Source organism: Lactuca sativa, chromosome 5, assembly GCF_002870075.4.
Source record: "Lactuca sativa cultivar Salinas chromosome 5, Lsat_Salinas_v11, whole genome shotgun sequence".
Taxonomy (NCBI): Eukaryota; Viridiplantae; Streptophyta; class Magnoliopsida; order Asterales; family Asteraceae; genus Lactuca; species Lactuca sativa.
The window spans coordinates 274,426,951-274,499,039 of NC_056627.2; the positions used below are offsets into that span (position 1 = coordinate 274,426,951).

The 72,089-nt window shown below is 33.5% G+C and overlaps 1 protein-coding gene and 1 long non-coding RNA gene across 2 annotated transcripts; both read left to right on the plus strand.

Moving 5' to 3' along the window:
• Window positions 1-24,517: 24,517 nt before the first annotated feature.
• LOC111878854 (uncharacterized) lies at window positions 24,518-26,819 on the plus strand. Its single transcript, XR_002845955.3, has 2 exons — window positions 24,518-26,407; window positions 26,533-26,819. It is a non-coding gene; the product is annotated as an uncharacterized LOC111878854 (long non-coding RNA).
• A 6,058-nt stretch (window positions 26,820-32,877) lies between these two features.
• Window positions 32,878-35,111, plus strand: LOC111878867 (pentatricopeptide repeat-containing protein At2g44880). Its single transcript, XM_023875351.3, has one exon. The coding sequence runs from the start codon at window positions 33,111-33,113 to the stop codon at window positions 34,953-34,955; it is 1,845 nt and encodes a 614-aa protein (XP_023731119.1). The 5' UTR covers window positions 32,878-33,110; the 3' UTR covers window positions 34,956-35,111.
• Window positions 35,112-72,089: the final 36,978 nt, after the last annotated feature.

The window sequence follows — 72,089 nt, forward strand, 5'->3', positions numbered from 1 at the left end:
TTGAGAGTGAGTGTGTGCCTTTTGGCTACATTGGATTAACCAAGGCAATTAAGCTCAGACATCCAGAGCAGTTTGTAACAACAAGATCAAGAAACTTAAACAATTTAGATCCGCAAGTCGTAAATTCCTTGTGAAAGTAGTGTGAAGTGTAATGTCCATCAATTCCTTTCCAAGCCTCTTCTCCTTGCTCATCCACGTTTCAAGACAAAGAAATTTTTGAAATAAAAATAAAAATAACTAAGAATAAAAATAAAATTAAAATACGCTAAAAAACAATACAATATTTTTGGATTTTTGATTTTTCTGATAAATAAATAAAAACATAAATAAACATTTTTTGGAATTTTTGAATTTTATGATTTTTTTTGTTTGCTTTTAATTTTCCCCTAAATTTGTGCATAGAGGAGAAAGAAAAAAAAAATATGAAAGAATTTAACGAAAACAAAAATAAAATACAAAATGTACAAAAAAATTTGTCAGTCTTCAAAACAAATCATTTTAAGAAAACTCACAAGCACATCAAAACGAGCTTTTCCAAAAGGTTTTATAAACAAATCGGCCACATTATTATCAGTGTGGATTTGTTCCAAATGAATATGTTTACGCTCAAAACAATCTCGTATAAAATGAACTGTAATATCTATGTGCTTGGTTTTAGAATGTTGAACTGGATTTTTAACAATTTCAATAGCAACATCATTAGCACAGAAGATATGAGAGTCAAGAAAATTCAAACCATAATCCAACAGTTGATGTAATCCCCATTTGTGATCTTTCCTTTTCCTTTCCCGCAAAGGACACATGCTCTCCATTAAAATTTTGAATGTCATGCAGATGAGAGATATCTCTTATCATGTGCCTGGAACAGCCACTATCAACATATCGGGGTCTAATGATATTCATCCATAGCTTTTCCGGCACGGAGTGCGAGATTAATTAGTTTTGGGAACCTAGTCCATTTTAAAACCGGGTTGACCTTTTCCATTTGTGCGTGATAAGCGTTCCCAAGTCACATCCTGTTTATTAAACACAGGAAATGAAGAGATGTTAGAATTTTTAGGTGATTTGGGAGTGGGAAGTTTTGGTACCCATATGTAGTCAGGTTTAACCATTTTCTTGTTTAATCGGATGGATGCTTCAACACTTGTTTTGGAGCTTGAGACTGATCACCGAGATGACTTCGACCTTACTGATCTTGGTTTGACTTAACTATTTCTCAAATCAAATCTCTTGTCAGACATGTCCTTTTTGTTCTTGAGGGTCTGATTCTTGGTCTTGGTAGTATTCCAGTCATCATCACGTGATCTCGAGGAGTTTCTCTTGAAAGATCTTCCACGAGATACGTTATGCTGACCTTGGGCATAATAGGGAATATATGCACGATTTGGACAATTTCTGGCAATGTGACCAGGAATTCCACAGTTAAAGCAGGTTTGTCTTTTAAAAGGAATACGTTCAAAACTTGGTCCCTGTCCAACTGAATTTCCACAAGTACAAGCACATTTAACAAATTGTTTCACAACTTTATGTGGCTTAAAATTGTTACCAGTGTTATCACAAGCTTTTGAAGCAACATAAGATAAAATGTTAGTTTTTGAAGAGTTTTCATTAAAACTAGAATTATCTTTGTTTTCCTCGCACCCGTCTTGCACTATTACTTTCTCTACACATGAAGTAGAAACATTAGTATCGTTCACCTCAATATTCTCAGTTTTTCCGGATTGTTCAGTCTTAACTGAAACAGTTACAATAGGCTGACCATGTTGAACATATTTTTCTGTTTCTATGATTTCAGAAGCCGGAGTATAGTTATCATTGAAAGGAGGTGGTACATCGTGATACCCCAGACCCTCTTTTTGGTTACCCTTCCACTTTAACTTTTTTTCAATCATAGACTCAACTATCTTACTTGACACATCGAATTTCTTAAAATAAAAGTCAGCATCCTTAAATTTAGCCTTTAATGCATAAAGTTCGGTAGTTAAGTTTGCAATATTCTCTTTGGCAAAACAATAGTGAACACATTTGGTGCTATATTCTTCTTTAATCCTGCTTAAATCTTTAGTTTGTGCTTCTAGTTTTTATTTAAGTGGTTTATTGACTTTCTTAATGTCATATATTTCATTTTTAAGGTCAAAAACCTCTCTAACTAATAATTCATTTTAGTCACGGTATTTATTTATTTTATCTTCACAGGACTGAGAGCATGAGATTTCACTTACCTCCTTGGAACTAAAAGTGGTGATTGAACTGTTGTAAGAGCTCATTATTTACCAACGGTAAAAATCTGATTGTGCAATTTGATTTTGACCGAAGACCAAGATAAATGCCCTTTAACCGAAAACCTTGAAAGTCAACCAGTTTGACCGAGATCCCTGAAAGTCAACTGTTTGACCGAAAACAATTGACCGAGAACGATATTTTTTGGCCGAAAAATCTTCCGTACCGAGAACCCCAAATCTTTTTTACCGAAAACACCAAGTAGCCGCCGAAAACACTAAGAACTAGCCGAAATTAAAGTCTTTGATCGAGTTTCTTTATCCGAAGAGTCCTAAATTCGATAATTTACCAAAACTGATCTCAAACAAAATATCCTCTAAATTTAGTGAAGAACTCTAAGAACACGATGAACACTTATGAGCAGAAAAGATGATTTTTCGCCAAAGGAGACCTAAAAACACCAAAAACTTCAAAAAATTTATGGATTGTTTTGAAAACTGAATGATACCAAAACAACTTTAAGCCGTTTTCAAGCTCTGATACCAATTGTAAACCCCCGATCAAGGTGTCAATCTAAAACACAAGATTAGAGCGGAAACCTAATCAAGTGATAAACACAAAACAATAAATATGAATCAAGAACATAAACACGAATCTTCAATGCATACTATTATTGATTAATAGTCGGGTACATAAGATCAAACGATTTCTCTCTAACTGTTAATGCTCTCTAAACCTCTCTCTGATAAAACCAAATGACTAACTCTCTAATTGACTCACCATCTTCACGGCTAAAAATAACACATTATATACTAATACCTAATTACAAAAGCCTAGCCCGACCAAAAACATCAGAGTGATTTCGGTCATAAACCGAGAACTCTAAAAGCCTTGAGAAGCAAAGTATAAACCGCAAATTTATGTCCTAATAGCGATTCAAACAAATACCAAATTTGGAGTTGATTCCCAACCTTATAGGTTTGATTTCTAATGAAGATCAAACACTTATTTCGAAAGTTGGGCAGTTTTAGTGTGTCTTTTATTTCCACGACATCGACCTGAGTCCAGGATCTCAAGATGGCAATATGAAGTTCTTTGCTTTTAGATATGTCACCAATTGTATTTTTTTTCTTTTAGATAGGTCCAAGTCTTCATAGTCTTTCTAGAAATTCTGTGTTTCTCGTATTCGTAATGATGCAGGACACTTCATTTGGATTGTGATTTTTGTGGGTAGAGTCAATCGGTAAAATGCGAGGCAAATCATGTCTTTTTCTATAGTCACCCGGTCGCTATCTTTTTTGGGTGGACTGAGTCAGTCATTTTCTTGGACCAAGTCAAAAGTGTGTGTTGGGCTAGATACAAATCAAACACTTCGACCGAACCGAGTCAGACAAAAACTTATGACCGGACCTGGTCAACACCAAATCAAACAACCCCTTAGATCCTTTGATTCCTCTATTTTCTAGTTAATACACCACCTAATGATTAAGCAATCTAGTACTTTATTCTTCTCATATTTCATATTATGCCTAAATCATATCTTATGAGTAATCCAAAATGAACCTTCTATTTATAGAAATATCACTAACTCCTTGAGACCATGGGAATTCCTTAAGATGCCGATGACATTTTCAAAGCGAAGATAGAGGCTGAAGAATATAGCCAAAGGGACTTAGAAAAGATTTATATACTTTATGAATGCATAGACTTTCTTTATGAATAGTATAAAGAAAAGCAAGAATATGTCAAATATACAAAGAAAAAACTAAAATAGGTAAAATAGTGGATTCGTGGTGTGGAAGCGGAGATTTCCAGGCTTGTATTGTAACTTCCTAATTTTCACAATAAAGTTTTTATTGTTAAATAAAATAAATACCCATTTTCATAAAACCATAATCAAGATAAAATCCATTCATTCATAACCCAAAATCTAATACCATAATGTAAATAAAAATCATCGTGGCAGTCTTAAACTTAAAGTTGATGATGTGTGTAAAGTTATGCCTTTGCCTTTGCCTTCCTCTTATCAGAAGAAGTACCTAAAAACATAAATCACAACTGTAGCCAAAGCTTAGTAAGTTCCCCAAAATATCATATACCACAGTACACATACAATCCATACAATAAGTTTTGGGTCACTCAATTATATAGATTTGATGATGCAAAATATATACACTATAGTTATAGTTAGTTAGTTAATATGAAGATATGCTTATGGAAGTTCATATGTCGAAGACTGAAGAACATCCCCTGATGACTGAAAGACCCTGAAGAATCTATTATCACCAAAGGCATGAAGACACCATCTACTAAAGACTGATCAGTGTGTTCAGATGCTGATGGTTATACACTGACAAAACACTGATCAGGTGACATGCCGATGACACTCGCTGACGGTAATATACTTTGAAGATGAAGCTGAAGTTGATCTCCAAACGTTGACGTTGATGCCCTAATCAGTGTGACTCTCTAAAACTGATGCTCTGATCAGCGTCTGATGTGTTGGTGTTGATGTCCGAATCTGGAGAATATCTAATTTGGGACATTCCTTTTATACAAGATTAGTTTATATGTAGATTAGATTCAATCCATTGATTGAAGGGATTCACTAGTATAGTTTAATGTGTGTATATATATATATATATATATATATATATATATATATATATACACACACAACATTAGGGTGAAACCCTAATGTTGTGAGTATCTTGGTGACTGTCTTTGTGACAACTCGTTTTCTTGGTGAAAACAACCCATTTTTTGGAAAAATACAACTTTGTGATACTTTTTTGTTCTTGATTGTCCTTTATTGTTCTTTCTTGTTTTTATTCGATCTACGAATCTACAAAGGGTTTGGGACTTTCAGTTGGTATCCTAGCATGCTAGAACATTCATTCTAGGATCTGTTGAAGATTTAGAAGTTCATTCACTATTTAGAAACTCAAAAATCATAAGGAGGAGAAGAAGAAGATATCATATACAATCATTCAGATATGAAAAGTGTTTCATACATTCAAAAGAGAGAGTATGGTATGTTTTCTTATCTTTGGTATTATATAACTGTAACTGTTATGTTTGGTCCTTATAATGTTTCTCATATGAGAGAAGAGTTCATAAGTGGAAGGATCAATAAAGATAAAAACGTTCTTGATGAAGAAGAAAAACATAATAGTTCAAAAAATAAAAGAGCAATCGATGCAAGCCCTTTATCATGTTTTCCAGATCTATTGTATGATCTAAAGGCTCCTCTATCTATGTTCTTCATTGCTAAACTTGATCTGAAAGACAAAATCATCAATAAGAAACAAGAAGATATAGAAGACTTAAATAAGATTCTGGTTGAAAGGGAGAAAGAGGTGTTAGATCTAAAAGAAAAGATCAGAGAAAAGGGTGTGAAGAAGAAAAGTTTTTCATCTATAAGTGTTCAAACAGAAGATGTACCTATGGAATGTTCATCAAGAAATGCTAGTTTTCACCTTGATGAACATCACATCAGCTCATGCACTGACAAGCCTTAATCTAAGAGAGTTTGCATTATCAAGACTTCACACACTGACAAATTAGTTCACATTGATAAGTTTGTTCAAGCTGACAAGACTTTTGGCTCTATCAAGCCATATCAAGCTGTGAAGACTTCATGTCATCCTATCAAGACTTAAACTCCAAACATTGGAAGAGCTTAAGTTGGTAAGTTTTTTAAAGTTGCTCTTGGTTCACTAACTCTTCTCACAGTGCAATACAATCATAGAAAAAGAAAGCAGAGGCTTCAAACGAAGGATATGTGGGTTGAAAAGAATGCATCACCAGAACCAAGGAAGATAAAGCAAGTTTGGCTTCCCAAGAGTACATCTCTTGTACCCGAAACAAAGCCAACCAACGGAGTTAGAAAGAAGCACTAGAGTGAAATGTCTCCAGGAAAGAAGAAGAGTGTTTTGAAACCTCAAGCTAACGATTTTTCCTTTGATCAGAGACATTTCGAAAAAGTGAGGTATGTTCAACCACCCAAATTCATTTAGGTTCCTAAGACCTCTTGTTAATATGTGACAAATGAGAGAGATTCCAAAATTGTTAAGTTCACATTTTTGTAGTTTCTCTATTTCTTAAAATAAAAATAAATAAATAAAGGTGTTATCTATATTTTTATTATGATTAAAAGATTTATGGAGGTTTTGGTTTATATTAGTTTTGTTAGAGGATGTAATAATCAAATTTTTGTGTGTGGTGTGTTGCTTTAGCTATCCAATGTAGTCATTTTCAAGGAACAAATTTTGCACCTGTCCAAAGTCAAAAGAAAGTCAATTCATGTTTCTCAATATAAAATACATTGCATAAATGACAAAGCTAGTTGGGTCACAAGTTTGTTTATGATGGGACTTTCAAGTTCATGAACCATTTGCACTTTCTTTGCATGTGCTATGAGGTTGACCACAAGGAGATTCCAAGAGAGTGTAAAAGGAACAAGGTTGAAATGTCATTATCAAGGATCACATTAATGTTCTATAACTAACAAAAGAAAGGGGCATTAGGGGTATTTTTGTCCAAAACCTTTCTACATGTTCATCACGCATGGACAAAATGACAATAAATGTCATTGCTTGATCATAAAAAATTCAACGGTTTCTTTTTCAAAATTTGTGATCTCCTCTGTGTCTTTTTGTATGTACTAAGAATTAATGACATAAGATACTTATTTTTTTTACAAAACATGGGTGTTGGAACTCAGATTTAGAAATTACTTTCACCAGGCTCAAATTCTTTAGAAGTTCTTCACGCTTGTGGGCTCATTTTGTTGCTCTCTAGTTCTCTCAAGATTCACTCACTAGTTTTTCATATCAAGCACAAAAGGCGTCTCCCCAATTAAGGTCTCGTAAATGCTTAAGGAAACTTTTTTGTGAAAGTCACATGGGTCTATCTAAAGAGAAAGTTGCTTTCAAGAATGGGTGAAGTTCCAACACATTAGTTTTTTTGACTAAAAATACAGTTGTTGATGTTATGTCTTTTATGTACTCATGGTCTATGGCTGCCACAAGGACAAGAAATCATGGTGTGGAAGTTATATGTTCACAGATGTTGGACCTACAAGAAGGTTGTACTTAATCACTGTTTGGGTCAAAAGTTTTTTGTATTGACACTATCTAATGATGTATGTTTTGGACCAATGATCTGTAGTGGAAGTTGGTCAATATATGAAGACCTAGTGACGCGAGCCTTTAAAGATGAACTTACTGTGACATCCTTAAATTCACGGTCATTTTAAAATTTTTATTTATGCTTAGTTAAAAATCAGAGTATTCATTTTAAAGAATAATATTGTGGAATTTTCTCCTAGAAAACATGATAAATTTTTTTTATCAAAGCATTCCAAAGAAATGTATTTTGTTTATATTAAAACTTTAGAATGTCATCATCAATACAAAAATATAAGCATAAACAGACCTTACATTCATTTACACTAGTGATTTACATCTCTTTTAATCTCTCAGTGTAATGTAGCTTCGTATCGACACCTATGATACAAATAAACTGAGTAGATCAGGTTGGGAAACCTGGTGAGTACATAGGGTTTTCAACCCATAATAATAAAGTTATTATGTTTCATCATCAAACAATTAACCCAATTACCCATCCTCATTATCTTCTTTATTTCTTAAGGGTCTACCATAAGAATCATCAATCATTCGCTCGTTCATTCCAAAGGATTGTCCTAAGGAATAGAAATGAAGTCCATCGTTGTCAGGGTTTGTATAACAGGCACTAAGTCTATAGTTGTCGAGGTTATTTGTTAAGCACTAAGTCCATACCTGCTAGGGTTTATCTCTTTTATTGACAGTATGATTTTAGGGAGTCCACCCATAATACATGTCAATGAGTTTTTAGAGTATATCTGATGAACATATCGTTCACAACACCTATAGGTTGCGAGTCTGCTAGTGTTCCACTGGACTGTCTAGAATAGTTAGTGGTTGTCATCTATATTCTGCTAGATGATTGTGCCATCGCTTGGGTCATCATTTCTCATCATCTTTCACCTCTCATGATCTATATCATCTTTCATCTCTCATTATTCATCTCTCATCTCATCTCATCTTTCATCTCTTATCTCATCATTCGTCTACCCATCTTTACCCATCAAAATTATAGGTATAAAATATGTATATAGTTTAAATCAAATAAAACATGTATAATTTGTTCTTCCATCATAGATATATCAAGAACACAGATAATATGCCCAAATAGCATGTAATTTATATTAAATACTTCATATCTATGTGTAAGATGAAAGTAACTATGCACTCACTTGTTAAAGTGATGATTCGAAACTCAGGCAGCGCTTCGCTTCTAACAATTTTATTTTCCTTCGACGAAACCTAGTATCATTACTGCTAGATTTTAGTCTAATATTTATAGTGACTATTTACGAGCGATATTTTTTTTATAACTGTTACAAAATAATTTTCAACAACTATGTACAGACATGATCCAGACACGAAACACCGGAGGGCATGACCATTTTGGCATTTAAGCACTTCTGAAATCCAACAATACTATGCGGCCTTTCAAACTAGATTCCCCGTATCACGAGTAGTTAAAAGATATTATAATAACACTTTGTATATTATATGTTATAATATATATATATATATATATATATATATATATATATATATATATTGTTTATAAGTTCATAATAAGATAATGAACTTAAACATAAGCTATACTTAAAGTAGGGTAAGCGTAACTCACTTACTAGGGGGTTTGACTAGGAACCGGGCTCTGCGGTAGCAGAACTTCCAAGCCGAAATCTTTTTTTTCTCGGAGCCTTTTGGCACTCCGGGACTCCCCTCTAGCACTTGGGAAATGCTAGGGAATGGGAGGGGCTAAGAGGGGTGTTTGAGAGAGAAAGAATGGGAAATGTGTGAGTTTTGGGGTGATTTGCGCATCTATTTATAGGATGAGTCTTGTGCGAACACGGGGTGTTCCATTGTTGAACGTTGGGCATTCATGGCCAGGTGTCATCATCTAGTGCCTATCCGTGGTGAGGAAGCAGTGGCTCAAATCGCGCCACATGTCGCTCGCTGGTTACTTCAAAAACTAATTATCTTCTAAAATCTGTAACTTTTGCATACTAGCTCTTTTTTTGACGTTCTTTATATCCACGCGTAGGTATCGACAGGATCTACAACTTTCGTTTAGACTCCGTCAACTAATTCTGACTTTATTTTTAAAGTTATATTTTAACAAGCTTAGAGGGGTGTTTGAGAGAGAAAGAATGGGAAAGGTGTGAGTTTTTGAGAGGTGATTTGTGCCTCTATTTATAGGCTGAGTCTTGTGCGAACACGGGGCGTTCCATTGTTGAACGTTGGGCATTCATGGCCAGGTGTCATCATCTGGTGCCTATCCATGGTGAGGAAGCAGTGACTTAGATCGCGCCACGTGTCCCTCATTGGTTACTCCAAAAACTAATTATCTTCTAAAATCCGTAACTTTTGCATACTAGCTCTGTTTTTGACGTTCTTTATATCCACGTGTAGGTATCAACAGGATCTACAACTTTCGTTTAGACTCTGTCAGCTAATTTTGACTTTATTTTTAAAGTTATATTTTAACAATCTTAGACCGTTAAATCCGTTAGAAATTCATAATTTTTTCATCCGACGTCCGTTTTCGATTGTCTTTATATCGTTGTCAACTCATATTAATGAGATATTAAATTCTTATTTAGATTGTGTCGGCTAAAAATTGATTGATCTAAAATTCGATTTTCGGGCTATGCACTTCTATGCTAAATCTTAGAAAAATCATAACTTCCTCATACGAAATCAGATTTGGACGGTTCTTTTTATGCACATTCTTGGTTTAGAATATACTATGACTTTTGTTTAGATCCCTAAGGCTAAAAAGTAGTTTATCAAAAATTCACTTTTTACGTTACGCGATGCCGTATCGATTTAATCGTAAAACTTCGATGGGTCATAACTTCTTCGTTATAACTCAGATTTCAGCGTTCTTTATATGCACGGAACCCTTGTGACATATACTATAATTTGGTTAAGATTATTTATTCTAAATAATCTTCTATCAAAAAGTCATTTTTTATGCTTATTGTCTCTAAATTGACTAGCCCGAATTTGTAGGCGTTACAGTTTGAAGCTTACTCTTTTCCTTGTGTTATTTGGAACACATGTTCATGATGGTTGCACTACCGAAGAACTCACAGTTGTTAATACAGAGGATTGGGCCCTCTAGAGTCTAGCACACTGTTTCTTCTGTGAATTCCATTTGTCAAATTCCCTATAATTGAGTTATTTAATCGTGAGATGGTTAAAAGCATATTGATTTGAAAAAGGAAAAGTAAAATTCTAAATGGCCTACAAATCTGAATTCTTTTTCTAAGTTAACAGGAAAATGAATAATGATTTACAAGGGTATTTTGGTCCAATCTGTGTACTGTCATATAAGTTCAAGAAAAGAAAAACATGTGTCTTGGGACTTGGTAAAGGTGATGGACGAGGGTGTCTTGGTCTCTGTTTTGATTTTCGGTAGTCAAAATGCAGATGTGTTTTCCAGAAACGAAAAAGTTGTAACAGGGTTATGTCGGGTAGAAGTCAAACAAAAGGAAACTGGAAGAAAATAAGTTGTCCAGCCTCCAAGTAGTGTGGTTCGTGTGATTATGTGATTGTGAACAAGGATGAATCTAGTAAATGATTGTGATTGGTCAATGAAGATGCATTGTCAGTTGATTTCCTTGATAAAAACAAATAAGAAACAATTTTAATAAAAAAAGGGGGTCGAGTCGGAAACTCATGTAGATTGCTTTCGAAATTGAAGTTAGTTTCTTTTACAAAAGCCAGTGCATCACGAGGGTTGATGTTTGGTATCTCTCATCGTCCAAAAAGAGTCAAAACCTACTAAAGCTACAAGTTTGGGTTTGAATAGAAGAAGGTTGATGCTGTATTTGGGTTATCCAATGGGGGTGGGACAACTGGCGTTCTTCCGTCAATGGAGTCAGCTCAATACTATGTTGTAAATAACATTGCCATGGCTTAACGAAAAGGGTATGACATCATTATGACCACAAGTTTGTCTTCGTATGTTCATGTTCATTATTTTTCATGGGCAGAATATGACATAATGGCCCCTGTTCCTCCAAAAACCAAAAAAGCATTAGCAACTGCATTTATATCAAATTGTGTTGCAAGAAACTTTCGCTTACAAACCCTTGAAGGCCTTGATAAGTCAAACATCAACATTGATTCTTGATAAAACTTTACAATTACTCTCTGTGGTTTACAGAATATCGCACTTTGAGAACTTCCTAACAAAAAATCACGCAACTGGTCCTCGTCGTTTATAAAATTACATGAAAGGTACTCTTGCCGTTAAATCTAATTTTTCAGCCGTTAAATTTTAAGGAAAAATACTATTTTGCCTTTGTACCAATATTGCAATACACTACAAACATAAAGGACCATTCGTGTAATTTTCTAATTTTGAAATTATATATATATATATATATATATATATATATATATATATATATATATATATATATATATATATATATATATATATATATATATATATATATATATAATTTCAACAATTTGATAATTTTTTTTTATCTTTTTCACATTTTGTTTTCTATTTTTATTTTATAGTTTTAGTTATTTATAGCTTTTTGTTATATTTTTATTTATTTTGAATCAATTAAATAAACTTAAATTCGATAAACCATGTCGAAATTATTTTTTCTTGTTTGTAAATCGAAACGTTAATGTTTTTTTTTTTAAATTTTATGCCGTTACTGTTCATGTTTTTTTTATACTCAATAGTTAATATCGTTAGCAACTTTATGTTTGCATTTATCATTATCATTATTCGACATTTTGTTTTTTATTTTTGTTATAATTTTAATTATACATTATTCTTCTATTGTTTTTATTTATTTCAATTCAAGTAATGAAAAATAGAAAAATAAAAAACAAAAACTCAAATACCAAATTCTAATATACTCTAAAATATTAATACATTTCGCATTTTCATCTTTTTTTTTGGTTTTTTCGTATTCTTGTTTTTAATTTTTTTGTATTATTTTATATTATTTTTTAATTATTTCTTATATTTTATTTTATTTTGTTTTGTTTTATTTTTCATCAACTTGATAACTTTTTTTTGACCTTTTCCAAAAAGTGTAAAATGTATGAATATAGTAGAGTATATTACATTTTTGGTGTTTGAGTTTTTTTCGTTTTTTTTTTTTTTATAATTTTGATTATTTATGGTTTTTGTAACTTTTTTTATTTTGATTTGTGTAAAAAAATAGTTATATTTACAAATATAAATAAAGAAAATAAACATAACTTTTTTATTTACACAAATCAAAATAAAAAAAGTTACGAAAACCATAAATAACCAAAATTAATAAAAAAAATGTGAAAAAAATCCAAAAAATATTAAAAGTGTAAAATATATTAATATATTAGAGTATTTTACAACTTTGGTGTTTGAGTTTTTGTTTATGTTTTTTTTTTATTTTCATTACTTGAATCAAAATAAATAAAAACAATAGAAGAATAATAAATAACTAATATATATATATATATATATATATATATATATATATATATATATATATATATATATATATATATATAAACAAAAGGTGAAATAATAATAATGATAAATGCAAACATAAAGTTACTAACGATATTAACTATGAAGCATCAAAGTAGAAAAAATAAACTGTAAAAACATAAACTTAAAAAAATAAAAAAAACATTAACATTTCATTTCATAATTAAGAAAAAAAGGTTTCGATATGTTTTATCGAATTTAAGTTTATTACTTGAATCAAAATAAATAAAAACATTAAAAGACCATACATAACTAAAATTATAAAATAAAAATAGAAAACAAAATGTTAAAAAGATAAAAAAAAAAAAAAAAAAAAAAAAAAAAAACATGTTGTTGAATATATATATATATATATATATATATATATATATATATATATATATATATATATATATATATATATATATATATATATATATACGGAATTTATATTTATAATTTATATATATACAAATTTTCAAATTTATAAAATTACAGAAATGGTCCTTAAGGTTTGTAGTGTATTGCAATATTGGTACAAGGGAAAAATAGTCTTTTTCCTTAAAATCTAACGGCTAAAAAGTTAGATTTAAAGGCAGGAGGACCTTTAATGTAATTTTACAAACCACAGGGACCAGTCGCGTGACATTTTGCTAGGAAGTCCTCAAAGTGCGATATTCTGTAAACCACAGGGACCAATTGTGAAATTTTGTCTTGATTCTTATAATAGTTGTCACCGAAATCCTAATGGAAATGTAAACAAGTCCTTTGTTGCAGAAACTATCCCTGTTGTTGTTGGTCACTTGCATAAACATTATATGATCTGATTTTGTAGGTGTGACATCCCCAAATTCACGGTTATTTTAAAATTTTTATTTATGCTTAATTGAAAATAAGAGTATCATTATTAAAAACTTATATTGCGGAATTTGTTCCCAGAAAAAAAACATGATAAATATATTATCAACGCATTTCCGAAGAAATGTATTTTATTTATATTAAAACTTTGGGATGTCATCGTCAATACAGAAACATAAGCATAAACAGACCTAACATTCATCTACATTAATGATCTACATCTCCTTTAATCTCTCAGTGTAATGTAGCTTCGTATCGATACATGTGATACAAAATAAACTGAGTGGGTCAGGTTGGGAAACCTGGTGAGTACATAGTGATTAAAATCCCACAATGTTATATCACACACACACACATACACACACACACATATATATATATATATATATATATATATATATGTGTGTGTGTGTGTGTATGTGTGTGTGTTTTAGAACTCACAATATATACAATTTCACCTTATATAAGCAATTTTACTCCACCCTGTCGATCCTCACAACAACACGATCTATACTCTCATATATAAAAGTAACCTTTTTACCTAATCCATACTCCTGAATTCGGTATGTCTATCCATGCTCTCGGATCAATAACTATGCCCATTCCATACTCTCGAACTAGGGACAATTGACTATGTCTAATCTATGTGCCAGATTAATGAAAAATAACTATATCCTCTCCATACACTCGGACTAAGGACAAATGACTATGTCTAATCCTTGCTCCCGGATTAATGACAAATAACTATGTCCTCTCCATACTCTCGGACTAAGACAAATGATTATGTCTAATCCATGCTCTCAGATCAATGACAAATCTTAAAGTTCAACTCTCCGTGTATATCTCACTCACACTCATAAGTAGATATTATCCAATATCTATCCCAATTAATTTAGGTTTGTTCTATACCCTAAATCATCATATATTATAATATATACTCTTAACACATATTTCAGGCAATAAAAAACATTTCACACACAAACATATATTTAATACTTTAACCAATACTTGTATTAAAATCATGTTCATGAAGGGGACTATGCATTCACTTGTCAAAGTGATGACTTCAATCTCAGGCAGCGCTTCGCTTCTAACAATTTTATTTTCTTTCGACGAAACCCAGTATCATTAGCACTAGATTTTCGTCTAATATTTATGGCGACTAATTATTAGTCTTGATTTACGAACGATATTGTTTTATAAGTGTTAAACAATATTTTTCAATCACTATGTACAGATAGGGGCCAATCATGAAACATCAGAGGGCAAGACCATTTTGGCATTATAGCACTTCTGAAATCCAACAACCCTATGCGGCCCTCAAACCAGATTTCCCGTACCACGAGTAGTTATAAAATATTATAACAACACGTTGTATATTATATTTTATAATATATATATATATATATATATATATATATATATATATATATATATATATATATATATATATATATTGTTTATAAGTTCATAATAATGATATTGAACTTAAACATAAGCTATACTTAAAGTAGGGTAAACATAACTCCCTTACTAGGAGGTTTGGCTATGAACCGAGCTCTGAAGGGGCAGAACTTTCGAGCCGAAAGCTCTTATTCTCGGAGCCTTCTGGTGCTCCGAGACTCGTCTCTTAGCACTTGGGAATTACTAAGGGTTGGGAGGGGTTTAGATAAGTTAGAGAGAGAGAGAGAGAAAGAGAAAGAGAAAGAGAGAGAGAAGGGTTCAGGTGTGAAGAAAATAAGAGAATCTCACATCTATTTATTGGCTGGAAATTGGCTCAACTCGACGAGTTCTGGGCCTCCAACTCATCGTTTTGTTGTGCCACATGTCACCATCTGGTGCCAAGGCGTGGAGAGGAAGCAATGATCAGGATTGTGCCACGTGTCACTCGTAGATTACTCCAAAAACTAATTATCTTCTAAATCTGTAACTTTCGCATACGAGCCCCATTTTTGACGTTCTTTAGATCCACGCGTAGCTATTGACAAGATATACAACTCTCTTTTTGACTCCACTGGCTAATTCTCGACCAGTTTTTAAATTTAAAAGTATGAGAAGATTATACTGTTTATCGACCGTGTAAAATTCATAACTTCTACATCCGGACTCTGTTTTCGACTGTCATTTTATCGTTGAAATCCAATTAATGAGAAATTCAATTCTCATTTAGGTTGTGTCGGCTAAAAATCGATCAATCTAAAATTCGATTTTCGGGTTGTGTACTGCTATGCTAGATCTTAGAAAAAACATAACTTCCTCATACAAAGTCAGATTTGGACATTCTTTTTATGTACTTTCTCGGTTTAACGTATACTAAAACTTTTGTTTAGATTGCTAAAGTTAAAAAGTATCTTATAAAAAATCTCTTTTTTCGTTACGCGGTGTCGTGCCGGTTTAGCCGTAAAACTTCGACGGGTCAAAACATTTTCGGTATAACTCAGATTTCCGTGTTTTTTATATGTACGGAACGCTTGTGACATATACTATAACTTAGTTTATATTATTTTTTCTTAATTGAATAGCCCAAATCCGTAGGAGTTACAATAGGGTTCTTCAAGGTATTAAAGTACTTAAGGGCATTTTGGTCGGCTCCACATATGTTATATGCATGCACCGTCTCTTTCATGCACCAAATGCAAAATCTCATGGGTCTTTCTAGAATTAAAAAAATCAAATTTCCAAAAGTTTTAGTTATTTTCCTTTCTGTATAAATAATGATAATAAAAAGAATATATATATATATATATATATATATATATATATATATATATATATATATATATATAGTTTTTATGAAAAAATAAATAAATGGTTGTATTTAATTTTCTTTTAAGATAAGTTTTATTTTGCGTATTTTTGTTGTCAAATTCATTTTCGTTTTTTTGTATTTTTTTATGCTTTAAATCTAAAAAATTCAAAAAAAAAAGAGGTGTTGAGCTGGTCTTCTTAGCAAAGGTTTTCAAATGTACATTTTCTATCACCTTGATAGATATATAAAGGGAGGATGTCTGCAACAACGGAATGGATTCAAAACAGCAACGTATAGGGGACAAATTTAACGATGTGTCTGATGTTAAAATATCTATGAATATTAGAACTTATATACCCCATAAAGTGTCTAACAATCATATTTCCTTATGTGTTCAAAGTTCTTTGGTTTTTTGGCATTGGTCTGCAGTCAAACAAGTGATAGCATGGATGTTAGATCACATGAGGGTTCCTTTTGCTAAGAATTGGTAGGTTTTAGTGGGTCTTGGTGACGATTTACCTAATATGTCAATACACATTTGGTTCAAGATTTGCAATTTCATTGCACCATTTTAGAAGTATTTGACAGTGGCCTACGTATTTTAAGATGTCATGTTTTATGGGCCAAAATTAAAGTTGTGAATAAACCACAAGCTTAGAACTAGTAGGGCTGTTCATTATTTGGTTAAAACCGAATTATCCAATTGAACAATTTGGATTGGAGTATTTGGTTCGGATATTCGGATTTTTGGACTGATTTTAAGCTAAACCGAATTATTATTTTTAGATTTCGGATTGATTTTGGTTTATAAAATAAGAACCGGATAGTCCAAAAAACCGAATAACAACTTATTATTTATTTTTAATATATATCTTAATTATTTATAAATTTACTAAATTATTTTTTTAATTATTAGAAACTTTCAACCAATATAGTACTTTAATATGTATTTCTTATCAAAAGTTTTTTTGACAATGAAATATTAAACTATAACTAATTTTTCTTAATAGTTTTTTTTAAAAATTATAATTCATAGCTAAAAAGTTTTATTTAGTTACTTTTAAAGAGTTAGCTAATATTTAAGTTATACATTATTTAAAATGTCTTGCCTCTTAAAAACCGAATTGTAAAAACCGATCCAACCGAACTGTAATTTGGTTGGATCGGATCGGATTTGAATTTAGTTTGAACTATTCGGATCCATGTTTTGAAAACCGAAATCCATTTGGATTTACTTGATTGGATCGGATCAAACCGATCCATCCAAACAAACACCCCTAAGAAGGAGCAATCAAGGTTGACAAAGGAAAATAAGCTTAAATTAACAAGCATGTAGAAATGGTTTTTGAAGCTAAGACATATGCTTCATTTAGTTTGGTCTCTTGTGATAATATAATTGTACCTTTCATGATTTGACGGTGGCATTTCATGATCCAAGTATGTAACTTTGCCAAATCAATGTCCCTGGAACAAATGTTGTCGCATATGCCTTAAGTCTCGTGTCTTCTAGCAGTTAATGACCTAATGAGACTTCACTTCAGAAGTCTTTAACCTAGCAGGCCATGATCTTATTTGTTGAGACTAAACGATTCATCCATCTCTTGTGTTGAATTCGATAGCAAGATCTATTCTTCAACTAAGAGATATTGTCTGGTCACAAATGAAAATTCTTATAAGGCAAAGATGTTATCCCCTCTCTTAGCCAATCCATTTCTCATGTCCTTGACCTCCTAAACTGAGGTATGACATGATACCATAACGAATTGACAGTGAATCTTTGATTCTAGACTGCAACTAAATCTATGATGAAAGGATTAAACCACTTTTTGTTGATGAGTTGTCACTGTCAATGATTCACGCTGATTTCACCTCAGCGTGACTGAGACATCCTATTTCTCTTCCACAATTACTCTTTATAGAACTTGATGATTTATTATGCAATACCACATACTGATAAAAGTACGAAAGTCTGTGCTGATGGTTAGACTATGTACCGTAGTTTATCACACACACCAACCTATTCTTGCCCTTAAATTCTACTTAAAAGTTTTATGATTCAGTGTCAAATGCAAGACACTGATGAGAACTTTAAAACTCCGTGCTGATGAGTATATCATGTACCGTGATATATTACAAACATTTATCCACTCTCGCCCTTTATTATTCTTATAAAAGAAGTTAATGATTCAGCATTTAAAAGCATACACTGATGAGACTTTGCAATTTTGTGTAAATGATATACTATTTCAACAACACAATAGTGTGATACACCTATCTTATCCTCTAACTTTCTTTGATGTTTTCTTTTTATTTCATGTTACTTGCTGTCTACTTAAAAAAATCAAAAAGAAGGCAGTACTTATTATTGCTGTCAAAAGAGGGAGAAATGTCTAGTTCTGCTACGTTGTTACTTGATCATTCCTTGAATAGCAGACACTCTTGAAAGAAGAAGGTTATTAATCTTAGGGGGAGCAAAACTCAGATGTTGTTTATCTCAAAGGGAAGCTAAATCCAAGGGGGAATAAAACTCACCTCGCTGAAACCCGCAAATAACAACTACTCACAAAAATGTAACGTCAGTCTCACAAACCACCTAAACACCAAAAAGGGGTAAAAACTTAGTCTACAAGTCAATCCTAAAGTTTGACCCAAGATCAAAAGGTCAAAAAGTCAAAATCTCAAAAGTCAGAGGTGCCCAACATTCAACTAGGCCCCATGCGTCCAGAAAATGCCAAAATAGTCAGGTTCAGCATAAAAACAGACGCGCCTTAGACTGAACAACGATGCCCTGACCCCCTTCAGGGGGCGCGTTGTGTCTAGACTAATATCAAAAGGGTTTTCGATTTAATCCGTTAAGTAAAGGCTTCAAGTTATCAGATTTGATTCTCAATAGTTTATTATTGGATAAAGTTTCCAACTTTATTCATTAAGATGCTCCAAACAAGCAAGATATAGATCCTTAGTTTGCAAAAAGTTCAAGAATGCATATTTCTTCAGGCATGGAGCAAAGACAACACATTCATGCACTCAAATCCTCCAAAGGTTATATTTGAAGTAAAACATGATTCTAAGTTCATAGAGTTTTCCAAAATCGTATATATCATGCCATAAAGAGATCAAAACTTCATAAAATGGACGAAAACACCAAATACTCTTAGATCTAATGATGAAACACAATAAAGCATGAATATTTGTGACTTACAAAGATTCATAAGTTATAAGAAGGTCGGTCTCTTCAGTTTCAAAGCTTCCAAGGCCAGTCTTCCAAGAACACTTTAGAAAAGGACCACGAAATGCTAAAAAAATGGATGAGAAGAGAAAGGATGAGCTCAAAGCCCACAAAGAGGGGCTATGGTTTCACAAGGGTTGATATATGGTTAATGCCCATTAAATAGCCTCTAAAACCCTAAAAAGATGTTCAGCCCATGGGCCTGGGTGCCCTACGCTCCCAGATAAATTCCAGATTTTTAGATCTCAAATTTTCAACGTATAAACAACTAATCTTCACGCTTCGGTTCATACTTCTACCCTTCTTTAGACTTTGAAAACACCCTCAAATAATGTAAAAACACAATCGAAACATGAATGTTACATGTAGCATACTAAAATCATCTTGCATGTACTGTTAAAATCAAAAGAGGTTTCATTGACCACGAACAAGCGGTGTATCCTTTACAATTTTTCAGATGTGTTGCCCAAAACTTAGTTATTTAAGGTTCTTTTATAGTTGTACAAGGTTCTTTTAACTATTGAAAATGAAAAGTACTAACATTCATGAAAACCATAACAAGTTAAATATTCATGTTTAAAAGTCACATTACATTTTCTTTGTATATGATACCCATGATTACTTAGGACTTGCATACGGTTTAGACAAGCAGTGTCTATGTGAACTTCAAATAATTGCATGTAGCTTTCAATTAAGCTGAGCATGGTATTGGCCATTTCAAATCACTCCTTAAGTGTTGCATTTTCCCCACGTACTTTTTTGATTTTTTCCACTAAGTTGAAAAATGTTTTTATATATTTAGACATTGTAATAAAATATATTTTCATATAGTAAAGTGCTCACTTTTAATGTTCCTCGGGTTCTAATACCAATTATTACTCATACATATAATGAAAATCACGAATTATTCTTAACGTAGTTCTATCAACAAAACTCATTGTCTGACCTCGATAGATATAACTTCATATTCAATTGGCGAAGGTGGTGTATCAGTGGATGTTGAAGACTATGATAAAGAAAACATAAAATTATTTTTAACAATGATATGGTTCCAAAAAAACATTATAAAACAGTAACTAGTCTAGCGGATTATTGATAACTAAAAAACATGTTGAACCAATCTAAAATCATAGCTTTCTGAAGGCTTGACCCGCTTCCATATTTGGGAAATATATCTGCTTTAACTTTAAGCTTTAACATCCTTTTTTATTTCCTTCTTACTTTCACGTTTGACTTTGGTGAGTGTGGTTTTTTTTCTATTGTCACATGATGTTTGTCTCTTCAAATTAAAAAGTACATTTTTAGTATTATAAAATATAAAAATAATAGAATTATTTAAATTCGAACTTACCTTAAATGGATCCAATTCTGGAAAGTTCTTTGCATTCGAGAATACAACATGTCATTCCTGAAAAATCACATTCCATGATGCTTTTCTAAGTCTTTTAGGCTATAAATAGGTTACTAAGAGGCTTAGTGACTAATCTAACAAAAAATTTACACGAAAAATAGAATTCATACCTATATAGAAGATATATTCCGAACTTGCTCTTCATATTTCAAATATGTTCTTCGTATTCCAAACTTTTACTTTACAGATTAATACATTATAACATAAAAGGTATTGAATGGAAAATGCAATTAACTCAAAACAATTGACCAAATGAGATACCTCTGTGTTATGAATATGACGTCTCATCAACATAAATAATTGGTTCAACTTTAAAACAATAATGGCTGATTCAATAAGAAGACAATTCATCAAATGACCAATCATCTATCGGTAATGAGTGACTCTTTCAAATGTAAGGTCATGAGTTCAAATCTTGGTAGAGACATATGTGGTTATTTAGGTGTAGGCTAGTTAGTTTGGCGTTTAAAAAAAACAAGAAGACGATTCAACCCTTAAATGAGAGGTCATGGGTTAAAGTCTCGGTAAAGACATAAATAAGGATTAATTAGTTTGTCGTTTCAAAAAAATAATAATAATAAAATAAAATAACAAGAAGGCGATTCAACCCTAAAATGTTTGTTTATCTAAAAACATAAAATCAACAGTCAATTTTTAAAGTGGCTTTTTTTGTTTATAATCATCTTCCAGTCTTTTATACACCTCGTGCCAAATTATTTGTGAACTAATTTTCTCGACAATGCCCTTTGTCGATCACCAAAAAAAAAAAACACCCAACCCGTCACCAAAATATTAAAGGATTAATGACTTGTAGATCTAGATAGGTGTCTAGTGTACCCTTTAAATTTTGTCTAAAAGGCTAAATTTTTTCGTAAATTCTTTTTATACTGCGGTGTTACCCTAGTAAAAAGATATGAGCTACTTTGTATTATAAATTCAAACTCTTTTAAAAAAGTTCAAAATGTTTAAGCCCAACATTTTAATCAAATAAGAGAATAAGATATAGCCCAATAATGTCTATGTAACGCCCCGATTCCCGTGTATCAATTTGTGGTGATAATTTATCACGATTTCAAGGTTTACTCAATGAGTCGGTTGCCTGACTCGCCGAGTAGCAGCGGGCTGATCCACGTGTTTTAAGTGACCAACTCGCCGAGTCCAAGGAGGGACTCGACGAGTAGGAACTGGCAGATGAAACCCTAAATTCTGGGGTTTTGCACCCTATTTAAGGAACCATTAGCCTCCCTTAGTCCTTTACAGCCTCTAAAGAGTCCAGAAAACCCTATTTCGTGGGAGAGCTTCATTTGAGTGTGTTTTTGAGCTTTGGAAGGTGGAACTCGTGAAGGGACTCGTGTGGATCTACGAAATCTATCTTAGTTAGCTTTATTTGAGGTATCAATTCATGATCTTGGCCTCATTCCTTTCTAGATCTCTTTGGATGGAATTAGGGCTTTTTGGCTTGGTTATGAAGCTATTTTTTGGGTATGAGCTTAGATCTGAAGTTGTAACTTTAGATCTGAACTCTCTTTGATTTGTAAGTCCATAAAGCTATTACCTTTGGCAAGTATGAACCCCTCCTTAAGTGTAAAACCCCATTTCAATCTTGGATTTGGCATTATGAGTCAATAGAGCCTTGCATGCACGTAAAGTTTGCAACTTTACGTGATAAGCATGCCTTGGGAAGTTGGATCTGCAGTATGGAGTCTTAGCATGGCTTAAAAAGCATCTGTATGGATGAAGGACTGAAGGGACTCGGCGAGTCGCATGGTAGACTCGGCGAGTCATATGAAGATGGTCATGAACTCAACGGGTTGGATGAACAAATCGGCGAGTCCGATGAAGATTGCCTTGGGCTCGGCAAGTTGGCAAGTTATGCAAGGAACTCGGCGAGTAGCTGAGGGTACTCGGCGAGTTGAGGTCAACATGGACTGTTAACCTTGATAGTTGACTTTGGCTTTGACCAAGGGTTGACCATTTTGACTTTTGAGGATAATTGGTAATCGGGTATTTATGAATTGGATCATTGATGGTTATAGGTGTTGGAGTTTGGGGCAATGTTTTGGGAGCGTGATTTTGTGGTTCAGTCCGGCATTGCGAGGAGAGTTATCCTCACTCTATCAACAGGGTCTAAGGCACTAAGGTCGGCCCTTTTTCGGATTGTGTACTTGTGCTTCTTTGATGTGCTTATTGATATGTTAGATCGACATCCTGGTAATTAGGACGGTATTATGTTGGTGACCGTTTTAGGTCGGTATCCTAGTTAGGATGATGCTATGTCAGTGACCTGGTTTAGGTTGGTATCCTGGTAGATAGGATGATGTTATGTTAGTGACTAGTTAGGTCGATATCCTGGTTAGGATGTTGCTATGCTATATGATCTGCTAGATCGGTTTGTTTGTCTATGGACTTTTATGTGATTATCTGTTATATGTGCACATGGTTGTTTTTTTGGGGGTTGGGTTGAGGCGGGTCCTGATTCGTGCTATAGGCCAACATACCCAGGGCGGACCAGATAGATTGTAGGCCCAGGAGGGCACCTAGTCAGGCCGAAGGCCCGGCGAGCAGTCCGGATAGGCTGAAGGCCCCGAGAAGGCGGTCCAGTCGTGCCGAGGCTCGGAGAGTGGGCCAAATAGACTGAAGGCCCGGTGCGGACGGACCAGTCACACTGTAGACTCGAGATGTATGGTTGTTCTATTTTGTTGATATGATATGATTATGGTTATGAGGTTGGTATTTTGGGGGTAACTCACTAAGCTTTCGGGCTTACAATTTCAGTTTATTGTTTCAGGTTCAGCGGATGACCGCATGAAGGCGAAGGCGTGACCGTACACTTCCTCGATTGATGATTATGATTTCTGGGAACTCTGATGTATAAACTCTTTTGAAAACTGATTGTAATAATTGAATGGTTTTAAATTGTTCAAAAAGTATTAAATTGGCTCAAATTTTATGGGTGTTACAGTCTAATTGTCCAAATCTTGTACCCATTTGATAAAAAAAATGAAACACAACAGAAGGTTGATCGACGTTGCCTATTTCATATGCTTGCTAGTTGTTGCTGCCTTTCCGATTTTCTGACAATCATTGTTCCGATGATCATTTTTCTAGTCGGCGACTTTGAGATTCATATTGCACAACAAAGAACATAATTTATCTTGATCTTATTCTTATTATTTATTGTTAATGTTAGGTTATTTAATATTTTCATTATTTGGCTTTGTGAAAACTTGAATTTTGAAATTAGAAATTATGTTTGTTTAATTAAGGGCTTAGGGTTAATAGTTAAGTAATTATTTGTTGTTATTAAACTTGAAATCAAGTTTATATCTTTTTATGCGGATTTTTTTTGCGCTACCATTTTACTTTGATCCGGGCGCCACCACTACTTGTAATTGAAATTTGCTTCATGTATACTATTAGTCGCTAATTATTTTATTTTATTTTATTTATTTATTTTGTATATGTTACAACTGAACTTGTTTACCTCGTAAAAAACAACTATGACAGATTATTACAGGTCTAGACAACCAAACATACTTTTTGTGACTAAAACATGATTTTTCTTACCTAACAAGAATTTTCTGGCAATCTGGGTTCACACAGTGGCGGAGCCAGGGTCAACGTAAAAGGGTATCCCGAACCAATGGGTTCGGTTTCTTGGTTTTTCAGTTTACCAAACTCAGTTTCGGGTTTAAACCAAAACCCATTCAAAGGTTTAACTTGTTGAGAATTGAAAATCTTGTGTTGTTTTTATAACAGATGTATAGGGCCTATGTTTCATTTTATGGCCAATGTGGGATAATTTTAGAATTATAAGAAATAAGAAAGAAGTTAAATGGATACAGGATAGAAACTGATAAACAAAATAATTAACATATGTCAAGCCCAAGATTCGAACTTCCAACTTCCGGAAAAACACCATGTCATCATAACCAACTTAACCAACTAGAGCTTTTGTTATTTTTTCGCAAAACACATTTATATGAAGGAATGCAAAATAAACAAAATTTTTCGGAAAAATTTATACTACTAAATTTTTTTTTAGGGGCATCCCGGGATACCCCGAGATCCAATGTAGATCCGCCAGTGGGTTCACACACACATGAACGCACACATCGACCCAAAGATGAATAAAATTGACATGTGTGTGTTTTTAAGGGGGTGTTTGGATAGGAAAAAAATAGGCTGCTTATTGTTTATTGCTTAATCCCACTGCAATAAGCAAATTTAAGTGTTTGGATAGAAGTTTTTAAAAATCAGCTTATTGCGGTAAGAATAAGCTAAATAAGCTGATTTTAATAAGCAAGAGGGGAATGCTTATTACTTATTGTTTATTGATCATTTTACTCATATAAGCTGTTTTATTTGCCAAACACTTCAAACGCTTATTGCTTATTGCTTATTCCTACTGCAATAAGCTAATCCAAACATATTTTAAAAAAGTGTTTATTCCCACCAAAATAAACAAATAAGCAATAAGGTAATAAACTAAAAACTATTTATCCAAACACCCCCCTAAAGTTCTAGATTTTAATTTCTTCTAAAAATCAACCAAAAGATTGGTTTCATGTGTTCTTGGCCAGATTTATGCTATGTGTGTTTATCATGGAAAGCTTCGAGTTCTTGACAAAGGTTTGTTCATCGATTTTTGAAAGACAAAAATTTTAGGTTCTTGAAAAGGGTTTGTTCATCAGGGTAGATAAAAAAACAAATAAAAACATATTTAAACAATAATAAGGCGTTCATGGGTTTTGGAATTTGTAACACTGTAGTTGATCTTTGTTCACTTCGATTTTAATATCAAAACCAACAAAAATATGAAGTTGAAGTTCTTGAATCATTTGAACATGAACACACACAAAACCCAAATGAAACACATGTCATGTATCTCATTAGTAGAAACTGTAGTTTCAACAACAGAATAATCCATAGCTAATCTGGCGACAAATTAAAGAGGGAATAACGACATAAATTACATTTATCGAAAACTAATTAAGAGTAAGTGAGGGAATAGCAGCTGATGTGCGACAAATTAAAGAGGGATTAATCTCTTCCTAATCGATTCTCGAAAATAAAGCCCTAATATCGGTCGCTGGTTTTCGTTTCCCTCCTTAGCTTCTCATTCCTCCTTATTCCACACAAAAGTACCTCGTTCCCTCTCAAATCGACATACTCTTCTCTCTCCCAAATTGAGGTCATCATCCCAAAAACGTTGTCAGTCGTCGACTACTCCCGTCCCCGATCTAACCAACTCTACCAGTAACATCAAGAGACTAGAACAAAAGGTTAGATGCTCAACCCCTAACACCAGCGATTCACTCGGGTAAGCCCTAGTTTCCTTCGATTTCTAGGACCTGGTTGTTTTCTACAAAAGAATTTGATTTTCTTCGATTTCTTGAACATGGTAGTTTCCTTAACTAAGGTAAACTAATTATTATTGCTTTGTAGGTTATCGGTGATCGTATTCATAGGGAAATAAATGATGAGTTCAGGGCAGAAGTCGGAACTTGAAGAAATTGAGGTCCAAAAATAAGAAATTGTCAAGACGTATAACGACATCCTAAAACTCACCCAAGGAAGTATCCTACACAACTAATTAGACTTTTGACACTTAATTTTCGTGATTTGGTTTCGATACTTTGAAATCGATTTAGACATGGACATTTGATTTTTGTGATGTTTCGATGAATCTTTATTTTGATAGTTGAATATTAATATTTAGTTTAGTAGTTGAATTTTAATTTAGTTTAGTATAAAAGTGGAATTTTATTTTGTAATTTTTGATAGGCAAAACTATTTATATAAAAGGCATCAGCGACAGATTAACAACAAACTCGATGGATTCCCTGAGCTAATCAGCAACCGATTACTGACGGTCATTAGCAATGAAATCTAGAGGTTCCATGAGTAATTTGTGTTGTCGCAAATTCGTCGTTATATCCCTTGCTAACAATTAGCGACAAATTTTGATGACCATTTTCGTCGCTAATTTGTCGTTGATAACAGTAACGAAATTGTCTGGCGATGATACCTTTGTTTCTAGTAGTGTATGGGTGTGTGTATTTGAAACTTGATTATGGACGTGTCTGCGTGTTTGTTTGTTTGTTTTCATCGATAATAGAAGTTTGAGTTTTATGCGGAAAAGTCCAATTATTTTGGGAATTTTTTTGATAAAGTTGTAAGTTTTTTTTTAACAGACTAGTCTCATTATTTTGAGAAAAGCATATAGTCTGTCATTTCTTGTTCAAATATATAAAAAAAAATCATTAATTTGGACAAAATGTTAAATAATCGGGACTTTTCTGTTAAAAAACATTTTTAGGACTTTATTAAAATTTTTCCCAAAATAATGAGACTTTTCTGCATAAAACTCATAGAAGCTTCACTATGTTTACCATAAATCTTATGTGTGTGTTTTTGTTTTTGTTCAGGATCTTCTCGTGTGTGTGTGTTTGTTCAAACGTCATCGTCTTCGTTATAAATGAGAGAGAGAGAGAGCGAGAGAGAGAGAGAGAGAGAGAGAACCGTAAAGTGGATTTATGGGTGTGTTCATCTTGATTGAAAATTCATAGTCTTTGTCGAAGAATTTTTGGTATTCATTTGAAAAATCATTTTCAATTGATTAAACAATAGTCGGTCATAATGATATATTTTGAACAATATAAACAAATTTAAAGGTAAGCGAGTTACATGACTAAATGTGTATATATAACCAAGTCTGTTACTTTTATACATCATTATCTCAATATTAAATAAACAAAATATTGAGTCGAATGTTCTCCTTCAAAAAAACCATTAATTTGTATATTTTTCTCTTGGTCATTTAACAAACAAAATATTTACATCAATACATTTCCTTTTAGATCTTAAATAATCTAAGTATTTACATATACAATGAAACACATCGTTGGTTTGGAGAAGCCTAATTATATAGATTTCGTCCAATCTCTTGCCCAAGCTTTAAACTTTGAACCATGTCTTCTTCAATGCAAATTTACTTGTTTCATTGTCAACTTGCGGATCCTTAATTTACGACCCTTTGTTCTCTTGCCGTCTGTCATGTTTTCAGCCTTGGCTAAACAATCATCTTTGAGTTCAAAAGCCCCGTCGACTTTGTTGATGAAGAGCGAGCACACCAGAAGGAGGCTCAGGCAAATGGCAATTATCCCAACTCGAGTTATCATTATTTAATTGGAAGAATCTGGAATTTAATTTGAATTCATGAGACTAATTTACCTAAAACTCGAATCTATGTTATTGGATATTGATCATGTCCAAGATTATAGGATAGTCTCACAATAAATTGTGGTTGATGATGTTTTGTTTACATAAGTCGTCCTACACCAACCAAATTAACCAAATTAAGAACTCAAACTTTGGTTGAAAACCAAATCAAGATTTTGGATTTAATTGAACTGAATCAATAGATTCAAGTTAAAGATGAGAGGTAAGAGGTTTAGTTCTATAAATAATTTTTTTAACAACAGTATATTATAAAATGAGTATCTAGAAACTAGTTAAAAACCAAAACCGAGTTAAAACGACTTCCATTAGGATTTTGGATTCTTAATTAGCCAATCACTCCATCCAATACTAAATTTAGAATTGATGCTAGAAATACACCAATAAGAAACCATTATTTTCGAATTCAACATGGTTTTTCCTAATGTTTTAAAAACTGGTTTTTTTCGGTTGTCGTATTTTTATAGTATGTATAAAACATATAATTTTTATAGTATGTATGAACACTAAAAAGAAAAATGTTTTCCCAACGTATTATTCAACCTTCTTTTTTATGAAATTAATGTCGAATTAAATATAAGTGCTCGTTTGATATTGTTTAATATGATTCTAAATAACAAAAAGCATTCAATCCTTGATAGAAATGCTAGTATAGTTTCAAACTTCCAGTTATATTTAATCATAAATGTCTTAAACTGACCACTATTCGTTGATAACTTATATTAAATATAATATTTGGTCATATCAATATGCCTCGAAACCAAACTTATCAAAAGATAATGAAATTGAAAGAGAAAATTCTAAGAAGTTGCTACAAACAAGTCATTTGTTGACTCCAATAGACCGACATGAAGAACTTTTTGAACATCTTCTATGTTCAAGTACTTGATGATTTCTATATTCAACATACATGTCAACTGATTCTAAACAAAAATGGGTTGAAGATGAGTTACTGATTGTTTTTTGGGTTTTGGAAGAGTTTGACCGGTTTTGGTCTTTTGCAATCGGATCATTGGTTGTTGATTTGGAAAATAAAAATCATCGGTTCATTGTGGCCTATTCCTTTCTGAATACTTCCATTTGTTCCATTTGTGGATGGAGATCGAAGGATTTTTTATTTGGTTCAAACGAATGGAGTCGTTTTGAATCCGAAAGTGGAGTAGATTCACTTTTGGTTTATTACATTATTACACTAGGTTATAACCACGGTTGGTATATTAATTTTTTTTATATAAATAAAAAAAATAATAAATGTTAAAAAAAACCAAAGATATTGTCGATTGTAAGTAATTATGAATTGATTTGTTAAGCAAAATAAACATAATAATGTTATTAGGGTATGATTTTGTATTTTCAAAATTTGAATTGAATTTGATTTGTTACAAAAAAAATAATAATAATAAAAATCATAGAAAAATGCCATGTGTCAAAGAAACATTCTAATAAACTGACACGTGTCATTTTTAGGTTTCATTTATTAGAAGAGGTAAAGGTAGATATCAAGGACGGTTTTAAGGGGGTCCCGGTGTGGCACCGGCAACCCTTAACTTTTCTGACCGTAGTGAAATTTTTTTCGATTTTTCAGTTTTTTCTACCTATTTTTCATGTATCAGCAACACCTATTCATCCCGACAACACCTACCACGTATTCCTGCGTCCGTCCCTGGTAGATATATAGATAGATTGAAACATTTAAAAAGGGAACCAATAATATGACAATAAGGAGCTTAATAATCGCATTTGTGAAGTGGATTCAAAGATGGTTGTTATACGGGATAATGACTTAAAAGGGTAATATATTTTTCGATTTGTACACATTTGGTTACTGAGTTTTTTTTTTTCATCCACATTTACCCCCTTCAACTTGTTAAACTGTACACATTCAGTCTTTATGACCGGTTACTCCAGGTTAGCCGGTAAAAATAACTTAATAGGATAATATATTTCTCATTTTGTACACATTTAGTCATTAATATTTTGTACACATTTAGTCCTTAATATTTTTGTACATATTTAGTCCTTAATATTTTTTTGTTTCAAAATAAGTCATTTTTGTTTTTATACTCATTCAGTACTTATGAATGATTTCTTTAGGTTTTTCTCACGACATTTTACGTTGGACATTGATGAAATGTATGGGGTTGTTGATGTTTATGTGTAACGTCTCATTTTCACAACAAAAAATTTTCATTTTTAAATAAGGCAAAACTCCCTAGTTATAAATCCATTATTAAGAAAAAACGTTTATTCCAAAATACATTTATCGAAAATCAAAGTAATATAAGAATCGTGGAATCATCAATACTATTGATGAGTGTGTACTGTCATGTCTTCGTCTTCCCACGATCAACGATAGAATCTGAAAACATAAACAACTGGGTAAACATAAAGTTTAGTGAGTTTCCCCCAAAATACATGCTACAACAAACGTATTATCATGTATAACGGCCTCACACTCATCAGATTGGAATACCTTGGCCCAAGCAGTCATTGGATTGGAATGCCAACATGCAACAAGTCCAATTAGTCATTGGACTGGAATACCCAGGGTTTGTCGGCATGCCGCCTTAACTCAACCGCTCTTCTCGAGCATCCGTCCCTATGGCTTACAGCTGGCCCGCACTACAACATATAGCAGACCCACCTCAACCTATCCCACCACCATATGATTATCTACGTAAGATGTTGTGAGAAAAACCTAAAGAAATTATTTATAAGTATTGGATGAGTACAAAAACAAAAATGACTTATTTTGCAACAAAAAAATATTAAGGAGTAAATGTATACAAAAATATTAAGGACTAAATGTGTACAAAGTGAGAAATATAGTACCCTATTAAGTCCTTTTTACCGGCTAACCTGGAGTAGCCGGTCATAAGGACTAAATGTGTACAGTTTAACAAATTGAAGGGGTAAATGTGGGCGAAAAAAAAGTCAGTGACTAAATGTGTACAAATCAAAAAAATATATTACCATTTTAAGTCATTATCCCTTGTTATACTTGCTTGAAATACGGAAATTGAGGAGCGGTTTGGGAATATTTTGCATTTGGTAACGTTTGCCAGATCGTTTATTGTCATTAGATTAAACAAAATCAATATTTGTTCATACAACATTTTTTTAATTTGTAAGCATTAACAAACATCATTTTTACACAATACATGGGCATAAATGCCTGGTAACATATTACATTATTACATTATATATTATCAAGAGAAAAATTATTAATGAGTAAGTTCTTGAAAAATAATGTTGGAAGAACGTTGATTAGAGTGTATGGTAAGACCAACAGCCAGCCCAGCCCAATGGGAGGGCAACATGGGCCATGGCCCGGTACAGGTAGGTATTGCTTGTTTTTATTAAATTTTATTTGACTTTGTGAAATCCAAATTCCCATATGATTTCTCTTTTATGCATCTTTGTTGTTAAATATGCACCTCAACGATTTTTTTGTTTTTCATTTAAGAGAAAATGACTTAAAAAGGTAACGAAGTTTCAAAACTGTAAAAAAAAAACAATTGTTTTTTTAGTACACAAAATACCATTAAATTTATTTTTTGTACATAAAATACCAACGAAGTACCCATGTGTTTAAATGAAACCTTATGGTAACCGTTTACTTCAAGTAAACGAAAAATGATTTAAAAAGGTAACAAAGTTTCCAAAATGTTCAAAAAATACCATTATTTTTTTAATATAAAAAATACCCTTGAAGTATATCATTTGTACACAAAATACCAACGAAATACACATTTTAGAACACAAAATACCATTGGAATTTCCAAAATGTTCAAAAAAAAATCATTGTTGTTTTTTTTAGAGCACATTTTGTTAACTTTGTTGTTTCTGGATTATATAGAACACGGTTATCAGAGATTAGTCATCGGCGTACCAGTTCACACCAGTTGTGTACTATCTTTCATTACATCACGCGATCAGTTTGTATCTAAATCCATATTTAGGAATTCTCATGACATAACGTCACGCTCGTTTCTCCTTTGTGTCTCTATTGTGCCGCAACACTAATGAACGACTAACATTGTTGTATAATATGTGCATCTATATAACGTATATATGTTTTAGGTTTGAAGCATATAATGTGATTGGGAAGCAAGAATGTTTAACTAAGGTTATTACCCAATTGTTTTGTTACCACAAGAACGATCGAGTGAAGGAATGAAAGAGATTTACATAGCTTTTGTGAACTGATATGATGGTTCATGATCTTCGACGATTGTGTTTTACATAATCCGACAACAACGCAGTTAATAAAAAATGTGATATTTTTTGAATATTTTGGAAAGTTCGTTACAATTTTAAGTCATTTTTCCATTTACCTGAAGTATCTGATTACCATAAGATTTTATTTGAACACATGTGTAATCCTTTGGTATTCTGAGTAGAAATAATAACTTTAATGATATTTTTTTGTACTAAAAAAAACAATAATATTTTTTGAACATTTAGAAACCAAGTAACCTTAAAATTCTATTGTGTATAGAGACAATGGTCTTTTTTTTGAATATTTTTAAAACTTTGTTAATTTTCCCTTCATTTAAATGCAAAAACAAAATTTTTGTTTCCAAAGTTCTAATTGATGATAATTTCGCATTCCCATAGGTTGGTGTTCTTGAATCTTTGGTGGGAGAAATCAATGTGACGTGGTTTTTGTACAGGTAGATGTGTCTGCCCACGGACAATAAATAACACAGTGAAAATGTGTGTATGCATTTAATAAAATCTGAACTGTAATACTAGTTTGCGAAGATCGTTCACTGAAGTTGATGACGGGTGATGATAAGAACCAATTAGGAGGTCTTTGGAGCTCAACGGAACGAACATGTATCTATCTCCTCCAATACACCACCACCACCAAAGCTCGCCTCCTCCAAATCCACGCTTTCATACTACGAAACTCTCTTTACAAGAACAAAAACATTCTTGCCAAATTCATCACCACCTGTTCCTCCTTAGCTGCTAAACGATTTACCACCTCATCTGAAGATGCAACCAATCTCATACGACATGCCCACAAACTGTTCGATCATATGCCTGATGAATACGACACCTTTGTCAGCAACACCATGATGAGAGCTCATCTCGGTATTCACCAGTATGATGAATGTTTGAGTTTGTACAGGGAGTTAAGGAGAATTGGTACTTTTAAACCTGATGGTTATACGTTCTTGACATTGGCAAAGCTGTGCACTTCAACTTTGGATGCCCGGAGAAGCCAACAAGTTCACAACCATGTTGTTAAAGAAGGTTTTGTACATAACATGTTTGTAGCTACATCATTAGTCGACATGTATGCAAAACTAGGACAGATGAACTGTGCACAGAAACTGTTCGATGAAATGCCTGAAAGAAGTCAAGTTTCTTGGACAGCATTAGTCAGTGGGTATGCAAAGTGTGGAGAGATAGACAATGCAAGAATGTTTTTCAACCAGATGCCTAAGAAGGACACACCCGCATTCAATGCAATGATTGATGCCTATGTCAAGGTAGGAGACATGACACAAGCTAGTAGTTTGTTCAATGAGATGTGGGAGAAAGACGTTGTCTCATGGACTAGTATGATTGATGGGTTTTGTAATCATGGTGATATAGACACAGCTAGGACACTTTTCAACACCATGCCTCAGAAAAATCTAGTTTCTTGGAATGCAATGATTAAAGGGTATCACCAGAATAAACAACCAAACGAGGCGTTGAAATTATTTCAAGAATTACAATCAGAACCCTCACTTGAACCTGATAACATCACGATTGTGAGTGTTCTTCCTGCAATTGCAGATTTAGGAGCTTTGGATTTGGGTAAGGGTGTTCATGAGTTTGTGATGAGAAAGAAGATGAATAGAGGAGGAAGTAACATTTGCACTGCTTTAATCGATATGTATGCGAAATGTGGGGAGTTTACAAAAGCACGAGAAGTGTTTGAGTCATGGAATGTTAAAGAAACTGCAACATGGAATGCTTTGATACATGGGCTTGCTGTTAATGGGTTTGGTAAAGAAGCATTGGATGTGTTTCTTGAAATGTGTAAAAATGGAGTGAAGCCGAATGAGATAACCATGATTTGTGTTTTATCAGCTTGTAACCATAGTGGCATGGTGGAAGAGGGAATGAAATGGTTCAAAAGAATGGAAGAATTTGGAGTTGCTCAAACAATCGAGCATTTTGGTTGTATGATTGATCTTTTGGGGAGAGCAGGGTGTTTAGATGAAGCTGAGAAGTTAATGGAAGATATGCCATTTGAAGTTAACGAGATTATTTTGAGTTCGTTTTTGTCTGCTTGTGGTTATGTGAAGGATGCTGAAAGGGGTGAGAGGATTTTGAGGAAAACACATGGGAAGGAGTATTGGAATGATGGGAATTATATTACATTGAGGAATTTGTATGCTAATGAGAAGAGATGGGTTGATGTTGAAGAAGTGAAGGAGATGATGAGAAGTAAAAAGACAAGGAAAGAGGTTGGGTGTAGTAGTGTGATTGAGGGTGGTGAAGTTTGGGGTTTTGCATCAGGAGGAGGAGATAGGTTGCATCCTGAATGGGTGAGTATAAATTCAATGTTGGAGATGTTATTTGTTCATATGAAAAAAGAATATTTTACTAACATGGATATGTAATTGCTAAGGTTTACTTCTCAAAAAAGGTTATTTAATGCAAAAAGGTCGATTCATTTTTTTAATGCAAAAAGGTTGGTAATTTTAAACATTTTTATAAAATGTAATATATGTAATCGTAACTTCAAAGTGTGTGATCATATATTTTTCAATACTCAATTCCGCACTTTTTAAAAAATGTGAAATATTAACGTGTCCTAAAAAGTCGTATAAAAATTCTGATCTTAAATTCTTAATTCATTGACTGTAATCGAATATTTAAATACTAAAACGCCAACTCCAAATTTAGAGTTTGTTAGTTACACAACTTCCAGTTATAGTCAGTTATTGCTATTTCTAATATGTTGCTAGTACAATAAATATTTTGTCCATCCAAAAAAACTTTTTTGCCCGAAATGGCTCATCTGCCCTAACTTCTCTAAAATAATAATAATCATAAAAACAATAATACTATTTTGGTTGCATGAAAGTACTAAACATTTGCTAATTTAAAAAGAAGCTATCGTCTTGTTTCCTTTAAAGGTGATAAAAATAAAACTTAAAGGGCCAACACCATTCTAACTAAGGGAAGCCAACTTACCTTATAAGCAAATGCCATTAATGCCTTAATTAACAACTACTTTCTGCTTCCATCTCTCCAATCGTACCAACTATTAGTTTTATCGTACGGATTAAAATCAATGACAACAAGATTGCTTTTAATGTTAATGAAATGATGAAACAATTGAATCACAAAACCTTGTTTTTAACGTTAAATATTATACTGATTAATTTTAATAGTAATTAAAACAGACAAAATAGCCATATTATGTAGAAGTTTATAACTAAATATCATATTTGTGACTTTTACAGATTTTTTTCTCTAATAAATTTTGTAATGAATTCGCTTAAGATAGTTTTTTAATATGGTCTCCATGGTTTTATGAATACATACATATGTATAAAAATGTGTTTATACCAAAGGAAAAATTGCATATAGTCAAAGTAGTCAACGAATACTTGTGGAATCGTATGAAAAGGGGGTCGCGTTCATTAGTACACTCTCAAACGCGGATGATCTAGACCAATTCAAGTATGAACCCACGAAAGTGTACTCAACGTGACTAGTAAAACTGCATATAGTCAAGCACTTTGAATTATGACCAGATTCATTAATAATATATTTTAAAAAATATTATCCAACCAACATACACTTATAGAAATTTGACCACCTGTCCTCTTCTTGTCTAAAATATCTATTATATTTTGATAAAAAGAAAGAACAAGATTAATCCAAAGTTAATGTTTGGAGCTAGGGTTTTTAGGCAATTTGCATGATGAGGGAACGTAATTTCATTCAACTTTTATTTCCTGAAAGGTATTTATACATTTACGGTATAAAAACTTGTGCTATGATTTTATAATTAGACAACGAATGTGGACATTAAAAGTAAATAACCATTTTAGTGAAACAGTTTCTTTATTATTGATTGTAAAATTAAAATGTTGATTTAAAATTCTAGGAACACCATTCCTTTCTTTGCGGTACCTCTTTAGGTGAAGGTTGTGTGAGTTGGCTAACATGTTGCTTTCACATTTTATTTTTTGTTTTTTTTACTTACCAAAAAGTATGGGTTGTGATGAAGTTAGAATTGAGATGAGAAAAAAGAACTATATGACACTTATGTAACATTTGGTCTAGAGAGATGGAAGAACACATTACTTTTACATGCAATATGCCTCATTTTAAAGTTGTTTTAAACTTCATTTATATTTATATAAAATCGTATTATTCTAGGATTTCCAAAAGGTAAAATAGAACATTATTGAGAATCCCTCATGAAAAACGTTGGATGTTGGATTCCTTGCTAGTTCAGTGGTTGCACTCTAACCAAGCAACATGTCCAGATTCAACAAAATATATGATGCTTTATGTTATTTAAGGAGGTATATTTGTTAATAGGAATTATCTTTTACACAAAAAATCAAACTTATCTTTAATTAGGCAGCTGGTGAATTTTAAAAGTATCTCCACTACAAAAAAATATATATAATAAAAATAAAAAAAATTAACTGTTATTTCAAAAATGTTCCTATTGTTATATCAATTTTACATTGGTGTTACTAGGTTTCGAAGTCTATACACAGAAAATAAACCCACAATAATAGAGAGGGGCAATCAGAAGAAAGGAGAAGTAGCGAGTGGGGTGGGGCGATGGAGGGTTAGTTTGGTGGTGGGCTCTCTATTTTAATTTATATAAATTTAAAAAATGTAAAATAATCATTTTATATATAACAAATCCAATTGCACAAAAAAATAAAACTGTAAAAGACCATCTTAACAAAAAAAATTATGAACAGTTCATATAAATTTAAAAAAACGTAAGAAATGTAATCATGATTATATTTATATCATTTTTTCAAAAACTTACAATTATTTTTACTGATACTTCTATCCAAATAAACACTTTCAATTTCTAGATAATATTATCAAATAATAATTAGCAAAGATTGAAAGTTAGAGTCAAAGTAGTCACGAATACGTGGAATCATATGAAAAGTGGTAGCATTCAGTAGTCACTCTCAAACGCACAAGCTCGGGACTATTTCAAAAGCGCAATGGGTCATTATGAATTGTGGAATTGTTTCTTGTATGATCTCTATCATTAAATTATTTCAAATATGGAATAAAAAAATTATGTAAATCGCATTATATTATTGTACTTTATAATATATTTTGTTATGTAAAAGTTTTTCGATAAGAAAGGAGCCGTACAAATCACAATGAAGCAGATCATGAATTTTTTTTGGTCATTTTTTTTTTGCTAAATATAAAAAAAGTTGTCATTATTAAAACAAATTTGAACTTTTTGTGAGTGCTATTTCTTACTCCTAGAATTTATAAATTAGGTTAATTAATTATTTGCGTTTGATCCACTTTGTTTTTTTTTTTCATATATACTATTGAACTTGTTTGAATCGTTCATATAACGTCTTTATAACCGGTCGTGGTAGGTTTTTAGTCTATTTCTGACATTGCTGGTAGCTATGGTTGTCTTTTCCAATAGATCTCCGGCTAATATGATTTTTCCAACGACTTTTTGACACGTTAGAACACACTCACACATAAACATACCATTGAGTTTGTTTTTTAATACACACTTATGAACATGTCCACATGCATATATACATTCTGGAATGTGTGTTTGTGAGCAGATTGTTGGATTAGTGTTTAAGTCCATAACTATTTTGGTATGTACTTGACCCGATTATGAGCATGGTTCTTTTGGGTTGCCTTCACCATAGCAATATGTAGGATGATTTAAGGAGAGAAAGGTTTAAATATGATTTATTAATATATTATGAGAATAATATATTAAAGGAGAAATCATATTGTTTAATTAATATTAGTCAAGAATTAATTGATAATTAATTTTGTGGCTAAAAGGGATTAATTAAACTTAGGGGACTGAAGTTGTAATTATAAGATAATTATAATTGGGCTATGGATCACCTAATAATATATAGGTTGGACGAATTCTATGGGAAGCCCATTAGAAATCGTCCAAGGGATATGTTTAAGGAGTCCATGGGCTGCTTAGGGCCTAAGCAGTCATATTAGGGTTTCCTAGTTGTAAACCCTAATAGCCTACATGTATATAAAGGGCCCCTATGCCCCAAAAACGTGGACAAGTCTTCCATTAGGGTTTCCAGCCGTTTTTGGGCAGCCTCTCTTCTTCTCCTCTTCATCCAAGTTGCATATGGTGTTTGTGACTCCATTAAAGGTGCAGCACTTGAGGCACTAAGCTTTCTAAGGCCAATCCAAGCCAGGAATTGATTGTTATTGCTATATAACAATCAAAGGTGATTCTATAAACCCTAATTCAGTTTATAATATGTTAGATCTAAGTTTATTAGTCTTGGATTCAAAGCATGTACAATAGAGAAACCTAGATCCAAGCATTAGGGTTTGTATGAGCACATAGGACTGTTTCTTATGCATAAAACCCATCACAAATATGGGTATTGTGTGTGTAAGAACAAACCAAGATTCTGATTCTAAACATCAACAACTAGGGGTGTTCACGGGGCGGTTCGGTTCGGAGAGTAATAAAATTCTGAACCGTGACCACTGGGCGGGTACCTCATGCGCACTAACTGAAACCGAACCGTATTGACAAAAAAACCAAACCGAACCGAACCGTATGAAAGCGGGTAACCACGATTCGGTTCACGGGTACCCGGTAAAATTTAAAAAATTCAATTCAATTGAAACTACAAACTCATTTTAGTTATCTCTTTCTTAAAATTAATAAGTCAAAGAGTTTAAAAAAACATAATGAAGTTTAAAAAACATAATTAAGTTCAAATATCATTTATTATAATTTATATACTGTAATAAATACAATAATAAAAATAACAAGAAATTTAGGGTTTATGGCATGTAAACCCTAAGGCATGGTGTTTTTCGCAAATTAGGGTTGCAAAACCCTAGTTGGCGATTTTTGATAGGGTTCTTAAATTTTTTTTTGCCTAGCCTCCAAATTTCGAAATTAGGGTTAGGAAACCCTAGGGATTTCGAAAATCCCTTGCCCCCCAAGATAAGATCCTAAATTTTAGGGATTTGGATATTGCCATATCTTGTAATTATCCTTTAAATGTTTAAATTTGGTAATTAAAGATTTTGAATATCCCATCCCATAATTTTGAATTCTAGGGGATTTAAGGGATTAGGTTAAATTAATTGTTTAATTTAAAAGATATCCTTACCAAAATAAAAGATAATTAACAAATTAATTAGATAATCATTGCCTTATGTGATAAACTTGATTTATTTGAATTATTTGATAGATTATCTTGCAAGAAATTAAATTAGGTCATATTTAGATAATTACTAATTAATTGGTTAATTATTATTAGTAGTATTTTGATCTAGAATGTTCTTGCTTATGTTTTGAAAAGTTTCAAAACTTGCCCTCAGGTTTTGGAATTTAAATTGTTTGATTAAAAGGTTTAATTTTGAAAAAGGTCTAAATTCTAAAATCCTAATTTTGAAAAAGTTCAAATTACATCCTTATGGTTTTATTAAATTAATTAAAGTGCATAATTAAAGGTGATTTAATAAACCCATAAAGTTTCTGGTTTACATTTAATTAAATTAAAAGTATAATTTACTAAGTTAAACCACCTAGTATTTTAAAAGTGTAAAATACACCCTATACTATATATAACATTAAAAGTCTAATATTATATATGTATGAGTAACCAGGCAGTCTTACCGTTAGTAGGCCTCATTCACGAAGCTGGTCTATAAGGGGTGTTTAAGGAAATTGCCTATAAAATGGCGATTGAATGGGTATCCACTCTTACCCACCGCACTCTTGACTAGTGGAGGGTCGTTAGCTGAACGGGTAGGATAGGACAGAAACCTTCCATTATAAGTATAATGAAGTACAAAGTAACTAAATGCTTTTTCAAATTCCCAAATCATAGTTACTTTAGGCAAAATGTGAAATTGTATGCTAACCCATGGAATTACACTTCGTACCCTTGTCAAACGTTAGTGGAGCGTGTGTGGTTAACCGGCACACTAATTTAGGGATGACATTGGTAGCGAAGGGTGACTCGATGTTTGTCATAGATCAATGGAGCGTGTGTGGCTAACCGGCACATTGATTAGGTGATTGTAGCATTGGGTGCACCACGTGATTCGTATGGTTATTCACACCTTGTTTGTGATCCTCGGCATCCCAGTCACAAATAGTAGGGCATAATCGAGATTAAACATGCCATTGAAATGTTCAATGAATCTCAAAAGATCTAGGAGTTTCAATTCATTTAAAACTTAATCTTCCTTTTCGTTTTTTATGGTGGAAATTGGTAAATCGTCATTTACCTACCTTCAAATATTCTGCAACTAGATTACGGCATCTCTCTTCTAGGTTGTAGAGTATTGTGTTGGATCCTAGCTTGATGTTTCATTTGGGTGTTACATCAAGAATTCTAATCAACATAACTTGAATTTTCTCCCGTTTTGTAGATGTCTGAATCTTACAATGGTCTTCCCAAATCCCATGGAACAAGTTTTCCGAATGAAGATGACGTTCCGAGATACGATCAAGGAAATGAGAGTCATGCTTCACTTCCTCCACCTCCTCCAATTGTTCTCCCTGACCCACAAGTTCAAAGGCTTGAAAAGTTCAAGCTCACTCAAGCCCTTTTGGCAAGAAAACACGAAGATGGGAAACCTGTGTGTGCGCACGTCTTAGAGATGAAAACACACATTGATAGGTTAAACATGTTGGGTGTCAAGATTTCAAGTGAGTTGGCTGTTGACTGGGTTCTTCAGTCACTTCCTGAATCATATAGTGATTTCGTTAGAGAGTACTATATGATGGACCACGACGTGACCCTTATTGATCTCACCTATTTGCTTATAGCTGCTGAATCAGCAATGATTTGGCGTGCTAATCAAGCAAATTTGTCTGGTGAATCAAACTCCCAAACTTCAATGGACACTGGAAACATTGGAAGTCCAGAAAGAACTAAGTCTGTGATTGTTCGATGTGCTGTGCCAAAGGAGTCCATTTGCTTTTATTGCCAAGAGAAGGGGCATTGGAGACGAAGTTGCCCTAACTACCTGAGAGATCTAAGAGATGGGAGAGTCAGGAAGTATGGCTCGGCTTCAGGTAAAATCCATTATCTAACTCTTTTAAGTTCCTATTCTAGATTCTTAATACATGATGTAATAAGATTACATTTTGATGTTTTGTAGGATCAAAGAAAAGCGAGGAAGCTTAAGGGAAGAAGTGAGCTGAATCTAATCGTGATGAAATGGATTTCGATCGCATTACTTGAAGAATGGATTCTTGAGCCACTACTTGGAGTTAGAATAGATTGTTAAGAAATATGTAATAACATAGTTTTTCAATTGAATTGCATTGTAAGGACAAAATTTTTCCGCAATAAAATGAATTTTGATTTTATCTTATTTATTTATCCTTGCAATGGCATGTATGAAAAATTGATGTTCGAATGTTTCTATTATTAGCAATAATGGATTTGATTCTTAATTATGTTATTTGTGGACATATCAAAAGTTTACCAAATAGGGAGAGTTTCTCATCGCCCAAGTTTCAATTGGACAGAAACTTGGAATCATGCAATGTGTATTGTATGATGAATGAAAAACTTTCACATTTGGGAAACTTAGACTAATTCTTTGACAAAGTGTCAATTGAAGGACTAGGAGATCGAGTACACTAGGTCGTACATTGATCAAGTCTACCACAAGAGTGACAAAGATATTCGTCATAATTTACTAAAGTTTAGTAAATATGGTTATACTTATAAGATTGAGTATAATTCTGAGTTAACTGAAATAGTTTCAATCAATAGCAGAACGAATAAGAAGAATCAGGAAGGCAGAAAGATAAAAGTTTCTCCATTCTAAGAAGAAGGGAGAGTACCTTTTATTGTGTTTTATGATGAAGTCTTAATGATTAAGAACCATATCTCAATTGATCCTCTAAGTGAGTCTTAGTGCATTTGCATGTCTAAGAAGAGGAATCGAGAATTCTAGAAATGGTTAAATCAAAGAGCCAATCATACTTCGTTCCAATATCAAGTCTTAGAGTCATACTCCAAGATTGTGACATTGAGTGACAAGTCTTAAGTTGGTTTATAACACTCATCAAATGTGGAATTTGGAAATGTTTTCTTATTCTTGCACATTTGAAATTGGTAAGTTATGCTGTCTTGGATAAGACAAAGACCAACTAGGACCAATTATGTGAAGTGTTTTGTCTTGATAAGAACTACACTAACTCTTGAATATTTGCTTTGTCAAGAAATGTTTCTTGACAAGAGAATCTTATATGTCAAGGAGTCAGTGGGAGTCTTAATGGTCTTGAAAGGTTTCAAGAACAAATCAAGAATATACCTTATCGATCATCACTAGCACACGACTTGAGGTTTACAACCTATCGTGCTGACATTATTTTGTTTTTGTGCCATTCCAATTGAGTTAATTGCGTATGTGAGTTCTATGAGTTCTCATTTGAATGCATAATAGAGCCTTAGTCGATGGAAAGTACATTGATATATAAGGACAAGTTACTAAACTACTTGGAAGACATGGTGGGCACTCGTGTTACCATAGGGCAAGAAATCAAGATTAAGAAAGTTCAGTCCATATGAGTTTGGATTTGTCGCAAACCTTGGTTTTGGCAAAGTCACATGGATAGGAACTCATACACCATAAAATCTAAGTGTCATAAGATTCCCTCCTTGATGAAAATGACTGTGAGGAAATGCTTTCACTAAGAGAAATCTTAAGAAGATAGCAATTGTGAAAATTGTATTCTCAAATTCGATTATGGTTACGGCATCCCTTTCCATAGTTCGAATTATGAGATTTGGCAATTAGTTTCAACATTTGGAACTTAGTAACATAAGTTCTGAATTGTTTAAACACACATATGAGCTATCTAAGACAAAGGTGTATAAGGTTAAGAAGCCTAGATAAAGGCTTATCAAAGCATCTGGTATTAGAAATATGAATTTCAGAAATTCAATAGGCATTGTTTTCTGAAAGTTCATTTGTTTTCTGAATACATGTCAAAGCTAGTGGGAGCATAAGTGTTATGCTTATATGATAATAATCATCATGATAGTGGGAGCATAAGTGTTATGCTTGTATGATTATTATGGCGAGTATTGCAAGTTAGCAATATTAATTATAGAAAAACAAAGATTCAATTTGCAAAGTTGCATGGGTTGAAAAGTTGTTTTAATATAATTAAGGGAGAGAATATTATACTTCATTTCAAAATCTAAAGCTTAGATTGAGAAATTTTAACATTTTCAGTCAAAGGATACATTGTGTGTTCTTAAAATTCGATTATGATTACGGCATCCCTCTTCATAGTTCGAATTGTGAGAACATGACATATAAAATATTATGGAAAAAGATTGGTAAAGTATCATATCTTTATGTAAGACATTATGCATCGTGTCCCATACGCTTCGGGTATAGGATCGATTGCAAATGCTATAATATTTACCATTCTAAATTTTTTCAAATGTCTAGCACATTAAGAGGGAAAAAGGACTAGAATGGATTTTAACTAAAATTCTTAAACAACTATCAAAGGACGATCCAAAGTTCACTGAGGATTGGTCGCTTGCGAGTAGTTGGAAGTATGGTATTGGATGGACCATATCGACATTATTATGAATAAATAAGATTCTATTAAGAATGAGCCGTCATATGGCAAATGTGGAAATGTTTCCATATTGGGAGTTGGATATTGAGATTCTGTGTCTAGATTAGAAAACTTTATGCAAGAAGGATGTTCAAAGGAATGTACTTTGAATGTGAGACTTCACGTCTATGGAATTGTCTTGTAACAATTTCTAAGAAAGTACTTTGTAATTTCATTAGCCAAGTCTTGTTGACTTTTGTGCTATGACTTTACGAAAGGATCGTTGCGTAAAATGTTAGAATCTAGCATATTCTAGTAGTGGAAGAACCTTGTGTTCTTACACTAATAATAGGGATTGAGGAATTGTGAAATGAGAATCATTGGAAAAGTTTTCAATTGTTCTATTTCACAAAGCATGGACCATAGGAAACAAAGTGTACATGCTTAGAGCATGGGACAATTGTTGTTGTAATTCAAGTAATGAGTTGATTATTCGAAACATTAAATGATAAATAATGAGTGATCAATATGGTGGATAAATAGAAGTGTTTTATTTACTCTCACAAGTTTGGGGCCATATAGGATTAAGTATTATTGTCATGTTTCAGTTTGCATGTTTTGACTTCCAGAATAACTAGGTTATTCAAACATCCACAGTCGGTCATACGTTGGGAGTAGGTATGAATAAAGACTGTCATGAATCTGTCTGTAGATTGTCTGAAGCGTTGAGACATGGCACAAGTTTGCTGCAGAATTCATGAGTGCTTTTATAAGATTAGAGTATTGGATTAAACCCACGCTCACTTGGATCACTTCATGGATTTATCATGAGTGATTAGTGAGACGATAATATTGTATATTCTTGAAACCGAGACGTGTGGGTTGTTATTTGTTGGTCGGTTACACATTGATAATAAGTAAACGCACCAGTAACTTGGTGTTATAAAACTTATCGTTGTGTGTGATTCGATCAATAAATGGAAGCGAGCATTTGAGTCGAAGTTTATCCATTCCTTTTACCCAAAGTGGGATAAAAGCGATATCTATGGGCCTCTCGATGATTTAGTGATGACACCTAAGAGCTTGGCCAAGCCGAGACTAAGTTGATGTGTTCAATTGTAGTCTGTTGTCAGTCGTCATAAATCGGAAGTCGGGAAATAGTATAGAGAGAATGATTGAAATTCATGTCTTATGTCTATACGATATCTTGAGAATGGAGGAATATATAATCCCTTATCTAGAGGACACGCTATCTGATAAGATCAGAGTTGACAGCGGCTTTTGAAAGCTACGATTGCTGATCAGGTTTTGAAGTCGTACGGAAAATAGTTATTAGACTTATCCAAGTGGGAGACTGTTGGATTAGTGTCTAAGTCCATAACTATTTTGGTATGTACTTGACCCGATTATGAGCATGGTCCTTTTGGGTTGCCTTCACCATAGCAATATGTAGGATGATTTAAGGAGAGAAAGGTTTAAATATGATTTATTAATATATTATGAGAATAATATATTAAAGGAGAAATCATATTGTTTAATTAATATTAGTCAAGAATTAATTGATAATTAATTTTGTGGCTAAAAGGGATTAATTAAACTTAGGGGACTGAAGTTGTAATTATAAGATAATTATAATTGGGCTATGGATCACCTAATAATATATAGGTTGGACGAATTCTATGGGAAGCCCATTAGAAATCGTCCAAGGGATATGTTTAAGGAGTCCATGGGCTGCTTAGGGCCTAAGCAGTCATATTAGGGTTTCCTAGTTGTAAACCCTAATAGCCTACATGTATATAAAGGGCCCCTATGCCCCAAAAACGTGGACAAGTCTTCCATTAGGGTTTCCAGCCGTTTTTGGGCAGCCTCTCTTCTTCTCCTCTTCATCCAAGTTGCATATGGTGTTTGTGACTCCATTAGAGGTGCAGCACTTGAGGCACTAAGCTTTCTAAGGCCAATCCAAGCCAGGAATTGATTGTTATTGCTATATAACAATCAAAGGTGATTCTATAAACCCTAATTCAGTTTATAATATGTTAGATCTAAGTTTATTAGTCTTGGATTCAAAGCATGTACAATAGAGAAACCTAGATCCAAGCATTAGGGTTTGTATGAGCACATAGGACTGTTTCTTATGCATAAAACCCATCACAGATATGGGTATTGTGTGTGTAAGAACAAACCAAGATTCTGATTCTAAACATCAACAACTAGGGGTGTTCACGGGGCGGTTTGGTTCGGAGAGTAATAAAATTCTGAACCGTGACCACTGGGCGGGTACCTCATGCGCACTAACTGAAACCGAACCGTATTGACAAAAAAACCAAACCGAACCGAACCGTATGAAAGCGGGTAACCACGATTCGGTTCACGGGTACCCGGTAAAATTTAAAAAATTAAATTCAATTGAAACTACAAACTCATTTTAGTTATCTCTTTCTTAAAATTAATAAGTCAAAGAGTTTAAAAAAACATAATGAAGTTTAAAAAACATAATTAAGTTCAAATATCATTTATTATAATTTATATACTGTAATAAATACAATAATAAAAATAACAAGAAAATCAAATGAATTTAGAATTACAAAATTGGAGTTGTCGGTATGGATTTTTGTTTATCTTATTAGACTCGTAGATCAATCAAAACAATACTAATGAAATATTTTTTTTACTTTATATATATATATATATATATATATATATATATATATATATATATATATATATATATATATATATATATATATATATATATATATAATCAAACGGTTCGGTTCGGTTATCCGTGGATACCTAAATATGAAAACCAAAAACCGACCCGTTGATATCCGGTTTTTTCGGTTTCGGTTTTTTTCAGTTATAGTTTTTTTCGGTTTCGGTTTTTTCGGTTTTGGATTAGCCAGTTCGGATTGGTTTTTCGGTTTTGCGGTTTTTTTGCACACCTCTATCAACAACATAACACATATATGGAAATAATGAAGGTGTATGTGTGAACAACTCTGAAAAATAATGAATGTGTGGGTGTTTATGTTTGTTAGCAGATCTGAAAAATCGGGTTCATATAGAATAGATCTGAAAATGGACACCAGATGAACACACATTCGAGTGTGTATATGTTCATGCATATGTTCATAAGTGTGTGTTGAAGAACAAACTCATTGGAGTGTGTGTGTGTGTATGTGTGTTCTAATGTGCCGAGAATTCACCAGAAAAATCATATTGATCGGGGACTTGTCGGAGAAGACGACCGAAATTAACAGGGACGTCGGAAACCCACTAATACCTACACGAACCAATCATAAGAATGTAAGGTGAACAATCCAAACAAGTTCAGTAGTAGTATTTTGATATTAAAAAAAACAAAAATGAACTAAATGTGAATGAAACTTAACTATGGGTATAAGGTAGACAGAGTAGAACGGATTTGGGAAAAATCCATGGGCAGTACGACCAACATACTAAATACTGGTTCAAAGCAGTAGATGCATCACCATATTGAAGATGTAGATGTTACCAAGTCGTTTGCTTCTTCTCCTTCTTGAAAAAACAAACACATACACACACAATATATATATATATATATATATATATATATATATATATATATATATATATATATATGACTTGAAGAATATGTGACTGTTATGTACATAATATTAGGTATATAACCATCAAAAAACTATTTAGTTTTAACAAAGTACAATCAAATATCTCTACCATCTTTTTTACATCCTCTTTTAAAACTTATGCTAAGCTATGTATATATTTTTTATGAAGTTTTATAAGTTTAAATTTGCACCACAAACCATATATAAAAATATTTTATCAACTACCTGTAGGTCTCCATATTAAAATTTAATACAAAAAACTATAATGAAAGATTGAAAGTGATCATTAAACCCCCCCCCCCCCCCCACCTCCACCCAATAAACCTCTTTACATAACTCATCAAAAAAACCATCCAAGTAAACATAATGTTTGTGTCGGAGGAAGTTATAAAGGTTACTAGAGGTCTAACAAAAAAATACATTCGAAATACATAGATGTTGGGGATGAATCACAAAATCAAAAATAATGAGTTCAAAAACAATAGAAAGAAGGTAACAATAAAGAAAATTGTGTTTTTTTTAATTAAAATGAAGTCCATTTTGATGGTTCTATACCTAATACTATATACATGACAACCATATATTCTTTTTTTTTCTCTCTCTCTCTCTCTCTCTCTCACACACACACACACACACACATATATATATATATATATATATATATATATATATGTGTGTGTGTGTGTGTGTGTGTATGTATGTCTTTGTGTGTGTATGTATATATAAATGACCATTTGAGAACTCGGTTTTCGTAGAACTAAAAGTGGGGGGTTAGATAAAAAAAAGGAGGGTCGATATTCAATGTGGCATTGCAAATAAGTAGAAAAAATAAGAAGGAATATCATCTTAATTAAATCAGCCAAGGGTATTATAGGAAACAAAAAGATAATTAAATAGTATTCTAATTTAATAGCTGATAAACTAAACTTCATTCTCTCTCTCTCTCTCTCTCTCTCTCTCTCGTTATCCATCTCTCGCTTTCTCTCAAACCAAAGATCCAAAGTCCGAAGACTTACCTTTGATGCATCGACTCCAATCCTCTACTATATTCGATGTTTTATGAGATTTCCATGTTTCTGAAATTTCTTCTCGTAATTCTAGAATCGGTTCATCAATGTCAATTACATCAGTTGGAAGGGTTAAGATCCGTCGATTTTTCTACTTCTAAATTGACTCATCTAATCTATTTCTTCATGGATCTTTCGTCTCCGATTGATTTTGCATCCACGACCTCGGTGCCTCCATAATTCTGTCTAGATTGGAACTAATTTATCGTTCCTTCAGCGATCTAATCTCTCCCTCAACGATTTTGTCGTTGACGGATGAAGAATTAATGTTGGTTTCTTCCTCATGTGGTTGGTCATCATTTGCTTATTTCATTGAAGGTAACGAGATCATGCTTTTACTTGATTTTATTGAATCAGTTGAGATTATGCTAATTAGTCTCTCTTGATTTGTTAGCGAAGTCTAAGTCATAAAACAATAAACCATTTACAATATGATGGAATTTGAGTCGGTTATCCAACCATTTTGGATTAAAACCGACGTTGATCAAACATCCTAAAGCAATGTAAACATAAATTTCTCATAAAACTAATGAACAAGACCATAATCGGATCATATGATATAGACATGTTAAATAAAACATAACTATATGACTTTCAAAAGTTATACCTCAAAAGCAATCAAACTGTATATTTTAGGGTAGAATTCATTAGATTCATGTATCAATGTAGATACCCTTTCTACTTATCCACACTCAAATCGGTTATCCACTAGGAATCAGGAACTAGCCATAGCCTGAGGGTATGTTAATTTAATAAATTAATTAATTAATTCCTTCATAAGGGACTTGTATTTTGTAGGGATGGCATTACATAAGTTGAAGGAAGCTTGATTGTTGGTTGGATTAATGAATGAAAAGAGGATGAATTAAAATCAAAACAAGTGTAAAGTATACATTTAGTTTTTGGCTATTTATTCCAGTTGATTGTATTTATTACTTGGTAGATACTAAAACAAGTGTAAAGTATACATTTTTTTAGATTTTTTAATTGAATGAACCCCCAAATTTATGTGTATTCTAGGTTATACAATATACAAATATGGCTTTCTTCAATAGACCTAGTGGTATGCTAAGGCAGGTGGCTATAAGTAAACACATCAATCATCAAATATAAGAAACTACTCCATCAATCGTTCAAATGAAAGCCATCAAAACTGAAACAGGAATGGCAACTTCTTTTCTACGGGTTCACTTCCATGATTTCTTTGTGAATGTAAGCTTTTAGTAAATTAATCATTGTTTAATCATCCACCCTAACATACCCTTCAATATAAAGGGTTTTGCTTCACATGTAAATCACATATGAATTACATGTAATTCATATATGAATCACATGTAAATCACAAGTGAGTCACATATGAATTACATGTGATTCACATGTAAATATCACATATGAATTACATGTGATTCACATGTAAATTGCATATAATTCACATATTATTCACATGTAATTAACATGTAAAATTACAAGTGAATCACATATGAATTACATGTGATTCACATGTAAATATCACATATGAGTTACATGTGATTAACGTGTAAATCACATGTGAATTAAAAGTAATTCTCATGTAAATCACAAGTGAATCACATACGAATTACGTTTATATGCACACATACATTTTGTGAGATTGTTCTTCGTTAATTATTTTTTAAAATTTTCTTTTGAATTTCACATTTGAATATTACAAGATATAATCACATGTGAATCTTACATGATATAATTATTGGATTAGGTGTCTAAGCCATTAACTAAATTATTATAAACTTAAATTATATACAAAGTACTTTTGGGTTGCCCTCAAACATAGTAAGATACTGGAATGCTATTTGGAGATAGATACTGATTTATTAATTTATTATGTGATTAATAAATTAATTCGAAATCGAAATAAATAATTTATTAATATGTTTTGAGAAAAATATATTAATTCAAAATTATGTTGTTTAATTATAAATTAATCATAAATTAATTGGAATAATTAGAAGTGGAATGACTAAAAGTGTCAATGTCCAAAACTTGACCATTGACTGATTCTAGACCCTCCCTAGGAGAGGGGATGGTTCTAGATGGATTTATGGGGGTTTCTAGAGCTTCTAGGAAGCTTAGGGTCGCTTGAGGGGGAAAGAAAAGGGTTAGGGTTATCCATAAGGAAACTTGCCTTTTATGCACCTCCTTAAGCCCTATAAATACTCATGCCTTGTGATTTTCGGATTTCACTTCTCCCTAGAGATCCTAACATTTGAAATTCATACATCCTTCCCCTGTCTCTTCAATAAACCTCCAACTACTAGGGTTTGGGTGTGAGCCATCAGAGGCACGAGATTTCTGGTGCTGGCTTTCTGAAGTTCTACAAAGAAGGAATTCAAGTTTATTTACAATAATAAACTAAAAGGTATGTTTTCTAATAGCCCTTATCCAATTTCTAAAATAGCAATATACTTTAGGGTTCTTGAATTCAAATTGTTGTTTGCATATCATAGTGAGAACATAGATCCTTTAGGGTGGATGCAAATTTAGGGTTTTATGTTTTCCGCCAAAAATATGATTTTTGTTATCTATAAAACCCATCAATGGTATCAGAGCATATGCTCTCTACGATTTTGCACAAAGTTGAATAAGATAAAAAAAACCCCCCTTTTTGATGGTTTTCAATTTGGGCAAGGGTTTTAGAAACCCTATCCTCCTTCTTTAATTTTCAAAATTGCTAGGGTTTTGGTAAGGTTTCCTTGTTTTTTTATAATTATTAGTTTAAAACGCCTTGAAATTGGATAATTATCAATTTGGTAAATCCCAAACCCTAATTTCGAAATTAGATGGTATTGGATTAGTATTAAAATTTATTTGATTATTTGATTAGTAGTAAATAAATTGTTTAATCCTTATTGGTTTAATTTAAATTGAATTAATTTTATTAATTTCGAAATTTGTAAATTAAACCTAGTATTTTTTTGAAATAGTTTTAAAAATACACCTTATATATATATATATATATATATATATATATATATATATATATATATATATATTAAAAGTTAATTACTATATGTATAAGACTAAGTCAGTCAGATCTCTAGTATGCCTCATTCATGAAGCTGAAATATAAGGGGGGTAAAAAGAAATTGTCTATAAAATGGTAGTTGAATGAGTGTCCACTCTCACCCACTGCCTTCTTGTTTGGTGGAGGGTCGTTAACAGAACAAATCTGATAGGACATTAACTTCATTAAAAGTATAATTTTGTTAAAGTAACTAAAACACCTTTTATAAAATCTCACTCTTAGTTACTTTAGGAAAAATGTGAAAAGTATGCTAATCCATAAAATTGCACATTATATTTTATAGTAGTTAGTGGAGCGCTCGTGGTTAACTGACAGACTAATAGTGACTATAAAGAGTAATAATGGGCATCTCAAAAATTATCATTGATTAATGGAGCGTGTGTGGTTAACTGACACATTAATATGAGATGATAAATGACATCGAGAGTGTCAAACATATTTGTATGGTTATTCACATCTAGTTTGTGATCATCGGTATCCCAGTCACAAATAGTAGAGAATAATATGATATTAAACATGTCATTGATAGATTCAATGAATCTCAAAAGATCTAGGAATTTCATAGTTCGAAATTGGTAAATTGCTTTTACCTACATTCATGAATTTGCAATAAGATTACGGTATCCCTCTTCTTAGTAGTGAATTGTTATTTTGGATCCTATCCTTAATCATTTATTATGGGTTAAATATTAAGGATAATTGTCATCTAACTAAAAATATTATTTTTCTCTAAAAGATGTCTACTCCTAGCGATGCTTCTGCTCCATCGTCATCTACCCACCACTCGGGTTTCTGCTTACTCTCTATTGTGTCCAAGGTGACCTTTGATGGCACCAACTACAACGATTGGATGCGAAATATCAAGATGGCACTTCGATTCGAGGGAAAAGAGTATGTCCTTGAAGAAAAAACTCGTTGAAATCGATTAAGCCAAAGCTACTCCTGAACAAGTAGCCTCCAACAAGAAACACTATGAAGATGCAACAAAAGTTGTTTGCATCATGGTCGCTATGATGATCCCCGAATTATAGAGGTTCTATGAGGACTACTGTAACGTCCTAAAAATATGACCAAAAATTTTCATTTTTAATTTAAATAAGACAATATTCAAAAACCATCATCAATACATTCCAAAGTGAAAATAAGTGTATCAAACATCATATCAATCAGAGTAAATCAAAAGCTGAACTACACGGTGTGCGCGATGCAGTCATCTCGAGCTCTTCCCCTTGGCACCAGAAGCACCTGAAACATAAACTAAAAATCGTAGGCATAAAACTTAGTGAGTTCCCCAAACTACCCCATACCATACATAATAAATCACATACTGGGCCCCGACCCTACATCAGGCCCCGCCCGACATCGAGCCCCTCTCAGTATACATATTTATTATTGTTAGGCCCCGCCTAACATCAGACCCTCCCACTATACCCATACAATATATATCACATAATCATGCTAACACATACAATGATCATAAAACAATAGAATATGATTTCGTCATCGGGCCTCGCTCGACATCAAGCCTCGCCTGGTATTCATAGCCACACATAACACATGCAAGGGTCACGCAGACTCCTAGCATCGTAGCATAAATAATAAGGGTTGGAATTGGTGCTTTAGACCCGCTAAACCCAGTGAGGAAACTCACATCGACTGCTGAATCTCACTGAAAATCCCTGGTTGTTGCTCCGACGAATCCCCAGGCTATCAATATAAAATAACACCCAACTAACATTTGGGACCCAATCCATATCCTGTTGGATTAGTGTCTAAGTCCATAACTATTTTGGTATGTAGTTGACCCGATGGTGCATGGTCCTTTTGGGTTGCCTTCACCAAAGTAACTTGATAGGATGAATTATGGAGAGAAAGGATTAAATATGATTTATTAATATATTATGAGAATAATATATTAAAGGAGAAATCATATTGTTTAATTAATATTAGTCAAGAACTAATAAGAATTAAGTTTGTGACTAAAAGAGATTAATTAAACTTGAGGGACTTGTACTGTCAATTATATGATAGTTGAATATTGAGCTAATGGACTCCATATTAAAGGAGTGGACGAATTCTATGGAAAACCCATTAGAATTTATCCTAGGGCCTTTAAGGAAGGAGTCCATGGGTTGCTTAGGGCTTAAGCATCCAAATTAGGGTTTCCTTGTTTGATAACCCTAATAGCTTCATTATCTAAAGATCCCTAGAGCACCAAAAACGTGGGCAAGCAACCCCTTAGGGTTTTGGACGGTTTTTGGGTGTCTCCTTCTCTCCTACTCTTCATCCCCTTGCTCTTGGTGTTTGTGAACCATTAGAGGAGTGACATTTGTGACTCTAAGCTTTCTAAAGTCAATACAAGAAGGATTTGAGATTGTTATTGCTACATAACAATTAGGGTATGATCTAAACCCTAATTCATATGTTATATCGATTATCATATACTAGATCTAGGGTTTATAGTCTTGGATGAATTGCATGTACAATAGAGAAACCTAGATCCAAGCATTAGGGTTTGTATGAACACATAGGATGTTCTTATGGCTAAAACCCATCAGTGGTATCAGAGCCTTGATTAGTTTCTATTGTATTGATGCCTTGTTAACTTGTTCATGCTTGAAAAATTCGATTTTGGTGAGTCTGCCTGATGAACTCGACGAGTCCCATTATGGACTCGACGACTAGGCCCCTACTCGGCGAGTCCATAGGGGTACTCGGCGAGTTCGAGTGTCAGAAAGAGGGGATTTCGGGATTTCTTGCTGTTTTACTCATGGATAATTGTCTTATTTGTTTTAGGTCATTAAAATCCGATTTTATACATATTTATGAGTATATCCGTGATTAAACAAAAGATAATTACCAATTGATTAGATAATAACTTCCTTATATGATAAAGTTTGATTATTTGTATTAATTGGGTAACTTATTTTGCAAGAAATTGAAATTAGGTCAAATATAGATAATGATAAGATTAATTGTTTAATTTATATTATTTGTTATTTGATCCTTGTGTTATGAAAAGTTTCAATTTTCCCCTTTAGGTTTTATAGTTTAAATTTGAACTAAAAAGTTTTGTTTTGAAATTTAAATAGTTGAAACCCTAATGTTTTAAAAAGGTTTCAAAACTTGCCCTCAAGTTTTGGAATTTAAATTTTGATTAAAAGTTTAATTTTGATGTATATTTAAATTCTAAACCCTAATGTTTTGAAATGTTTCAAAACTTGTCCTCAAGTTTTGGAATTTAAAAGTTGATTAAAAGGTTTAATTTAGGAATGTTAAATTCTAAAACCCTAGTATTGTTTTGAAAAGTTCAAATCATACCCTTATGGTTTTATTAATTAATTAAGGTGTATAATTAAAAGAGGTTTAACAAATCCATAAAGTTTTGGTTTACAATTTAATTGAATTAAGAGTATAATTGTTAAATTTGACCACCTAATATTTTAAAAGTGTAAAATACACCCTATACTATATATAACATTAAAAGTCTAACATTATATATATGTATGAGTAAAAGTCAGTCTTACCGTTAGTAGGCCTTATTCACGAAGCTGGTCTATAAGGGGTGTTTAAGGAATTTGCCTACAAAATGGCGATTGAATGGGTATCCACTCTTACCCACCGCACTCTTGACTAGTGGAGGGTCGTTAGCCGAACGGGTAGGATAGGACAGAACCTTCCATTATAAGTATAATGAAGTACAAAAGTAACTAAATGTTTTACAAAATTCCCAATCTTAGTTACTTTAGGCAAAAGTGAATTGATGCAATTCCATGAAATTACACTTTGTGCCCTTGCGAAGACGTTAGTGGAGCGTGTGTGGTTTACCGGCACATCGAATAGGTGACTGTAACATGTGAGGGCACCATGTAAGTTTGCATGGTTATTCACACCTGCTTTGTGATCCTCGGCAACCCAGTCACAAACAAGAGGGGCATATCGAGATTTAAACATGCCATTGAAATGTTTAATGAATCTCAAAGGATCTAGGAGTTTTCAGATTTAAAACTTAAATTTCCTTTTCGTTTTCCATGGTGGAAATTAGTGAATCGTCATTCACTTACCTTCAAATATTTTGCAACTAGATTACGGAATCCCTTTTCTAGGTTGTAGCGTATTGTGTTGGGTCCTAGCCTTAATATCTCATTTGGGTGATTTATTAAGGACTCAATCAATCAACTAACTTGAATTTGTTTTCTCCTGTTTTGTAGATGTCAAAGTATGACAACTATGGTCTTCCCAAATCCCGTGGAACAAGCATTCCACATGAAGATGATATTCCACGATTCGATCGAGGAACAAGAGATCATGCTTCACTTCCTCCACCTCCTCCAATTATTCTCCCTAACCCACAAGTTCGAAGGCTTGAAAAGTTCAAGCTCACTCAAGCCCTTTTGGCAAGTAAACATAAAGAAGGAAAGTCGATGTGTGCACACGTCCTAGGGATGAAGTCACACATTGATAGGTTAAGAATGTTGGGATCCGTTGTCTGTGAGGAGATGGATGTTGACTGGGTTCTTCAGTCACGTCCTAACTCGTATAGTAAGAGAGTACTATATGAAGAACCACGACGTGACCCTTATAGATCTCACCTACATGCTTATTGCCGCTGAATCAGCAATGGTTTGGCGCAATGGAAAAGCAAAGTTGATTGGTGAATCTGCCTTCCAGACCTCTATGGATATAGGCAATGACAACGAAAGACATGCCATGATCAAAGAGTTTGATCATAAGAGAAAGGCAATATCTGAAGTAGTTCCATGTGCTGTTCCAAAAGAGTCAATTTGCTTTTATTGCCAAGAGAAGGGGCATTGGAGACGAAGCTGCCCTATTTACCTAAGAGATCTAAGAGATGGGAGAGTCAAAATGTATGGCTCTTCTTTAGGTAAAATCCATTGTCTAACTCTTTTAAGCTCCTATTCTAGATTCTTAATACATAATGTGATAAGATTACAATTGATGTTTTGTAGGATCAAAGAAAAAGAGAGGAAGCTTAAGGGAAGAAGTGAGCAGAATCTAACCGTGAAGGAATGGATTTCGATCGCATTACTTGAAGATTAGATTCTTGAGCTGCTACTTAGAGTTAGAATTAGATTGCTAAGAAAGATGTATTAGCATAGTTTTTCAATGAATTGCATTGTAAGGACAAATTCTTTCCGCAATAAAATAAATTTTATTTATTTATACTTACAATGGCGTGTATGAAAAAATTGATGTTAAAATGTTGCTATTATTAGCAATAATGGATTTGATTCTTAACTATGTTATTTGTGAAAATGTCGAAAATTTACCGAATATGGAAAGTTTCTCATCGCCCAAGTTTCAACTGAACAGAAACTTGGAATCATGCAACTTGGTTGCACGATGAATGAGAAATTTCATATTTAGAAATTAGACTAATTCATTGACAAAGTGTCAAGTGAAGAACTAGGAGATCGAGTACACAAAGTTGTGTGCTGATCAATTCCACCACAATAATAACAAAGATATTCGTCATGATTTACTAAAGGTTTAGTAAATATGATTATACTTATAAGATTAAGTGTAATTCTGAATTGATTGAAAGTGTTTAAATCAATAGCAGAACGAATAAGAAGAATCAAGTAGGCAGAAAGATAAAAGTTTCTCTATTCTAAGAAGAAGGGAGAGTACCTTTTATGCTTTATGATAGGTCTTAATGATTAAGAACCATATCTCAATGGATCCTCTAAGTGAGTCTTAGTGCAATTGTATGTCTAAGAAGAGGAATCAAGAATTGAAGAAATGATTAAAGCAGAAAGTCAATCATACTTCGTTCCAAAACAAGTCTCAGAGTTAAGATTGTGATATTGAGTGACAAGTATTAGGAAGGTTTATAACATTCATCAAATTTGGAAAGTTGTGATGTCTTGGATAAGACAAAAACGAACTAGGACCAATTTATGAAGTGTTTTGATAAAAGCTACACTAACTCTTGAATATTTGTTTGTCAAAAGTGTTTATTGACAAGAGAATATTATATGTCAAGGAGTCAGTGGGAGTCTTAATGATCTTGAAAGGTTTCAAGAACAAATCAAAATAAACCTTATCGATCATCACTAGCACACGAGTTGAGGTTTACAACCTATCGTGTTGACATTATTTTGTTTCTGTGCCGTTCCAATTAAGTTAATTATGCATGTGAGTTCTATGAATTCTCATTTGAATGCATAAAAGGCAAGGACCTTGATCAATGAAAAGTACATTGATAGGAAAAGGTGAGCTGCTTAACTACTTGGAAGACATGGTGGGCAGCTGTGTTACCATAAGGCAATGAAATCAAGATTAAGAAAGTTCGGTCCATATGAGTTTGAATTTGTCGTAAACTTTGGTTTTAACAAATTCACATGAATAGGAACACATACACCATTAAAATCTAAGTGTCATAAGATTCCCTCCTTCATGAAAATGACTGTGAGGAAATGCTTTCACAAATAGAGATTGTAAGAAGATAGTGATTGTGAAATTGTATTCTTGAATTCGATTATGGTTACGGTATCCCTATCCATGATTCGAATTGTGAGATTTGGCAATTAGTCTGTATTGTTTAGACACACATATGAGCTATCTATGGCAAAGGTGTATAAGTTTAAAAAGCCTTGATAAAAGATTATCAAAGCATTCGGTATTAGAAACATGAACTTAAGAAATTCAATAAGTATTGTTTTTTTGGAAGTTAAGTTGGTTTCTGAATACATGTCGAAGCTAGTGTGAGCATAAGTGTTATGTTTATCATAATCATCTTGATAGTGGGAGCATAAATGTTATGATTGTATGGTTATTAAGGCAAGTATTGCAAGTTAGCAATATTAATTATAGAAAACAAGAGTCATACCTTGCAAAGTTGTAAGGGTTGAATAGTTGTTTTGCTAAAATTAAGGGAGATAATATTATGCTCCACACACCAATTCACGACAGTCTTCATTCATACTTACTTCCAACATATGAACGACTGTGGCCCGTTCGAATAATTTGACTGTTCTTAACCAATTGAATTATTCAGGAAGTCAAAACATGCAAAGTGAAACACAAGAATAATACTAATCCCATATGGCCTCAAACCTTTGAGCATAAATAAAACACCTTTTATTTATCACCATATCGATTACTCATTATTTGTCGTTTCGGGTAATCAACTTCTTACTTGAATTATTACACTTGTCCCATGCTCCCAGCATGCACACAATGTTTACCTATGGTTCTTACTTTGGGAAATAGATCAAATTGAACACATTTCCAATCATTCTCATTTCACAACTCCTAATCCTTTTTCATAAGTGTAAGACCATCAAATTCTTGCCACTTATAGAATATGCTAGATTCTAACATTTCATGCAATGATCCTTTCGTAATGTCACTGCACCAAAGTCACAAAGACTATTGCCAATGAAATTACAAAGTCCTCTATCGGAGATTATTACAATACAATTCCTTAGATATGATGTCTCTCACTCAAGGTACATTCCTTTGAACATCCTTTTGCATAAAAGTTTCTAATCTAGACATAGATTTTTCAATATTCAATTCCCAATATGGACACGTTTCCGTATTTTCCATATGACAACTCATTCTTAATAGAATCTTATCTATTCATAATAATGTCGATATGGTCCATCCAATATGGAAACATTTCCAAATTTTCCAATACTATACTTCCAACTACTGACAAGCAACCAATCCTCGTCGAACTTTGGATTGTCCTTTGATAGTTGTTTAATTATGTTAGTCAAAACCGATTCTAGTCCCTTTTCCCTCTAAATGCGCTAGAAATTTGGAAAATTTTAGAGTGTTCAAATATTAAAGCATTTGCAATCGATCCTATACCCGAAGCATATGGGACACGATGCATAATGTCTTACATAAAGATTTGATACTTTATCAATCTTCTACCATAATATTTTATTTGCTATGTTCTCAAAATTCGAATTGCGAAGAGGAATGCCGTAATCATAATTGAAATTTTAAGAACACACTATGTACCTTTGACTAAATTTTATTAACATTCCACAACCTAAGCTTTTAGATTTGAAATGAAGCATAATATTCTCTCCCTTAATTATAGCAAAACAGCTTTATAACTCTTACGACTTTGCAAGGTATAACTCTTGTTTTCTATAATTAATATTGCCAACTTGCAATACTTTCCTTAATAATCATACAATCATAACATTTATTCTCCCATTATCATGATGATCATAATAAACATAACACTTATGCTCCCACTAGCTTTGACATGTATTCAGAAACAGCCTAACTTTCAGAAAAACAATACTTATTGAATTTCTTAAGTTCATGTTTCTAATACCTAGTGCTTTGATAATCCTTTATCAATGCTTCTTGAACTTATACACCTTTTCCTTAGATAGTTCATATGTGTGTCTAAACAATTAAGACTAATTGCCAAACCTCACAATTGAAATCATGGAAAGGGATACCGTAACCATAATCGAATTCGAGAATGCAATTTTACAATCACTATCTTCTTAAAATCTTTCTTAGTGAAAGCATTTCCTCACAATCATTTTCATGAAGGAGGAAATCTTATGACACTTAGATTTTAATGGTGTATGTGTTCCTATCCATTTAAATTTGCCAAAACCAAAGTTTACGACAAATTCAAACTCATATGGACCGAACTTTCTTAATCTTGATTTCTTGCCTTATGGTAGCACAACTTCCCACCATGTCTTCCAAGTAGTTAAGCAGCTCACCTTTTCTTATCAATGTACCTTTCATTGATCAAGGTCCTTGCCTTTTATGCATTCAAATGAGAACTCATAGGACTCACATGCATAATTAACTCAATTGGAACAGCACAGAAACAAAATAATGTCAACACGATAGGTTGTAAACCTCAACTCGTGTGCTAGTGATGATCGATAAGGTTTATTTAATTTGTTCTTGAAACTTTTCTAGACCATTAAGACTCCCATTGACTCCTTGACATATAAGATTCTCTTGTCAATAACTATTTCTTGACAAACAAATATTCAAGAGTTAGTGTAGCTTTTATCAAAACACTTCATAAATTGGTCCTAGTTGGTCTTTGTCTTATCCAAGACATCACAACTTTCCACATTTGATGAACGTTATAAACCTTTTAATACTTGTCACTCATTGTCACAATCTTAACTCTAAGACTTGTTTTGGAACGAAGTGTGATTGACTTCTTGATTTAACCATTTCTTCAATTCTTAATTCCTCTACTTAAACATACAATTGTACTAAGACTCACTTAGAGGATCAATTGAGATATGGTTCTTAATCATTAAGACCTATCATAAAGCATAAAAGAGACACTCCCTTCTTCTTAGAATGGAGAACCTTTTATCTTTCTGCCTACTTGATTCTTCTTATTCGTTTTACCATTGATTTAAACTTTTTTAATCAATTCCGAATTACACTTAATCTTATAAGTATAATCATATTTACTAAACCTTTAGTAAATCATGACGAACATCTTTGTTACTCTTATGGTGAACTTGATCAACACGCAACTTTGTGTACTCGATCTCCTAGTCCTTCACTTGACAATTTGTCAATGAATTAGTCTGATTTCCAAATATAAAATTTCTCATTCATCATGCAACCAAGTTGCGTGATTCTAAATTTCTGTCCAATTGAAACTTGGGCGATGAGAAACTCTCCCTATTTGGTAAATTCTCGACATTTCCATAATTAAAATAAATAAGAATCATATCCATTCGTTGTAGAAATATGCAAACATCAGTTTTCATAACACATTTCATTGCAAGGAAATTAACAAATAAATAAATAAGTCAAACCAAAATTTATTTTATTTATAAAAGCAGCGGAAAACATTTGTCCTTACAATGCAAAATCCATTGAAAACTATGTAGTCAAATATTCCTAACAATTCCATCATAAATATCTAAGCTCAAAATCTAATCTTCAAGTCCATACGATCGAGATCCATTTCTTTGTGATTAGACTCATCTTGCTCTTTGATCAAGCTTCCTTTCTTTTCACCGATCCTGCAAAACATTCAAATGCAATCTTATCACATCATGTATTAAGAATCAACGAATAGGAACTTAATGGAGTTAGATAGTGGATTTTACCTGAAGCACAACCATACTCTTTGACTCTCCCATCTTTGGAATCTTCAGGCTCTTGGGGCAGACTTCTATCCAACGCCCTTTCTCTTGGCAGCAATTGCAGGTCGCTTCTCTTAGAACGTCCTCAGAAGCATGGTCGGTTGACTTTCCCAACAAATACACTCCATTGCTTCGCCAAATCAATTCTGATTCAACAGCAATGAGCATGTAAATTAGGTCAATGAGGTTGTCGTCATGATCCATCATATAATACTTTCTTTTGAACTCATTATATGATTCAGGAAGTGACTGCAAAACCCAATTCACAGCCAACTCATCCGGGAATGACACACCCAACATTATCAACCTATCAATGTGTGATTTCATTCCTAGAACGTGGGCACACACGGATTTACCATCTTCATGTTTCATTTCCAATAGGGCCTTAGTGATATTGAACCTTTCAATTCTACGATCTTGTGGGTTAGGGAGAACAATAGGAGGAGGAGGAGGAAGTGAAGCATGATTTCTTGTTCCTCGATCGAATCGTGGAATACCATCTTCATGTGGAATGCTTGTTCCACGGGATTTGGGAAGACCATAGTTGTCGAACTTTGACATCTACAAAACGGGAGAAAACGAATTCAAGTTAGTTGATTGATTGAGTCCTTAGTAAGTCACCCAAATGAGATACTAAGGCTAGGACCTAACACAATATGCTAAAACCTAGAAAGGGGATGCTGTAATCTAGTTGCAGAATATTTGAAGGTAAGTGAATGACGATTCACTAATTTCCACCATGAAAAACGAAAAAGAAATTTAAGTTTTAAAACTATGAAAACTCCTAGATCCTTTCAGATTCATTGAACATTTCAATGGCATGTTTAAATCTTGATATGCCCCTCTCGTTTGTGACTGGGATGCCGAGGATCACAAAGCGGGTGTGAATAACCATGCAAACTTACATGGTGCCCTCACATGTTGCAGTCACCTATTCGATGTGCCGGTAAACCACAGAAGCTCCACCGAACTATGACAAACATTGAGTCACCCTTTGCTACCTTTGCTTAGAACCATTTAGTGTGTCGGTAAACCACACACGCTCCACTAACGTCTTCACAAGGGCACAAAGTATAATTTCATGGAATTGCATCAATTCACTTTTGCCTAAGTAACTAAGATTGGGAATTTGTAAAACATTTAGTTACTTTTGTACTTCATTATACTTATAATGGAAGGTTTCGTCCTATCCTACCCGTTCGGCTAACGACCCTCCACTAGTCAAGAGTGCGGTGGGTAAGAGTGGATACCCATTCAATCGCCATTTTATAGGCAATTTCCTTAAACACCCCTTATAGACCAGCTTCGTGAATGAGGTTTACTAACGGTAAGACTGACTTTTACTCATACATATATATAATGTTAGACTTTTAATGTTATATATAGTATAGGGTGTATTTTACACTTTTAAAATACTAGGTGGTCAAATTTAATAATTATACCTTTAATTCAATTAAATTGAAAACCTAAACTTTTATGGATTTATTAAACCTCTTTTAATTATACACCTTAATTAATTAATAAAACCATAAGGGTGTGATTTGAACTTTTCAAAACAAAACTAGGGTTTTAGAATATAACATTCCAAATTAAACCTTTAATCAACTTTTAAATTCCAAAACTTGAGGGAAAGTTTTGAAACATTTCAAAACATTAGGGTTTAGAATTCAAATATACATCAAAATTAAACTATTAATCATAATTTAAAGTCCAAAACTTGAGGTCAAGTTTTGAAACCTTTTTCAAAACATTAGGGTTTTAACTATTTAAATTTCAAAACAACAAAACTTTTGAGTTCAAATTTAAACTATAAAACCTAAAGGGGAAAACATGAAACTTTTCATAACAACAAGTATCAAATAACAAATAATCTAAATTAACATTTAATCACATAATTATCCATATTTGATTTATTTAATGATTTCTCGCAAAACAATTTACCAATTTAATCAAAATAATTAATCAATTATCACATAAGGAAACAAATATTTTATTAATTGATAAATATCTTCAATTAGATCAAGAATATAGTCAAATATATCATAAAATCGGATTTATATTGATCTAATATGATCAGGCAAGTATCCTGAAGCAAAAACAACAAGAAATCCCGGTTTTCCCTCTATCTAACCAGCCGACTCGTCGAGTCAGCATGGACTCAGTGAGTTCATCTATAGACTCGGCGAGTCCAGCCCCCAGAAACACAAAAATCGAATTTTTTCAACATACAAGGCATCAATACAATAGAAACCAATCTAGGCTCTGATACCACTGATGAGTTTTGGTCATAAGAACATCCTATGTGCTCATACAAACCCTAATGCTTGGATCTAGGTTTCTCTATTCTACATGCAAGTTATCCAAGACTATAAACCCTAATTCTAGCATACAAGTAATCATATTAACATGATAATGGGTTTAAGATATTACCTTGATTGTTATATAGCAATAACAATCTCAATTCCTCTTTGTATTGACTTTAGAAAACTTAGAGTCACAAATGTCACTCCTCTAATGGTTCACAAACACCAAAAGCAAGAGGATGAAGAGGAGAGAGGAAGGAGACTGCCAAAAAACGTGTGAAACCCTAGGAAAAAGCTTAGCCACGTTTTTGAGCCTTAAGGGTTCTATATATAGTGAGGCTAGTAGGGTTATCTAACAAGGAAACCCTAATTTGGATGCTTAAGCCCTAAGCAACCCATGGACTCCTTTAATTAAGGCCTTGGATGATTTCTAATGGGTTTCCCCATAGAATTCTCCACTCCTTAATGTAAGACAATCCATAGCCCAAATTGCAATTATCTTATAATTACAATTCTAGTCCCTTAAGTTTAATTAATCTCTTTTAGTCACAAAACTAATTACCAATTAATTATTGACTAATATTAATTAAACAATATGATTTCTCCTTTAATATATTATTCTCATAATATATTAATAAATCATATTTAATCCTTTCTCTCCATAATTCATCCTATCAAGTTGCTTTGCTGAAGGCAACCCAAAAGGACCATGCACCATCGGGTCAAGTACATACCAAAATAGTTATGGACTTAGACACTAATCCAACACTCCCCACGTACATGGATGTACGCACCGTGTACGTGTATAGAATCCCATCATGGCCTCGCATGAGTACGCTATGTGTACCATATGGTACGGCCCGTGTACTCGCTTCACAGCTTGTACACCAATCATACCATGTGGTACGCCCCGCGTACTACACAAGGACCAAAATACAACTTATAAATACACAAGGAGAAAAAGTGAAACATACCAGGATTCAAGTGTTACAAATCTCCCCCACTTGAATCAGCCTTCGTCCCCGAAGTCTGCTGCCTCGAACAACTCTATATAGTGCTCTCTCATCTTGTCCTCGGGCTCCCAAGTCCACTCCGATCCCTTGCGGTGCTGCCACCGCACCTTCACCAGCTCAACAACCTTGTTCCTCAAGGTTTTTGTCCTCCGATCCAAAAATGCCACCGGTCGTTCGCTAAACACTTCCATACCTGGGAGACGTGGAACATGCTATGAATCTAGCTAAGCTCATATGGAAGATCCAAGCGATAAGTAACACGGCCCACCCAACCTAAACCCTGAAAGGACCAATATATCTGGGGCCTAGTTTGCCCCGCTTTCTGAACCGGATGGCACCTTTCCAAAGTGACACCTTCAATTTAACCATATCTCCTACCTGGAACTCTAAGTATGACCGACGCCTATGGGCATAACTCTTCTGCCGACTCTGAGCTGCCTGGAGCCTACTACAAACCTGTTGAATCAACTTAGTGGTCTTGAGTACCACCTCGGTACTCCCCATTACCCGTTGACCGACCTCGCCCCAACAAATCAGGGTCCTAGTAGAGCATCTCAAAAGGAAGTCAATCAATGCTGGCGTGATAACTGTTGTTATACGAAAATTCAGCTAACGGAAGATACGTATCCCAACTCCCTCCAAAGTCTAACACGCACGCTCGCAACATATCCTCAAGAGTCTGAATAGTCCGTTCACTTCGACCATCGATCTGCAGATGAAATGTTGTACTGAAATGGATACGAGTGCCCAACTCATCATGAAACCTCTTCCAAAACCTGGAAGTAAATATGACATCCCTATCGGAAACCACTGATACCAGCACCCCATGACGTCCCACCACCTCTCTGATATATAAACGTCGACCAAATTCTCTGTAGAAATACTCTCCCTAAACGGAATGAAATGCGTGCACTTGGTCAAACGATCCACGATGACCCATATTGAATCTACTCCGCGCGCAATCTTGGGAAGCTTCGTGATAAAATCCATGGTGATGTCTTCCTATTTCCATACAGGAATCTCCAATGGTTGCATCTTGTCGTGAGGACGCTGATGCTCGACCTTGATCTTTTTGCAGGTCAAGCACCGCTCCACATACCATGCCACATCCCGGTTCATGCAGGGCCACTAATAATCCGGACGAAGATCCCTATACATCTTCATCGCCCCGGGATGAATGGAGAACCTCGACTTGTGAGCCTCTTCCATCAGAATCTGAAGTACACCTCCCTAATATGGAACCTAAACTCACCGATGCAAATTCAACAATGCACGACTATTATAATCAAAGGAAGCCACTTGACCCACAATGCGATCGCTCTTCTGGTGCTCTTCCTTCATAGCATCGGCATGTGCGTCACAAATTCGCTCCAACAATGGTGTAATCACGGTCATCCTCAAACATATGTCTCTGATCGGAGCCGCGACCACCTTGTGGCTGAGAGCATCGACCACCACATTGGCTTTCCTCAAGTGATAAAGGATCTCGCAATCATAATCCTTCACCACATCCAACCATCGACGTTGGCTCATATTCAGATTCAGTTGGTCCATCAAATACCTCAAGCTCTTGTGATCCGTGTAAATAGTACAACGAACCCCATAGAGGTAATGCTGCCAAATATTGAGGGCGAAAACCACGGACCCCAACTCCAAATCATGCATCAGTTAATTCTCTTCATGGGGCTTCAGTTTCCTCGAAGCGTAAGCGATCACACGTCCCCTCTGCATCAACACTGCCCCAAACCTGTGATTGAAGCATTACAATAAACCACAAAATCATCAACACCCTTAGGCAGATTCAGAATCGGTACCTCACAAAACCGCTATCTTAGAGTCTTAAAAGTTGCCTGATGCTCAGGCCCCCAGTGAAATGTAATCGTCTTCTTGGTTAGTCGGGTCAAAGAAACAACTATTTTGGAGAAATCTTGGATGAATCTCCGATAATAACCACCCAAACCAAGAAAAATCCGAATTTCAGATGGAGGCCTCAGAGCCTCCCACCGCATCACGACCTCAACCCTGACCGGATTGACCAGAATACCCTTCTGGTTGACAAGGTGCCCCAGAAACTGCACCTTATGCAACCAGAACTCACACTTAGAGAACTTTGTGAAACGTCTCTCCCTCCTCAATGTATCCAATACTTCCCTCAAGTGCTCCTCATGCTACTCCTGAGTCTTAGAATAAACCAAGATATCATCAGTAAATACTATCACAAAACGATCTAACATCGGTCTGCACATACGATTCATGAGATCCATGAACACTATTAGAGCATTGGTGAGCCCAAAAGGAATCACCACGAACTCGTAATAAGCATAACAAGTCCGGAAAGCTGTCTTCTGTACATCCTCATCCCTGACCTGCATCTGATGATAACCGATCGCAAATAAATCTTGGAGAACCAAGATGCACCTTGATGCTGGTCATAAAGATCATCAATCCTCGGAGGTGGATAACAGTTCTTCACTATTACCTTATTCAGATCTTGGTAGTCGATACACATATGATGAGTCCAATCCTTCTTCTTCAGAAATAGAATCGATGCTCCCTAATTCGAACTGCCCGATTAAAAAAATCCCTTGTCTAACAGCTCCTGTAGTTGTGTAGACAACTCCCGCATCTCAGGAGAGCCAACCGATACGGTGCTTTGATTATCGAAGCCGCACCTGGAACCAGATCAATCCTGAACTCCACCTGCCTCTCCGTAGGAACCCCATGCAAATCCTCTGGAAACATATCTGGGTACTCCCGCACAATCAACACATCATCCACGGTTGCCTTACCCTTATCCAAGGTATCCATGACATAGGCGACATAACCAAAGCAACCTTGCTGAAAATAGTATATGACCCTCGCTGCAGAACACGAAACCGGCCCACGTTACGACCTCTCCCCATGAATAATCAACTCTCCCCCACTTGGGGTCCGAACTCGAACTAACTGCTACTCACAATCGATCACTGCCTCATTGGGGCTTAACCAATCCATGCCCACGATGACCGTATTCCCATGCAACAGAATGGGAACCAAAGCCCCCACTTGATATGTTAAAATGCTTTGTGAAGAATGCGAAGTTTAGGGTTGGGGATTTTGGTAAGAGGAACTGCTATAGGTTTGTGAAGAATTCGAGTCACATATGCTTCGGCTGTAGGATCAATCATGTACACTATGACATGTACTCGCCCTGATGTATCCTTTGCCTTGAACATGGACAGTCGCTATCAGGGAAATCCTGGCAGAGCTCATTGGACAGCAGTTAAGAACATTCTCAAGTATTTGCGAAGGACAAATGATATGATTCTAGTCTTTGGAGGCAGTGATACGTTGAGAGTGATTGGGTATAGTGACGCCTGCTTTCAGATAGATCGAGATAATTTCCATTCTTCATCTGGCTGGGTATTTACATTAAATGGATGAGCATTTACTTGGAAACGTTTCAAGAAAGACATAGGGGTTGATTCTACTTGTGAATCAGAGTACATATCGGCAAGTGAAGCATTAAAAGAGGCAGTTTGGTTGAAGAACTTCATCAGATATCTTGGAGCAGTTCTAACCATTCAGGAACCAATGGAACTTTTCTGCGATAATGAACGTGAGGTTTCTTTGACTAAAGAACTGAGAGACCATGGAAAGTTAAGACATATCAAAATAAAGTACCATTATATAAGACATAGAGTAGAAGAAGGCCACCTCATTATGAAGAGGGTATCATAAGAAGAGAATCCTGCAAATCCTTTGACAAAGGCTCTGAGTAGGGTTAAACACAATCAACATGCTAGAAGCATTGGATTGAGAGCTGATATTAGCTTTAGTAGTGAGATGATTAGTTTGAAATTTGCAACATCATAATTGTAATTGACTTTTGGTGAATAATAGAGATTATTTATGAGTTTGTTTACTGCCTTTGTCAATTGTTTATTCTTGTGTTTCATTTTACATGTTTTACTTCCATAATAATTTAATTATTCAAATTCCATAGTCACTCATACTTTGGGAAGTAAGTAGTGAATTAAGATTGTAATGAATTGGATTGTTGATTGTCTATGGGAGTTCGACATATTGCTACAACATTCATGAGTGCTTAGAAATAGAGATTTAAGTATTGGATAAACCTATGCTCATAGAATTACTTCATGGATTATATCATGAGTAATTTCGAGACAATAATTTCTTATATTCTTGAAACGGAGATATATGAGTTGTAATTTACAAGTTGGTTGTGCATTGGTACCGTGAAAACGCATCAGTAACACGATGTTAAAAGATACAGTGTCATGTATGATTTGGTGAGTAAAGGATACAAGCATATAAGTCAAAGCTTATTCGTTCCTTTTTCCCTAACGAGAAAAGCGATATCTTTGGGACCCCCGATGATTTGGTGTTGACTTATAGTGCTTGTTGGGTCAAAAATATGGTTTATACTTTACTTTTCTAGGCAATTATTTTTATGTAATATTTTATTAATTTATGGCCATGTTTATGGCTGAGTTTACGGCCGTAAACACCCTACGACCGTAAACTCATTTACGGCCCATGTGTGTCCGGCCCATATTCAAGTATAAATAGAGGTGTTAGGGTGAAGAGTAAAGATTGATGAACTTGATGAACTAGAAGGAGTTTACGGCCAGAGAGAGAAATCGTGTGTGTGAATCTTTTGTATCCAGATTATAATTCATATCAATACATACAGAGATTCATATTAATATTCTTCTTCTCATTCTCTTCTATTTGATTTGACATCATCCGTTTGATTGGGATTCCGCACCATCAAACGGATCTGACTGATACACGTGCAGATTAGGGACTTACAGTGTTGGGCCCAACCAAGACTCAGTTGATGTGTTAAATTTGAAGTCTTATGTCATCATCACAAATCAGAAATTGGGAAACAAAACTTGGACAATGAGATTGATTCTAATCCATGTCTCATGTTTTTATGATATCTAGTATAACGGAGGAATATTTGATCCCTCATCTAGGGACCAATGTCTATTTAGATTAGAGTTTGATAGTTGCTTTGAAAGGCATGCTTTGATGTTTAATTTGGATGTGTAATCTAGTTGTAAACTTATCCAAGTGGAAGACTGTTGGATTACGTGTCTAAGAATTAACTAAATTATTATAAACTTAAATTATTAGCAAAGTCCTTTTGGGTTGCCCTCAAACCTAGTAAGAGACTAGAATGCTATTTGGAGAGAGAGAGACTGATTTATTAATTTATTATATGATTAATAAATTAGTTAGAAATCGAAATAAATAATTTATTAATATGTTTTGAGAAAAATATATTAATTCAAAATTATGTTGTATAATTATAAGAGTTTAGGTCATTTTTGGTCATTTAACTTTTGGTTCTGTGCTCATTTGGTCACTTAACTCCTTTTAAGTTTTAAAAGGTCATCAAAGTTTTGACTTTGTGCTCATTTAGTCACTTAACCTTTTGTTTGGTCACTTAACTTTTAAATTTGTGCTCATTTAGTCACCTAACATTTAAAATTGTGCTCCCTAGGAGAGGGGACGGTTCTAAAGGGATATATAGGGGTTTTCTAGAGCTTCTAGGAAGCTTAGAGTTTTTTTGGGGGAAAGAAAAGGGTTAGGGTTATCCATAAGGAAACGTGCCTTTTATGCACTTCCTTAAGCCCTATAAATACCCATGCATTGTGATTTTCGTATTTCACTTCTCCCTAGAGATCTAAGAGCCGAAATTCATACCTCTTTCCCCACTTTCTTCAATAAGCCTCTAACTGTTAGGGTTTGGGTGTGAACCATCAGATATAAGAGATGTGTGGTGCTGGATTTTTGAAGTTCTACAAAGAAGGAATTCAAGTTTATTTATAATAATAAACTAAAACGTATGTTTTCTAATAACCCTTCTCCAATTTCGAAAATAGCAATCTACTTTAGGGTTCTTGAATTCAAATTGTTGTTTGCATATCATAGTAAGAACATAGATCCTTTTCAGTGTATGCAAATTTAGGGTTTTATGTTTTCCGCCAAAAATATGATATTTGTTATCTATAAAACCAATCAATAATCACATGTGAATCTTATATGATATATACATATGCATTCCTGTAAGTGTTCTTGCATTAATTATTTTTTTTTTTTAAAAAAATTCTTGTAGATTTGTAAGAATTTGTGGAAAATATTAAAGATGTGAAAAATGATAAATTGATGAAATTATGGAAATCTTGACACGAAAACATGAAAATGTTTTGAAATTTTGAAACATTTTTTTTTGTATTTTATTTTGTATCGAATAAAATAATTGTACTATTATGTTATAAATTAGTAAATAAAAATGAGTTTTTTTTATGATTACTTAAGAATATTATAATATAAGAAATATGTATATATTCATTTGAAAAAATATGCATATATGTACCTAAAACGTTGATTTTTTTGGTAAAAAGAATTGTAGGTTTTTTTTTTTTTTTTTTTTTTTTTTTTTTTTTTTTTAATATTCCAATTTGTTTTAATTTGACTAATTTTTAAAAATTTATTGTTTTTAAAAAAATTACAGTTTTTTAAAAAAAAATATTTTTAAAAAAAATCATATTTTCTAAAAATTTAAAAAATCTATATTTAAAAAAATATATATAAATTATTAATTTTATAATAAAAATCTAAAATTTTGATTTATAATGTTAATTTTTAGATATTTTTATTAATATTTCTAATAACACAAAAAATTAAATATTAAACGAGATTGATAAGATGACGATAATGCACTTAATTAATTAACTTTAATCTAACGT

What these genes read in the sequence shown, in the direction of transcription:
- LOC111878867 (XM_023875351.3), top strand. Translation starts at nt 33,111, where the DNA reads ATGACGGGTGATGATAAGAACCAATTAGGAGGTCTTTGGAGCTCAACG.